The 72089-nt window shown below is 48.1% G+C and overlaps 1 protein-coding gene across 1 annotated transcript; it reads left to right on the top strand.

Moving 5' to 3' along the window:
- The first annotated feature begins 26317 nt into the window (after positions 1-26317).
- Positions 26318-45738, top strand: LOC149428688 (uncharacterized). The gene is made up of 4 exons (XM_089667113.1): positions 26318-26649; positions 26939-27000; positions 34596-34939; positions 42259-45738. Exons 2-4 carry the CDS (start codon positions 26956-26958, stop codon positions 42434-42436), a joined length of 567 nt encoding a protein of 188 aa, XP_089523239.1. The 5' UTR covers positions 26318-26649; positions 26939-26955; the 3' UTR covers positions 42437-45738.
- Positions 45739-72089: the final 26351 nt, after the last annotated feature.

The raw sequence follows: 72089 nt of genomic DNA, 5'->3' as shown, positions 1-72089 counted from the left end.
GTTTTCCCTGCTTTTTGGTGTTTCCCATTCTGTATATATTGTATATAGTTTGTTGTTAGGCTTTCTGATTGGTTGGTTGGGTATTCTGTCACTGGGCTTTTATGTTCACTTATATCTTTTTGTTTGCTGGTATTTTAGATGGGTTTTGGTTTCTCTGTACATAAATCTTACATTAAATATATATGGTCTGGTCCCAGTTTTCCCTCCAGTGGGAACACTGAGCCTCCATTGCCCGGTCTATTACACCATGCAGTGTGCGCTCCAGCGGGAACACAGAGCCTCCATTGTCCAGTCTATTACACCATGCACTGTGTGCTCCAGCGGGAACACTGAGCCTCCATTGCCCAGTCTATTACCATGCAGTGTGTGCTCCAGCGGGAACACTGAGCCTCCATTGCGCAACCTATTACACCATGCAGTGTGTTCTCCAGCGGGAACACTGAGCCTCCATTGCCCGGTCTATTACACCATGCAGTGTGTGCTCCAGTGGGAACACTGAGCCTCCATTGCCCGGTCTATTGCACCATGCAGTGTGTGCTCCAGGGGGAACACTGAGCCTCCATTGCCCAGTCTATTACACCATGCAGTGTGTGCTCCAGCGGGAACACTGAGCCTCCATTGCCCAGTCTATTACACCATGCAGTGTGTGCTCCAGCGGGAAAACTGAGCCTCCATTGCCCAGTCTATTACACCATGCAGTGTGTGCTTCAGTGGGAACACTGAGCCTCCATTGCCCGGTCTATTACACCATGCAGTGTGTGCTCCAGCGGGAACACAGAGCCTCCATTGCGCAACCTATTACACCATGCAGTGTGCGCTCCAGCGGGAACACAGAGCCTCCATTGCCCGGTCTATTACACCATGCAGTGTGTGCCCCAGTGGGAACACTGAACCTCCATTGCCCGGTCTATTGCACCATGCAGTGTGTGCTCCAGGGGGAACACTGAGCCTCCATTGCCCAGTCTATTACACCATGCAGTGTGTGCTCCAGCGGGAACACAGAGCCTCCATTGCGCAACCTATTACACCATGCAGTGTGTGCTCCAGGGGGAACACTGAGCCTCCATTGCCCAGTCTATTACACCATGCAGTGTGTGCTCCAGCGGGAACACTGAGCCTCCATTGCCCGGTCTATTACACCATGCAGTGTGTGCTCCAGTGGGAACACTGAGCCTCCATTGCCCGGTCTATTACACCATGCAGTGTGTGCTCCAGCGGGAACACAGAGCCTCCATTGCCCGGTCTATTACACCATGCAGTGTGTGCTCCAGCGGGAACACAGGGCCTCCATTGCGCAACCTATTACACCATGCAGTGTGTGCTCCAGCGGGAACACTGAGCCTCCATTGCCCGGTCTATTACACCATGCAGTGTGTGCTCCAGCGGGAACACTGAGCCTCCATTGCCCGGTCTATTACACCATGCAGTGTGTGCTTCAGTTGGAACACTGAGCCTCCATTGCCCGGTCTATTGCACCATGCAGTGTGTGCTCCAGGGGGAACACAGAGCCTCCATTGCCCAGTCTATTACACCATGCAGTGTGTTCTCCAGCAGGAACACTGAGCCTCCATTGTCCAGTCTATTACACCATGCAGTGTGTACTCCAGGGGGAACACTGAGCCTCCATTGTCCAGTCTATTACACCATGCAGTGTGTGCTCCAGGGGAAACACTGAGCCTCCATTGCCCAGTCTATTACACCATGCAGTGTGTGCTCCAGCGGGAACACTGAGCCTCCATTGCCCAGTCTATTACCATGCAGTGTGTGCTCCAGCGGGAACACTGAGCCTCCATTGCCCAGTCTATTACCATGCAGTGTGTGCTCCAGCGGGAACACTGAGCCTCCATTGCCCAGTCTATTACCATGCAGTGTGTGCTCCAGCGGGTACACTGAGCCTCCATTGCCCGGTCTATTACACCATGCAGTGTGTGCTCCAGTGGGAACACTGAGCATCCATTGCCCGGTCTATTGCACCATGCAGTGTGTGCTCCAGGGGGAACACTGAGCCTCCATTGCCCAGTCTATTACACCATGCAGTGTGTGCTCAAGCGGGAACACTGAGCCTCCATTGCCCAGTCTATTACCATGCAGTGTGTGCTCCAGCGGGAACACTGAGCCTCCATTGCCCGGTCTATTAAACCATGCAGTGTGTGCTTCAGTGGGAACACTGAGCCTCCATTGCCTGGTCTATTACACCATGCAGTGTGTGCTCCAGCGGGAACACAGAGCCTCCATTGCGCAACCTATTACACCATGCAGTGTGTGCTCCAGCGGGTACACTGAGCCTCCATTGCGCAACCTATTACACCATGCAGTGTGTTCTCCAGCGGGAACACAGAGCCTCCATTGCCCGGTCTATTACACCATGCAGTGTGTGCTCCAGTGGGAACACTGAGCCTCCATTGCCAGGTCTATTGCACCATGCAGTGTGTGCTCCAGGGGGAACACTGAGCCTCCATTGCCCGGTCTATTACACCATGCAATATGTGCTCCAGCGGGAACACTGAACCTCCATTGCTCGGTCTATTACACCATGCAGTGTGTGCTTCAGTTGGAACACTGAGCCTCCATTGCCCGGTCTATTGCACCATGCAGTGTGTGCTCCAGCGGGAACACTGAACCTCCATTGCCCAGTCTATTACCATGCAGTGTGTGCTCCAGCGGGAACACTGAGCCTCCATTGCCCAGTCTATTACCATGCAGTGTGTGCTCCAGCGGGTACACTGAGCCTCCATTGCGCAACCTATTACACCATGCAGTGTGTTCTCCAGCAGGAACACTGAGCCTCCATTGCCCAGTCTATTACACCATGCAGTGTGTTCTCCAGCAGGAACACTGAGCCTCCATTGCCCAGTCTATTACACCATGCAGTGTGTGCTCCAGTGGGAACACTGAGCATCCATTGCCCGGTCTATTGCACCATGCAGTGTGTGCTCCAGGGGGAACACTGAGCCTCCATTGCCCAGTCTATTACACCATGCAGTGTGTGCTCCAGCGGGAACACAGAGCCTCCATTGCACAACCTATTACACCATGCAGTGTGCGCTCCAGCGGGAACACAGAGCCTCCATTGCCCGGTCTATTACAAAATGCAGTGTGTGCTCCAGTGGGAACACTGAACCTCTATTGCCCGGTCTATTACACCATGCAGTGTGTGCTCCAGCGGGAACACTGAGTCTCCATTGCCCAGTCTATTACACCATGCAGTGTGTGCTCCAGCGGGAACACTGAGCCTCCATTGCCTGGTCTATTGCACCATGCAGTGTGTGCTCCAGCGGTAACACTGAGCCTCCATTGCCCGGTCTATTGCACCATGCAGTGTGTGCTCCAGCGGGAACACTGAATCTCCATTGCTCGGTCTATTGCACCATGAAGTGTGTGCTCCAGTGGGAACACTGAGCCTCCATTGCCCGGTCTATTGCACCATGCAGTGTGTGCTCCAGCGGGAACACTGAGCCTCCATTGCCCGGTCTATTACACCATGCAGTGTGTGCTCCAGCGGGAACACAGAGCCTCCATTGCCCGATCTATTACACCATGCAGTGTGTGCTCCAGCTGGAACACAGAGCCTCCATTGCCCGGTCTATTAAACCATGCAGTGTGTGCTCCAGCGGGAACACAGGGCCTCCATTGCGCAACCTATTACACCATGCAGTGTGTGCTCCAGCGGGAACACTGAGCCTCCATTGCCCGGTCTATTACACCATGCAGTGTGTGCTCCAGCGGGAACACTGAGCCTCCATTGCCCGGTCTATTACACCATGCAGTGTGTGCTTCAGTTGGAACACTGAGCCTCCATTGCCCGGTCTATTGCACCATGCAGTGTGTGCTCCAGCGGGAACAATGAGCCCCCATTGCCCGGTCTATTACACCATGCAGTGTGTGCTCCAGCGGGAACACAGAGCCTCCATTGTCCAGTCTATTACACCATGCAGTGTGTGCTCCAGCGGGAACACTGAGCCTCCATTGCCCAGTCTATTACCATGCAGTGTGTGCTCCAGCGGGAACACTGAGCCTCCATTGCCCAGTCTATTACCATGCAGTGTGTGCTCCAGCGGGTACACTGAGCCTCCATTGCGCAACCTATTACACCATGCAGTGTGTTCTCCAGCGGGAACACTGAGCCTCCATTGCCCGGTCTATTACACCATGCAGTGTGTGCTCCAGTGGGAACACTGAGCCTCCATTGCCCGGTCTATTGCACCATGCAGTGTGTGCTCCAGGGGGAACACTGAGCCTCCATTGCCCAGTCTATTACCATGCAGTGTGTGCTCCAGCGGGTACACTGAGCCTCCATTGCGCAACCTATTACACCATGCAGTGTGTTCTCCAGCGGGAACACTGAGCCTCCATTGCCCGGTCTATTACACCATGCAGTGTGTGCTCCAGCGGGAACACAGAGCCTCCATTGCCCGATCTATTACACCATGCAGTGTGTGCTCCAGCGGGAACACAGGGCCTCCATTGCGCAACCTATTACACCATGCAGTGTGTGCTCCAGCGGGAACACTGAGCCTCCATTGCCCGGTCTATTACACCATGCAGTGTGTGCTCCAGCGGGAACACTGAGCCTCCATTGCCCGGTCTATTACACCATGCAGTGTGTGCTTCAGTTGGAACACTGAGCCTCCATTGCCCGGTCTATTGCACCATGCAGTGTGTGCTCCAGCGGGAACAATGAGCCTCCATTGCCCAGTCTATTACCATGCAGTGTGTGCTCCAGCGGGAACACTGAGCCTCCATTGCGCAACCTATTACACCATGCAGTGTGTTCTCCAGCGGGAACACTGAGCCTCCATTGCCCGGTCTATTACACCATGCAGTGTGTGCTCCAGTGGGAACACTGAGCCTCCATTGCCCGGTCTATTGCACCATGCAGTGTGTGCTCCAGGGGGAACACTGAGCCTCCATTGCCCAGTCTATTACACCATGCAGTGTGTGCTCCAGCGGGAACACTGAGCCTCCATTGCCCAGTCTATTACACCATGCAGTGTGTGCTCCAGCGGGAAAACTGAGCCTCCATTGCCCAGTCTATTACACCATGCAGTGTGTGCTTCAGTGGGAACACTGAGCCTCCATTGCCCGGTCTATTACACCATGCAGTGTGTGCTCCAGCGGGAACACAGAGCCTCCATTGCGCAACCTATTACACCATGCAGTGTGCGCTCCAGCGGGAACACAGAGCCTCCATTGCCCGGTCTATTACACCATGCAGTGTGTGCCCCAGTGGGAACACTGAACCTCCATTGCCCGGTCCATTGCACCATGCAGTGTGTGCTCCAGGGGGAACACTGAGCCTCCATTGCCCAGTCTATTACACCATGCAGTGTGTGCTCCAGCGGGAACACAGAGCCTCCATTGCGCAACCTATTACACCATGCAGTGTGTGCTCCAGGGGGAACACTGAGCCTCCATTGCCCAGTCTATTACACCATGCAGTGTGTGCTCCAGCGGGAACACTGAGCCTCCATTGCCCGGTCTATTACACCATGCAGTGTGTGCTCCAGTGGGAACACTGAGCCTCCATTGCCCGGTCTATTACACCATGCAGTGTGTGCTCCAGCGGGAACACAGAGCCTCCATTGCCCGGTCTATTACACCATGCAGTGTGTGCTCCAGCGGGAACACAGGGCCTCCATTGCGCAACCTATTACACCATGCAGTGTGTGCTCCAGCGGGAACACTGAGCCTCCATTGCCCGGTCTATTACACCATGCAGTGTGTGCTCCAGCGGGAACACTGAGCCTCCATTGCCCGGTCTATTACACCATGCAGTGTGTGCTTCAGTTGGAACACTGAGCCTCCATTGCCCGGTCTATTGCACCATGCAGTGTGTGCTCCAGGGGGAACACAGAGCCTCCATTGCCCAGTCTATTACACCATGCAGTGTGTTCTCCAGCAGGAACACTGAGCCTCCATTGTCCAGTCTATTACACCATGCAGTGTGTACTCCAGGGGGAACACTGAGCCTCCATTGTCCAGTCTATTACACCATGCAGTGTGTGCTCCAGGGGAAACACTGAGCCTCCATTGCCCAGTCTATTACACCATGCAGTGTGTGCTCCAGCGGGAACACTGAGCCTCCATTGCCCAGTCTATTACCATGCAGTGTGTGCTCCAGCGGGAACACTGAGCCTCCATTGCCCAGTCTATTACCATGCAGTGTGTGCTCCAGCGGGAACACTGAGCCTCCATTGCCCAGTCTATTACCATGCAGTGTGTGCTCCAGCGGGTACACTGAGCCTCCATTGCCCGGTCTATTACACCATGCAGTGTGTGCTCCAGTGGGAACACTGAGCATCCATTGCCCGGTCTATTGCACCATGCAGTGTGTGCTCCAGGGGGAACACTGAGCCTCCATTGCCCAGTCTATTACACCATGCAGTGTGTGCTCAAGCGGGAACACTGAGCCTCCATTGCCCAGTCTATTACCATGCAGTGTGTGCTCCAGCGGGAACACTGAGCCTCCATTGCCCGGTCTATTAAACCATGCAGTGTGTGCTTCAGTGGGAACACTGAGCCTCCATTGCCTGGTCTATTACACCATGCAGTGTGTGCTCCAGCGGGAACACAGAGCCTCCATTGCGCAACCTATTACACCATGCAGTGTGTGCTCCAGCGGGTACACTGAGCCTCCATTGCGCAACCTATTACACCATGCAGTGTGTTCTCCAGCGGGAACACAGAGCCTCCATTGCCCGGTCTATTACACCATGCAGTGTGTGCTCCAGTGGGAACACTGAGCCTCCATTGCCAGGTCTATTGCACCATGCAGTGTGTGCTCCAGGGGGAACACTGAGCCTCCATTGCCCGGTCTATTACACCATGCAATATGTGCTCCAGCGGGAACACTGAACCTCCATTGCTCGGTCTATTACACCATGCAGTGTGTGCTTCAGTTGGAACACTGAGCCTCCATTGCCCGGTCTATTGCACCATGCAGTGTGTGCTCCAGCGGGAACACTGAACCTCCATTGCCCAGTCTATTACCATGCAGTGTGTGCTCCAGCGGGAACACTGAGCCTCCATTGCCCAGTCTATTACCATGCAGTGTGTGCTCCAGCGGGTACACTGAGCCTCCATTGCGCAACCTATTACACCATGCAGTGTGTTCTCCAGCAGGAACACTGAGCCTCCATTGCCCAGTCTATTACACCATGCAGTGTGTTCTCCAGCAGGAACACTGAGCCTCCATTGCCCAGTCTATTACACCATGCAGTGTGTGCTCCAGTGGGAACACTGAGCATCCATTGCCCGGTCTATTGCACCATGCAGTGTGTGCTCCAGGGGGAACACTGAGCCTCCATTGCCCAGTCTATTACACCATGCAGTGTGTGCTCCAGCGGGAACACAGAGCCTCCATTGCACAACCTATTACACCATGCAGTGTGCGCTCCAGCGGGAACACAGAGCCTCCATTGCCCGGTCTATTACAAAATGCAGTGTGTGCTCCAGTGGGAACACTGAACCTCTATTGCCCGGTCTATTACACCATGCAGTGTGTGCTCCAGCGGGAACACTGAGTCTCCATTGCCCAGTCTATTACACCATGCAGTGTGTGCTCCAGCGGGAACACTGAGCCTCCATTGCCTGGTCTATTGCACCATGCAGTGTGTGCTCCAGCGGTAACACTGAGCCTCCATTGCCCGGTCTATTGCACCATGCAGTGTGTGCTCCAGCGGGAACACTGAATCTCCATTGCTCGGTCTATTGCACCATGAAGTGTGTGCTCCAGTGGGAACACTGAGCCTCCATTGCCCGGTCTATTGCACCATGCAGTGTGTGCTCCAGCGGGAACACTGAGCCTCCATTGCCCGGTCTATTACACCATGCAGTGTGTGCTCCAGCGGGAACACAGAGCCTCCATTGCCCGATCTATTACACCATGCAGTGTGTGCTCCAGCTGGAACACAGAGCCTCCATTGCCCGGTCTATTAAACCATGCAGTGTGTGCTCCAGCGGGAACACAGGGCCTCCATTGCGCAACCTATTACACCATGCAGTGTGTGCTCCAGCGGGAACACTGAGCCTCCATTGCCCGGTCTATTACACCATGCAGTGTGTGCTCCAGCGGGAACACTGAGCCTCCATTGCCCGGTCTATTACACCATGCAGTGTGTGCTTCAGTTGGAACACTGAGCCTCCATTGCCCGGTCTATTGCACCATGCAGTGTGTGCTCCAGCGGGAACACAGAGCCTCCATTGTCCAGTCTATTACACCATGCAGTGTGTGCTCCAGCGGGAACACTGAGCCTCCATTGCCCAGTCTATTACCATGCAGTGTGTGCTCCAGCGGGAACACTGAGCCTCCATTGCCCAGTCTATTACCATGCAGTGTGTGCTCCAGCGGGTACACTGAGCCTCCATTGCGCAACCTATTACACCATGCAGTGTGTTCTCCAGCGGGAACACTGAGCCTCCATTGCCCGGTCTATTACACCATGCAGTGTGTGCTCCAGTGGGAACACTGAGCCTCCATTGCCCGGTCTATTGCACCATGCAGTGTGTGCTCCAGGGGGAACACTGAGCCTCCATTGCCCAGTCTATTACCATGCAGTGTGTGCTCCAGCGGGTACACTGAGCCTCCATTGCGCAACCTATTACACCATGCAGTGTGTTCTCCAGCGGGAACACTGAGCCTCCATTGCCCGGTCTATTACACCATGCAGTGTGTGCTCCAGCGGGAACACAGAGCCTCCATTGCCCGATCTATTACACCATGCAGTGTGTGCTCCAGCGGGAACACAGGGCCTCCATTGCGCAACCTATTACACCATGCAGTGTGTGCTCCAGCGGGAACACTGAGCCTCCATTGCCCGGTCTATTACACCATGCAGTGTGTGCTCCAGCGGGAACACTGAGCCTCCATTGCCCGGTCTATTACACCATGCAGTGTGTGCTTCAGTTGGAACACTGAGCCTCCATTGCCCGGTCTATTGCACCATGCAGTGTGTGCTCCAGCGGGAACAATGAGCCTCCATTGCCCAGTCTATTACCATGCAGTGTGTGCTCCAGCGGGAACACTGAGCCTCCATTGCGCAACCTATTACACCATGCAGTGTGTGCTCCAGCGGGAACACTGAGCCTCCATTGCCCGGTCTATTAAACCATGCAGTGTGTGCTTCAGTGGGAACACTGAGCCTCCATTGCCTGGTCTATTACACCATGCAGTGTGTGCTCCAGCGGGAACACAGAGCCTCCATTGCGCAACCTATTACACCATGCAGTGTGTGCTCCAGCGGGAACACTGAGCCTCCATTGCGCAACCTATTACACCATGCAGTGTGTTCTCCAGCGGGAACACAGAGCCTCCATTGCCTGGTCTATTACACCATGCAGTGTGTGCTCCAGTGGGAACACTGAGCCTCCATTGCCAGGTCTATTGCACCATGCAGTGTGTGCTCCAGGGGGAACACTGAGCCTCCATTGCCCGGTCTATTACACCATGCAATATGTGCTCCAGCGGGAACACTGAACCTCCATTGCTCGGTCTATTACACCATGCAGTGTGTGCTTCAGTTGGAACACTGAGCCTCCATTGCCCGGTCTATTGCACCATGCAGTGTGTGCTCCAGCGGGAACACTGAACCTCCATTGCCCAGTCTATTACCATGCAGTGTGTGCTCCAGCGGGAACACTGAGCCTCCATTGCCCAGTCTATTACCATGCAGTGTGTGCTCCAGCGGGTACACTGAGCCTCCATTGCGCAACCTATTACACCATGCAGTGTGTTCTCCAGCAGGAACACTGAGCCTCCATTGCCCAGTCTATTACACCATGCAGTGTGTTCTCCAGCAGGAACACTGAGCCTCCATTGCCCAGTCTATTACACCATGCAGTGTGTGCTCCAGTGGGAACACTGAGCATCCATTGCCCGGTCTATTGCACCATGCAGTGTGTGCTCCAGGGGGAACACTGAGCCTCCATTGCCCAGTCTATTACACCATGCAGTGTGTGCTCCAGCGGGAACACAGAGCCTCCATTGCACAACCTATTACACCATGCAGTGTGCGCTCCAGCGGGAACACAGAGCCTCCATTGCCCGGTCTATTACAAAATGCAGTGTGTGCTCCAGTGGGAACACTGAACCTCTATTGCCCGGTCTATTACACCATGCAGTGTGTGCTCCAGCGGGAACACTGAGTCTCCATTGCCCAGTCTATTACACCATGCAGTGTGTGCTCCAGCGGGAACACTGAGCCTCCATTGCCTGGTCTATTGCACCATGCAGTGTGTGCTCCAGCGGTAACACTGAGCCTCCATTGCCCGGTCTATTGCACCATGCAGTGTGTGCTCCAGCGGGAACACTGAATCTCCATTGCTCGGTCTATTGCACCATGAAGTGTGTGCTCCAGTGGGAACACTGAGCCTCCATTGCCCGGTCTATTGCACCATGCAGTGTGTGCTCCAGCGGGAACACTGAGCCTCCATTGCCCGGTCTATTACACCATGCAGTGTGTGCTCCAGCGGGAACACAGAGCCTCCATTGCCCGATCTATTACACCATGCAGTGTGTGCTCCAGCTGGAACACAGAGCCTCCATTGCCCGGTCTATTAAACCATGCAGTGTGTGCTCCAGCGGGAACACAGGGCCTCCATTGCGCAACCTATTACACCATGCAGTGTGTGCTCCAGCGGGAACACTGAGCCTCCATTGCCCGGTCTATTACACCATGCAGTGTGTGCTCCAGCGGGAACACTGAGCCTCCATTGCCCGGTCTATTACACCATGCAGTGTGTGCTTCAGTTGGAACACTGAGCCTCCATTGCCCGGTCTATTGCACCATGCAGTGTGTGCTCCAGTGGGAACAATGAGCCCCCATTGCCCGGTCTATTACACCATGCAGTGTGTGCTCCAGCGGGAACACAGAGCCTCCATTGTCCAGTCTATTACACCATGCAGTGTGTGCTCCAGCGGGAACACTGAGCCTCCATTGCCCAGTCTATTACCATGCAGTGTGTGCTCCAGCGGGAACACTGAGCCTCCATTGCCCAGTCTATTACCATGCAGTGTGTGCTCCAGCGGGTACACTGAGCCTCCATTGCGCAACCTATTACACCATGCAGTGTGTTCTCCAGCGGGAACACTGAGCCTCCATTGCCCGGTCTATTACACCATGCAGTGTGTGCTCCAGTGGGAACACTGAGCCTCCATTGCCCGGTCTATTGCACCATGCAGTGTGTGCTCCAGGGGGAACACTGAGCCTCCATTGCCCAGTCTATTACCATGCAGTGTGTGCTCCAGCGGGTACACTGAGCCTCCATTGCGCAACCTATTACACCATGCAGTGTGTTCTCCAGCGGGAACACTGAGCCTCCATTGCCCGGTCTATTACACCATGCAGTGTGTGCTCCAGCGGGAACACAGAGCCTCCATTGCCCGATCTATTACACCATGCAGTGTGTGCTCCAGCGGGAACACAGGGCCTCCATTGCGCAACCTATTACACCATGCAGTGTGTGCTCCAGCGGGAACACTGAGCCTCCATTGCCCGGTCTATTACACCATGCAGTGTGTGCTCCAGCGGGAACACTGAGCCTCCATTGCCCGGTCTATTACACCATGCAGTGTGTGCTTCAGTTGGAACACTGAGCCTCCATTGCCCGGTCTATTGCACCATGCAGTGTGTGCTCCAGCGGGAACAATGAGCCCCCATTGCCCGGTCTATTACACCATGCAGTGTGTGCTCCAGCGGGAACACAGAGCCTCCATTGTCCAGTCTATTACACCATGCAGTGTGTGCTCCAGCGGGAACACTGAGCCTCCATTGCCCAGTCTATTACCATGCAGTGTGTGCTCCAGCGGGAACACTGAGCCTCCATTGCCCGGTCTATTACACCATGCAGTGTGTGCTCCAGCGGGAACACAGGGCCTCCATTGCGCAACCTATTACACCATGCAGTGTGTGCTCCAGCGGGAACACTGAGCCTCCATTGCCCGGTCTATTACACCATGCAGTGTGTGCTCCAGCGGGAACACTGAGCCTCCATTGCCCGGTCTATTACACCATGCAGTGTGTGCTTCAGTTGGAACACTGAGCCTCCATTGCCCGGTCTATTGCACCATGCAGTGTGTGCTCCAGGGGGAACACAGAGCCTCCATTGCCCAGTCTATTACACCATGCAGTGTGTTCTCCAGCAGGAACACTGAGCCTCCATTGTCCAGTCTATTACACCATGCAGTGTGTACTCCAGGGGGAACACTGAGCCTCCATTGTCCAGTCTATTACACCATGCAGTGTGTGCTCCAGGGGAAACACTGAGCCTCCATTGCCCAGTCTATTACACCATGCAGTGTGTGCTCCAGCGGGAACACTGAGCCTCCATTGCCCAGTCTATTACCATGCAGTGTGTGCTCCAGCGGGAACACTGAGCCTCCATTGCCCAGTCTATTACCATGCAGTGTGTGCTCCAGCGGGAACACTGAGCCTCCATTGCCCAGTCTATTACCATGCAGTGTGTGCTCCAGCGGGTACACTGAGCCTCCATTGCCCGGTCTATTACACCATGCAGTGTGTGCTTCAGTTGGAACACTGAGCCTCCATTGCCCGGTCTATTGCACCATGCAGTGTGTGCTCCAGCGGGAACAATGAGCCCCCATTGCCCGGTCTATTACACCATGCAGTGTGTGCTCCAGCGGGAACACAGAGCCTCCATTGTCCAGTCTATTACACCATGCAGTGTGTGCTCCAGCGGGAACACTGAGCCTCCATTGCCCGGTCTATTACACCATGCAGTGTGTGCTCCAGCGGTAACACTGAGCCTCCATTGCCCGGTCTATTGCACCATGCAGTGTGTGCTCCAGCGGGAACACAGAGCCTCCATTGCCCAGTCTATTACCATGCAGTGTGTGCTCCAGCGGGTACACTGAGCCTCCATTGCACAACCTATTACACCATGCAGTGTGTTCTCCAGCGGGAACACTGAGCCTCCATTGCCCGGTCTATTACACCATGCAGTGTGTGCTCCAGTGGGAACACTGAGCCTCCATTGCCCGGTCTATTGCACCATGCAGTGTGTGCTCCAGGGGGAACACTGAGCCTCCATTGCCCAGTCTATTACACCATGCAGTGTGTGCTCCAGCGGTAACACTGAGCCTCCATTGCCCGGTCTATTGCACCATGCAGTGTGTGCTCTAGCGGGAACACTGAATCTCCATTGCTCGGTCCATTGCACCATGCAGTGTGTGCTCCAGCGGGAACACTGAGCCTCCATTGCCCGGTCTATTGCACCATGCAGTCTGTGCTCCAGCGGGTACACTGAGCCTCCATTGCCCAGTCTATTACACCATGCAGTGTGTTCTCCAGCAGGAACATTGAGCCTCCATTGTCCAGTCTATTACACCATGCAGTGTGTGCTCCAGGGGGAACACTGAGCCTCCATTGCCCAGTCTATTACCATGCAGTGTGTGCTCCAGCGGGTACACTGAGCCTCCATTGCACAACCTATTACACCATGCAGTGTGTTCTCCAGCGGGAACACTGAGCCTCCATTGCCCGGTCTATTACACCATGCAGTGTGTGCTCCAGTGGGAACACTGAGCCTCCATTGCCCGGTCTATTGCACCATGCAGTGTGTGCTCCAGGGGGAACACTGAGCCTCCATTGCCCAGTCTATTACACCATGCAGTGTGTTCTCCAGCGGGAACACTGAGCCTCCATTGCCCGGTCTATTACACCATGCAGTGTGTGCTCCAGTGGGAACACTGAGCCTCCATTGCCCGGTCTATTGCACCATGCAGTGTGTGCTCCAGGGGGAACACTGAGCCTCCATTGCCCAGTCTATTACACCATGCAGTGTGCGCTCCAGCGGGAACACTGAGCCTCCATTGCTCAGTCTATTACACCATGCAGTGTGTGCTTCAGTGGGAACACTGAGCCTCCATTGCCCGGTCTATTATACCATGCAGTGTGTGCTCCAGCGGGAACACAGAGCCTCCATTGCGCAACCTATTACACCATGCAGTGTGCGCTCCAGCGGGAACACAGAGCCTCCATTGCCCGGTCTATTACACCATGCAGTGTGTGCTCCAGTGGGAACACTGAGCCTCCATTGCCCGGTCTATTGCACCATGCAGTGTGTGCTCCAGGGGGAACACTGAGCCTCCATTGCCCAGTCTATTACACCATGCAGTGTGTGCTCCAGCGGTAACACTGAGCCTCCATTGCCCGGTCTATTGCACCATGCAGTGTGTGCTCTAGCGGGAACACTGAATCTCCATTGCTCGGTCCATTGCACCATGCAGTGTGTGCTCCAGCGGGAACACTGAGCCTCCATTGCCCGGTCTATTGCACCATGCAGTCTGTGCTCCAGCGGGTACACTGAGCCTCCATTGCCCAGTCTATTACACCATGCAGTGTGTTCTCCAGCAGGAACACTGAGCCTCCATTGTCCAGTCTATTACCATGCAGTGTGTGCTCCAGCGGGTACACTGAGCCTCCATTGCACAACCTATTACACCATGCAGTGTGTTCTCCAGCGGGAACACTGAGCCTCCATTGCCCGGTCTATTACACCATGCAGTGTGTGCTCCAGTGGGAACACTGAGCCTCCATTGCCCGGTCTATTGCACCATGCAGTGTGTGCTCCAGGGGGAACACTGAGCCTCCATTGCCCAGTCTATTACACCATGCAGTGTGTTCTCCAGCGGGAACACTGAGCCTCCATTGCCCAGTCTATTACACCATGCAGTGTGTGCTCCAGTGGGAACACTGAGCCTCCATTGCCCGGTCTATTGCACCATGCAGTGTGTGCTCCAGGGGGAACACTGAGCCTCCATTGCCCAGTCTATTACACCATGCAGTGTGCGCTCCAGCGGGAACACTGAGCCTCCATTGCTCAGTCTATTACACCATGCAGTGTGTGCTTCAGTGGGAACACTGAGCCTCCATTGCCCGGTCTATTATACCATGCAGTGTGTGCTGCAGCGGGAACACAGAGCCTCCATTGCGCAACCTATTACACCATGCAGTGTGCGCTCCAGCGGGAACACAGAGCCTCCATTGCCCGGTCTATTACACCATGCAGTGTGTGCTCCAGTGGGAACACTGAGCCTCCATTGCCCGGTCTATTGCACCATGCAGTGTGTGCTCCAGGGGGAACACTGAACCTCCATTGCCCGGTCTATTACACCATGCAGTGTGTGCTCCAGCGGGAACACAGAGCCTCCATTGCGCAACCTATTACACCATGCAGTGTGCGCTCCAGCGGGAACACAGAGCCTCCATTGCCCGGTCTATTACACTATGCAGTGTGTGCTCCAGTGGGAACACTGAGCCTCCATTGCCCGGTCTATTGCACCATGCAGTGTGTGCTCCAGCGGGAACACTGAACCTCCATTGCCCAGTCTATTACACCATGCAGTGTGTGCTCCAGCGGGAACACAGAGCCTCCATTGCGCAACCTATTACACCTTGCAGTGTGCACTCCAGCGGGAACACAGAGCCTCCATTGTCCAGTCTATTACACCATGCAGTGTGTGCTCCAGCGGTAACACTGAGCCTCCATTGCCCGGTCTATTGCACCATGCAGTGTGTGCTCCAGCGGGAACACTGAATCTCCATTGCTCGGTCTATTGCACCATGCAGTGTGTGCTCCAGCGGGAACACTGAGCCTCCATTGCCCAGTCTATTACACCATGCAGTGTGTGCTCCAGCGGGAACACAGAGCCTCCATTGCCCGGTCTATTACACCATGCAGTGTGTGCTCCAGCGGGAACACAGAGCCTCCATTGCCCGGTCTATTGCACCATGCAGTGTGTGCTCCAGGGGGAACACTGAGCCTCCATTGCCCAGTCTATTACACCATGCAGTGTGTCCTCCAGCGGGAACACAGAGCCTCCATTGCTTGGTCTATTACACCATGCAGTGTGTGCTCCAGCTGGAACACTGAGCCTCCATTGCCCAGTCTATTACCATGCAGTGTGTGCTCCAGTGGGAACACAGAGCCTCCATTGCCCGGTCTATTGCACCATGAAGTGTGTGCTCCAGCGGGAACACACTGCCTCCATTGCCCGGTCTATTACACCATGCAGTGTGTGCTCCAGGGGGAACACTGAACCTCCATTGCCCAGTCTATTACACCATGCAGTGTGTGCTCCAGCGGGAACACTGAACCTCCATTGCCCAGTCTATTACACCATGCAGTGTGTGCTCCAGCGGGAACACAGAGCCTCCATTGCGCAACCTATTACACCTTGCAGTGTGCACTCCAGTGGGAACACAGAGCCTCCATTGTCCAGTCATTTACACCATGCAGTGTGTGCTCCAGCGGTAACACTGAGCCTCCATTGCCCGGTCTATTGCACCATGCAGTGTGTGCTCCAGCGGTAACACTGAATCTCCATTGCTCGGTCTATTGCACCATGCAGTGTGTGCTCCAGCGTGAACACTGAGCTTCCATTGCCCAGTCTATTACACCATGCAGTGTGTGCTCCAGCGGGTACACAGAGCCTCCATTGCCCGGTCTATTGCACCATGCAGTGTGTGCTCCAGCGGGAACACAGAGCCTCCATTGCCCGGTCTATTGCACCATGCAGTGTGTGCTCCAGGGGGAACACTGAGCCTCCATTGCCCAGTCTATTACACCATGCAGTGTGTCCTCCAGCGGGAACACAGAGCCTCCATTGCTTGGTCTATTACACCATGCAGTGTGTGCTCCAGCTGGAACACTGAGCCTCCATTGCCCAGTCTATTACCATGCAGTGTGTGCTCCAGTGGGAACACAGAGCCTCCATTGCCCGGTCTATTGCACCATGAAGTGTGTGCTCCAGCGGGAACACACTGCCTCCATTGCCCGGTCTATTACACCATGCAGTGTGTGCTCCAGGGGGAACACTGAACCTCCATTGCCCAGTCTATTACACCATGCAGTGTGTGCTCCAGCGGGAACACTGAACCTCCATTGCCCAGTCTATTACACCATGCAGTGTGTGCTCCAGCGGGAACACAGAGCCTCCATTGCGCAACCTATTACACCTTGCAGTGTGCACTCCAGTGGGAACACAGAGCCTCCATTGTCCAGTCATTTACACCATGCAGTGTGTGCTCCAGCGGTAACACTGAGCCTCCATTGCCCGGTCTATTGCACCATGCAGTGTGTGCTCCAGCGGTAACACTGAATCTCCATTGCTCGGTCTATTGCACCATGCAGTGTGTGCTCCAGCGTGAACACTGAGCTTCCATTGCCCAGTCTATTACACCATGCAGTGTGTGCTCCAGCGGGAACACAGAGCCTCCATTGCCCGGTCTATTGCACCATGCAGTGTGTGCTCCAGGGGGAACACTGAGCCTCCATTGCCCAGTCTATTACACCATGCAGTGTGTGCTCCAGCGGGAACACTGAGCCTCCATTGCCCAGTCTATTGCACCATGCAGTGTGTGCTCCAGCGGGAACACAGAGCCTCCATTGCTCAGTGATTCTTAACACATTGGTGAGTGTTACTGTCCAATCAGACAAAATGGTAGCCAGGAACACCTGGCCAAGTGTGCCGTGTCACATGAACCGACCATGGGAGAGATATAAAGAGTGTGAGCAGATGGAAGGGGCGGGGTTATAGGACCATTGGGAGAGTTTGGGTTAATGAAAATATATGCATACATTTACTGTATCTGTGAGTGTCTCTTTCTCTTTTTCTGATATAATTCTTTTCTGATATTGCCAAAAGTATTAGCTCCGCCCTCCAAATCATTGGGTTCAGGTGTTCCAATCCCCTCCATATCATGTGATTCAGGTGTTCCAATCCCCTCCATATCATGTGATTCAGGCATTCCAATCGCCTCCCAATCATGTGATTCAGGTGTTCCAAACCCTCCATATCATGTGATTCAGGTGCTCCAATCCCCTCCATATCATGTGATTCAGGTGTTCCAATCCCCTCCATGGACACAGGTGTATACAATCAAGCCCCTAGGCATGCAGACGGCTTCTACAAACATTGGTGAAAGAATGGGTCGCTCTCAGGAGCTCAGTGGCTCCAAGCGTGGTCCCGTGATAGGTGGCCATCTGGGCAATAAGTCCATCCGTGACATTTCCTGGCTACTAAATATTCCACGCTCAACTGTTAGTGGGATTATAACAAAGTGGAAGCAACTGGGAACAACAGCCACTCAGCCACCAAGTGGTAGGCCACGTCACATGACAGGGCGGGGTCAGCGCATGCTGAAGCGCACAGTGCGCAGAAGTCGCCAACTGTCTGCAGAGACAATAGCTAAAGACCTCCAAACTTGGTGTGGCCTTCAGATGAGCCCAACAACAGTGCGTAGAGAGCTTCATGGAATGGGTTTCCATGGCCGAGCAGCTGCATCCAAGCCTTCCATCACCAAGTGCAATGCAAAGCGATGCCGTGGTGTAAAGCACGCCGCCACTGGACTCTAGAGCATGGAGACGTGTTCTCTGGAGTGACCAATCACACTTTTCTGTCTGGCAATCCGATGGACGTGTCTGGGTTTGATGGTTGTCAGGAGAACGGTACTTACCTGACTGCATTGTGCCAAGTGTAAAGTTTGGCGGAGGGGGGATTATGGGTTGGGGTTGTTCTTCAGGGGTTGGGCTTGGCCCCCTAGTTCCAGTGAAGGGAACTCTTAAGGCGACATTTTGGACAATTTCATGCTTCCAACTTTGTGGGAGGAGTTTGGGGATGGCCCCTTCCTGTTCCAACATGACTGCCCACCAGTGTACAAAGCAAGGTCCATAAAGACATGGAGGAGCCAGTTTGGGGTGGAGGAACTTGACTGTCCTGCACAGAGTCCTGACCTCAACCCCATAGAACACCTTTGGGATGAATTAGAGTGGAGACTGCGAGTCAGGCCTCCTCCCCCGACATCAGTGCCTGACCTGACAAATGTGCTTCTGGAAGAATGGTCCAACCTTCCCATAGACACCCTCCTAAACCTTGTGGACGGCCTTCCCAGAAGAGTTGAAGCTGTTATAGCTGCAAAGGGCGGAGCCAACTCAATATTGAACCCTACGGACTAAGACTGGGGGGCCATTAAAGGTCATGTGTGTGGAAAGGGCGGGGCCAAGTCAATATTGAACCCTACGGACTGAGACTGGGGGGCCATTAAAGGTCATGTGTGTGGAAAGGGCGGGGCCAACTCAATATTGAACCCTACGGACTAAGACTGGGGGGCCATTAAAGGTCATGTGCGTGGAAAGGGCGGGGCCAACTCAATATTGAACCCTACGGACTAAGACTGGGGGGCCATTAAAGGTCATGTGCGTGGAAAGGGCGGGGCCAACTCAATATTGAACCCTACGGACTAAGACTGGATGGCCATTAAAGGTCATGTGTGTGGAAAGGCCGGCGGACCAATACTTGGGGCAATATAGTGTGTATATTTTAATACTGGGAAAGTCAAAGTGTAAGTAAACTTTTTTTTCCATTTTGAATAGAGTAAGGAAGGGTTATAGCCCTTTGTCAGGTTTTTCTTTGCCATCCGTGTCCCATTGAGGAGATTTCTCTTCACTTCCTGTTCCATAGCTGAAACAGGAAGTGAGAGGAAACCCCTCCAAAGTAAGGGAGCCACAGGGTGTCACCAGAACTTGTGTCCCCATTGGAGGATTTCCCCTTTACTACTGGTCTGATAACAACCCAAAATGTGAGATTTTCATTTTACTTTCATTTTCAATCATGGTAAACAATACAAATAGAGAAGGTGGCCCACTTTTATTTAAAAATATAGGAAAGTTACTTACATCAGGATTTCCCACATAGAGGTTTCCACCATCATTTCACTTACACAAAAATAAATGATTCTCAGCCTCCTGCATCTCTTCTGCAGCACCACTGCTTAGGTCTTAGACTCAGGCCTCAGCTTGGGTCCCTCAGACCATCTTACACAGTTCATGTGCCTCATATCTCCCATCTCTCCCAGCATTCTCAGTCCTCTTAGTCTTCTAAGTTCTCTCAGTCCTCTGTGCTTGCTCAGTCATCTTGACTCTCAAACCTCTGGACTCATTCAATCATTTTGACTCTCTCAGACCTCTGGACTCGTTCAGTCGTCTGCACTCTCAGATCTCTGGACTCACTCAGTCATCTCAAATCTCACAGACCTCTCAATTCATTTAGTTGTCTTGATCACCCAGACCTCTGGATTAATTCAGTCGTTTCGACTCACTTAGACCTCTGGACTCCCTCAGATGTCTCGACTCACTCAGACCTCTGGACTCACTCAGTCGTCTCAACGCTCTCTGACCTCTGGACTCGCTCATTCGCCTCAACTCACTCAGACCTCTGGATTCGCTCAGCCGTCTCGTCTCTCTCAGACCTCTGGATTCGCTCAGCCGTCTCGTCTCTCTCAGACCTCTGGATTCGCTCAGCCGTCTCGTCTCTCTCAGACCTCTGGACTTCCTCAGATGTCTTGACTCTCTCAGACCTCTGGACTTGCTCAGTCATCTCAACCCTCCCAGACCTCTTGACTCGCTCAGTCATCTTGACTCTTTTAGACCTCTGAACTCATTCACTTGTCTCCACTCTCTCAGACCTCTGGACTTGCTCAGTTGTCTGGACTCTCACAGATCTCTGTACCTCCTTAGTTGTCTTGACTCTCTCAGACCTCTAGACTCGCTCAGTCGTCTTGACTCTCTCAGACCTCTGGACCTGCTCAGTTGTAGCGACTCTCTCAGACCTCAGGACCCGCTCAGGTGTAGCAACTCTCTCAGACCTCTGGACTCATTCAGTCCTTTCAACTCTCCCTCTCTCTCTCTCGACTCCCTCAGCCATCTCAACTTTCTCAGAACTCTGGACTCCCTCAGTCATCTTGACTCTCTCAGACCTCTGGACCCGCTCAGGTGTACCAACTCTCTCAGACCTCTGGACTCATTCAGTCCTTTCAACTCTCTCTCTCTCTCTCGACTCCCTCAGCCATCTCAACTTTCTCAGAACTCTGGACTCCCTCAGTCATCTTGACTTTCTCACACCTCTGGACCTGCTCAGTCATCTTGACTCTCTCAGACCTCTGGACTCCCTCAATCATTTCAACTCTCTCAGTCCTCTAGACACAGAAACTTCTGATTCCAGCTTGAAGCATTGTCTCCTGAGTTGAGCTCCCTTGTCTCCTTACGAGAGCCCTCAGCTGCTGTCAGGCAAAACTCTGATTATAAGCAAGATCTGGATGCTGGATTAAAGGCTTCATCCCACCCAAGACTCTTTGAAGTGTTTGGACTCCAGAACACAATCCGAGAAATATGAAACCTGTAGAAACTGAAAAAGCCAGTCTTCTCCACACAGAACTGATATTCCAGAGCCCCTCACTCTTCATTCATGAGAACCTTGTATCATTTTTGCCTACTTCTACACAGTGGGAGGGCCTCACATTGTCACAATATATTTAGAGTATACATATTTAGGGATCTGCTGCCCTCTACTGTCTGAATCTACAAATGTCCATAAATATGTTGTGTATGCACTTCCTGTCCCTGGGTTGTTAGCTTTGAAACCCCAGAAGGAGGAGGAAGTGAAGAGAGAAAGGAAGTCTTAGCTGAATGTGGTGTCTATACTGCTCAACCTATGCCAGAAGGCACTCTTATGCTATTATTATTCTATTCCTGCTGGTGAGAAGCTCCGTTCCAGGCTGGATGGACAACTGTCATGCACCCCCCAGCAGGATCTCTAGTGACCCACAGAACAAGATTCCCCAGGACGCGGAGTCTAAGTCCCAGTCTGCCTTTTCACCAGAGCCCCTGATGGTGGGGATGGACTTGGTGCAAGACTGAAACCAGGTTGCGGTCTCTAAGTACACCCAACTGTGGTAGAGGGGTCCCGCTGAGGGTATGTGCAAGGTGTGAGCCTGATGTGAAGAGGCTGACAGGTCCAGGACAAGTGCGGGATAGATGGATGACAGTCAGGAGTAAGCGTGGTCAGACTAGCTGGGTTGGTAATGGTGGAGGCAGATCGATACAGAGCAGGAGGCGAAGAGTAACTGGGTCACGAGCAAAGGTTCAGCAACAGGCGGTCCAATAACAAAGGGGCAGGCAGAGGAGAAGTCAGGGACGAGCCAGGGATCAGAGCAGGAGAAGGTCAACAAGAATCAGGACAGGCAGGGTCGGCAACTGGGAACGCACTTCAGGAAACAGGTAACAGGAACTAGACCTTGCAGCAATCTGATCACCGCCTGGCTAGTTTAAATAGTGTGCCCTGCACCGTCATTGGTGCCAGACGCGCATCCGCGTGCACGAGTGCGTATGCGCGGCTGCAATTCCCGCCGCGGGCGCCCAGGTCCTAATGCCTGCACATTGGTGCGCCTGGGCAATCTGCGCATGCACAGACCCATTACTAATCTTATCTTCAGGTCTCCAACACCAAGACAGACACTGCATCGTCCTTGGATACCACTGCAACTGGACTTTGCTGTAACAGTCATCACTCTGCATTCATGAGAACCTTGTATCATTGTTGCCTACTTCTACACAGTGACAGGGCCTCGCATTGTCACAATATATAGACAGTATACATATTTAGGGATCTGCTGCCCTCTACTGTCTGAATCCGCAAATGCCCATAAATATTTTGTGTATGCACTTCTTGTCTGTGGGTTGTTGGCTTTGAAACCCCAGAAGGAGGAGGAAGTGAAGAGAGAAAGGAAGTCTTAGCTGAATGTGGTGTTTATGCTGCTAAACCTAAGCCAGAAGGCACTCTTATGCTATTATTATGCTATTCCTGCTGGTGAGAAGCTCCGTTCCAGGCTGGATGGACAACAGTTGGAGGATCTCCCCATCCCCACTAATCTTATCTTCAGGTCTCCAACACTCTTATGCTATTATTATGCTATTCCTGCTGGTGAGAAGCTCCGTTCCAGGCTGGATGGACATCAGTTGGAGGATCTCCCCATCACCACTAATCTTATCTTCAGGTCTCCAACACCAAGACAGACACTGCATCATCCTTGGATACCGCTGCGAATGGACTTTGCTGTAACAGTCATCACTCTGCATTCATGAGAACCTTGTATAATTTTTGCCTACTTCTACACAGCGGCAGGGCCTCTCATTGTCACAATATATAGACAGTATACATATTTAGGGATCTGCTGCCCTCTACTTTCTGAATATGCAAATGCCCATAAACATGTTGTGTATGCACTTCCTGTCCCTGGGTTGTTGGCTTTGAAACCCCAGAAGGAGGAGGAAGTGAAGAAAGAAAGGAAGTCTTAGCTGAATGTGGTGTCCATGCTGCTCAGCCTAAGCCAGAAGGCACTCTTATACTATTATTATGCTATTCCTGCTGATGATAAGCTCCGTTCCAGGCTGGATGGACAACAGTTGGAGGATCTCCCCATCACCACTAATCTTATCTTCAGGTCTCCAACACTCTTATGTTATTATTTTGCTATTCCTGCTGGTGAGAAGCTCCGTTCTAGTCTGGATGGACAACAGTTGGAGGATCTCCCCATCCCCACTAATCTTATCTTCAGGTCTCCAACACTCTTATGCTATTGTTTTGCTATTCCTGCTGGTGAGAAGCTCCGTTTCAGGCTGGATGGACAACAGTTGGAGGATCTCCCTATCACCACTAATCTTATCTTCAGGTCTCCAACACTCTTATGCTATTATTTTGCTATTCCTGCTGGTGAGAAGCTCTGTTTCAGGCTGGATGGTCAACAGTTGGAGGATCTCCCTATCACCACTAATCTTATCTTCAGGTCTCCAACACTCTTATGCTATTATTATGCTATTCCTGCTGGTGAGAAGCTCCGTTCCAGGCTGGATGGACAACAGTTGGAGGATCTCCCCATCACAACTAATCTTATCTTCAGGTCTCCAACACCAAGACAGACACTGCATCATCCTTGGATACCGCTGCGACTGGACTTTGCTGTAACAGTTATCACTCTGCATTCATGAGAACCTTGTATCATTTTTGCCTCCTTCTACACAGCGGCAGGCCCCCTCATTGTCACAATATATAGACAGTATACATATTTAGGGATCTGCTGCCCTCTACTGTCTGAATCTGCAAATGCCCATAAATCTTTTGTGTATGCACTTCTTGTCTCTGGGTTGTTGGCTTTGAAACCCCAGAAGGAGGAGGAAGTGAAGAGAGAAAGGAAGTCTTAGCTGAATGTGGTGTCCATGCTGCTAAACCTAAGCTAGAAGGCACTCTTATGCTATTATTATGCTATTCCTGCTGGTGAGAAGCTCAGTTCCAGGCTGGATGGACAACAGTTGGAGGATCTCCCCATCACCACTAATCTTATCTTCAGATCTCCAACACTCTTATGCTATTATTTTGCTATTCCTGCTGGTGAAAAGCTCCGTTTCAGGCTGGATGGACAACAGTTGGAGGATCTCCCCATCACCACTAATCTTATCTTCAGATCTCCAACACCAAGACAGACACTGCATCATCCTTGGATACCGCTGCGACTGGACTTTGCTGTAACAGTCATCTGGAGGTATCTATTAATAACACACTCTCTCTCCCCCCCCCCTCTATTTCTCTCTCTATATATATATATCTGGGTATATGTGCACAACTCCAAGAGGACTCCTCTTGGACCCTTTGCTGATAATACCTGTTTGTTCATTGCAAGTACTGTTATTAATTACTTTTCTTATTGACATATTTGTATTGTTTCCATACTGGTGTACATCTATATACTTCCGGTTAATGTGACATGGGCGGCACAGTGGCTTAGTGCTTAGCATGTCTGCCGTGCAGTAAATGGGTCATGGGTTCAATTCCCAACCATGGAGCCTCCTGCATGGAGTTTGCATGTTCTCCCTGTGTTCGCGTGGGTTTCCTCCGATTTCCTCCCACACTCCAAAGACATGCTGGAAGGTTCATTGGCTCCTGTCTAAATTGTCCTAGTTTCATCCCTGGCCATGCGGGATTTCCTGCATGGTAGGGGTTGGGGAAAGACCTGGAAACCTACCCTGTAAAAATAATTGCTCAGAGAATTCATGGAAGAAAAAGTCGCTTGCGTGTGACGGTCCATGCAATCGCCAAGGGTCGGATACCACTGAATAGATAGATAATAGATAGATAGATGATAGATAGATAGATAGATAGATAATAGATAGATAGATAGATAGATAGATAGATAGATAGATAGATAGATAGATAATAGATAGATAGATAGATAGATAGATAATAGATAGATAGATAGATAATAGATAGATAGATAGATAATAGATAGATAGATAGATAGATAATAGAAGATAGATGATAGATAGATAATAGATAATAGATAGATAGATAGATGATAGATAGATAGATAGATAGATAGATAGATAGATAGATAGATAATAGATAGATAGATAGATAGATAGATAGATAGATAGATAGATAGAGATAGAATGATAGATAATAGATAGATAATAGATAGATAGATAGATAGATAATAGATAGATAGATAGATAATAGATAGATAGATAGATAATAGATAGATAGATGATAGATAGATAGATAATAGATAGATAATAGATAGATAATAGATAGATAATAGATAGATAGATAGATAGAGATAGAATGATAGATAATAGATAGATAGATAATAGATAGATAATAGATAGATAATAGATAGATAATAGATAGATAGATAGATAGATAATAGATAGATAGATAGATAGATAGATAGATAGATAATAGATAGATAATAGATAGATAATAGATAGATAGATAGATAGATAATAGATAGATAGATAGATAGATAATAGATAGATAATAGATAGATAATAGATAGATAATAGATAATAGATAGATAGATAGATGATAGATAATAGATAGATAGATAGAGAATGTGACATGCTGGCTGCAGTAGTTCTTCTGCTCTCAATTACTTTGATTAGATCTCTGATTCATTTCCCAGGAATTGCCGGTAGCCAGTAATATAGCAACTTTAGGCATCCCTGCCCATCATAGTTACCCACCTGCTATATATATATATACATATGGATGGGGAGGGGAGGGGAGGGTGAGCGTCTCCCTCCATATACTCCATTCTGTGATATATTTATCTGGATCACGTGGGACTATCCTAAGCATGTGTGTGTAGAAAGGTTTGTATGACAGCTCTCTGCCGAGATGTGCATCTGTCTCATCTACCTACGGACGGAGCCCGATGCGTGAATCTGTGGCATGAGTCACCGCATCAGAAAAGTGGCACAATAACCGCTTTTTTGATCAAATGCCCCCCCCCCCCCCCAAGCCTATGATTAATCCTACGGTGTAAAAAAAAAAAAAAAAGCTGTAGGCACTAGTGAAGTCTGTCATTTCTAACCCCATCTGTTTTAATAGAGAATATTGATGAGATGAATAAAGCGTTCAGCCGCCGCGCTTCCAAACATTTAGCTCTCCGTCGGAATAAATAGTAATAAGGTGCCAATCTGTTCCCGCTCAGCGCAGAGCCCCCCTTGTTTTTTTTTTATTTTATCCAAGTTTGTACAAAATGTGTAAGGACCGCATATGCTGCGAGGAGCGGGGTTTTTCGGTAACACTCTCTCCTTGGTAACGTGCAGCTGCGTTCATTCCGTCCAATCGCAGCGATGAGGCAGCTGGATCGCCAGATTTTTATTGCAAACTTGATCTGACACATTTTTTTTTTTTTTTTTTTCTTTTTGCGTGCCGCTTATCCGCCGCTCTAATTTTACCTTGTTGCAGAACGCCTCGTTATCTTCCCCCCGTTAGAGCTTCGGAGGAGCCTCGGTGCGGTAAGCTTCATTCAATGAGTCTTCGTTCCTTGTGTCCGTCAGCTCTTGGGTGTCGTAGGAAGTCCTTGTCATTGCCGTATCTTTAGTGGCACTGTAAGTTTTTTTTTTTTTTTGCTTCCAGGTGATTTTTGTCTGTAGGTGGTTTTGTGTGAAAGCTATTACGCAGTCACAGCAATCGCAGTCATACAGCACAGATTTGAAGAACGGTTTATGTAAAGCCGGAGAGATAAATCTGTAATGAGTACTTAGAGCCGGTGGCACGGTATTAAGTCTTCTCTCACCTTTCTAGATCTGGTAGTTGGAAGGATGGAGGGGAGTTCAAGCATCCAGGCCACGAACCGCGCCGAAAAGGTAAGTACGATGATCTGCCTCGTTCATAGTCAACCTGTCATTATGGAAATGAGCAAATGTGTGCCTGTTCATGGATGGGGTCTATTTAGGTGGCATGGCCTTTGACCTATGGGCGATTAATGACTTACCTGCATGACTTACTGCCCAATTGGACAGGGTGGTAGCCGCAGACTGTGTCCTGTTAGTTATATTAGATAGTATTTTGTTAAATGTGTGATTTCTCTGGAACTGATGATTTGGAGAATTGGGGTGAGACCGGATTGTGGCGTGGATGGGAAGGAGGAAGGAGAGCAGTAGATGGTCGTGGCCTAGTGTAGGGGACAGCGGCGGCTGATCATGAACCATTGGCCGAATAGGCAGAGTGGGAAAGGACCATGGACAGGCGTGGCAAGGAAGCTGATTGAGGATTGGGGCAGAATGGGAAGGCAGGTGGGCAGCTAGTTGAGGACCGGGGGAAGAAAGAGGACGCAGGATGAAAGCTGATTGAGGACTTTGGGGAGAATAGGAAGGCAGGTGGGCAGCTAGTTGAGGACCAGGGGGAAGAAAGAGGAGGCAGGATGAAAGCTGATTGAGGACTTTGGGGAGAATAGGAAGGCAGGTGGGCAGCTAGTTGAGGACCAGGGAGAAGAAAGAGGAGGAAGCTGATTGAGGACTGGGGGGAGAAAGGGAAGGCAGGTGGGCAGCTAGTTGAGGACCAGGGAGAAGAAAGAGGAGGCAGGATGAAAGCTGATTGAGGACTTTGGGCAGAAAGGGAAGGCAGGTGGGCAGCTAGTTGAGGACCAGGGAGAAGAAAGAGGAGGCAGGATGAAAGCTGATTGAGGACTTTGGGGAGAAAGAGAAGGCAGGTGGGCAGCTATTTGAGGACCAGGGAGAAGAAAGAGGAGGCAGGATGAAAGCTGATTGAGGACTTTGGGAAGAATGGGACGGCAGGTGGGCAGCTAGCTGAGGACCAGGGGGAAGAAAGAAGAGGCAGGATTGAAGCTGATTGAGGACTGGGGGGAGAAAGGGAAGGCAGGTGGGCAGCTAGTTGAGGACCAGGGAGAAGAAAGAGGAGGCAGGATGAAAGCTGATTGAGGACTTTGGGGAGAATGGGAAGGCAGGTGGGCAGCTAGTTGAGAACCAGGGAGAAGAAAGAGGAGGCAGGATGAAATCTGATTGAGGACTTTGGGAAGAATGGGAAGGCAGGTGGGCAGCTAGCTGAGGACCAGGGGGAAGAAAGAAGAGGCAGGATTGAAGCTGATTGAGGACTGGGGGGAGAAAGGGAAGGCAGGTGGGCAGCTAGTTGAGGACCTGGGAGAAGAAAGAGGAGGCAGGATGGAAGATGATTGAGCAGCAGGGGGAAGAATGAAGAAGCAGGTGGGTAGCTGATTGAGGATTGGGGGTGGAGGGAGAAAGAGGAGGCAGGATGGCAGCTGATTGAGGGCCAGAAGGAAGAAAGAGAAGGCAGAATGGCAGCTAACTGAGGGCCACAGTGAAGCAAAAGGAGGCACGAAGGCAGCTGATTGAGGAATGGGGGGAAGAAAGAGGAGACAAGTGGGCAGCTAATAAAGGGCCTGGGGCAATAAAGTGAAGGCAGGATGGCCATTGATTGAGGACTGGGGGGAGAAAGAGTAGGCATGAAGACAGCTGATTGAGGAGCATGGGTAAGAATGAAGAGGTAGGTGGGCAGCAGAGCAAGGGCAGTAAACAGTGGGATAAACAGGAGGCAGGATGTTAGATGACTAAGAGCCAGTGGTAGGAAACAGAAGGCATCATGATGACTGGCTGAGGACTAGGGTGACGGAATTGGAGGCAGGATGTCAGTTGGTTGAGGGAAAGAGAAGGCAGGATGGTAATTAATTAAGGATTAGGGTGAAGAGGGGGGAGGCAAGATTACAGATGAATGAGGACCAGTGGGGAAGAATGAGAAAGCAGGACGGTGCTAACCCAGAGATAAGCAGGAATTGGCAGGTAGGCAGCTAATAGAGGACTGTGGGAATAAAGAAGAGGCACGATGGCAGCTGACTGAGAGTTGTGGGTAAGAGAGAGTTGGCATGATGGAAGCTAATTGAGGACCAGGGCGAAGAAAGAGAAGACAGGATGGTAGATGACTGAGGACCAGAGAGGAAAAAGACCAGAGGGGAGAAAGAGAAGGCAAGATGGTAGCTGACTGAAGACCAGAGGGTGGAAAGAGAAGGCGGGATGGTAGCTGACTGAAGACCAGAGGGTGGAAAGAGAAGGCGGGATGGTAGCTGACTGAGGACCAGAGGGTAGAAAGAGAAGGCAGGATGGTAGCTGACTGAGGACCAGAGGGTAGAAAGAGAAGGCAAGATGGTAGCTGACTGAGGACCAGAGGGTAGAAAGAGAAGGCAAAATGGCAGTTGACTGAGGACCAGAGGGTAGAAAGAGAAGGCAAAATGGCAGTTGACTGAGGACCAGAGGGTAGAAAGAGAAGGCAGAATGGCAGTTGACTGAGGACAAGAAGGTAGAAAGAGAAGGCAAAATGGTAGCTGACTGAGGACCAGAGGGTAGAAAGAGAAGGCAGGATGGTAGCTGACTGAGGACCAGAGGGTGAAAAGAGAAGGCAAGATAGTAGCTGACCGAGGAACAGAGGGTAGAAAGAGAAGACAAGATGGTAGCTGACTGAGGACCAGAGGGTAGAAAGAGAAGGCAGGATGGTAGCTGACTGAGGACCTGAGGGTAGAAAGAGAAGGCAGGGTGGTAGCTGACTGAGGACCACAGAGTGAAAAGAGAAGGCAAGATGGTAGCTGACTGAGGACCAGAGGGTAGAAAGAGAAGGCAGGATTGTAGCTGACTGAGGACCACAGAGTGAAAAGAGAAGGCAGGATGGTAGCTGACTGAGGACCAGAGGGTAGAAAGAGAAGGCAGGATTGTAGCTGACTGAGGACCAGAGGGTAGAAAGAGAAGGCATGATGGTAGCTGACTGAAGACCAGAGCAGGGGCGTACTGACCATTTGGAAACTCGGGTCAGTGGGGGGCCCCATGAGATGCCCTTGGTAACTTTTTCATAGGCTTTTTTGAGTTTGGGCAAGGACACAGGGGCCCCATGATCCCCTATTGCCCGGGGGCCCCATGAGTTGTCAGTCCGCCCCTGGACCAGAGGGTAGAAAGAGAAAGCAGGATGGTAGCTGACTGAGGACCAGAGGGTAGAAAGAGAAGGCAGGATGGTAGCTGACTGAGGACCAGAAGGTAGAAAGAGAAGGCAAGATGGTAGCTGACTGAGGACCAGAGGGTAGAAAGAGAAGGCAGGATGCCAGCCAGAATGTAGAAAGGACCAGAAGGTAGAAAGAAGGGCAGGATGGCATCTTGAGCAATGTATTTATTTCCTGTGAATTTTACATTTAAAATCATTGGCAGCTTTACCTATGGGCAGTCCATGCAGGGCAGCCAGGGAATGCCTCTGACCACTGTATGCAGATGCTCCTGTAAGTTACAATAGTGTAGTCATGGACACGCCCCCATTTCTCACTCACAGCAACATTGCAGACCATGTAGTGGGTGTTAGAGTGGGTAGAGAGTGTTCTCTTCAACACCTTCCCCCGGCTAGTGCCTCTATCAGTTATCTGAATCCAGACAGCTTGGCAGGAATTGAAGTCAGTAAATGATGAAGAATGAACATGGGGGGGGGGGGGGATTGTTAGATCAAATTCCAGCTGCTTTCCATGACATTTTCTAGATGACTACAGATCATCTTTCAGACAAACTGCAGTGAACGTTCTCTCCAGGGTATTTGCTGTATCTAAAGCTGAACTCCAGCCAGAGACTAATTTTCAGTACAATGTTCCCTCTCCCATTAACAGTTGAAATGCCGCCATTTTTAAAAAAAACAAATTTAATGCAGAGCCAAAAAATTGTCATGATGATCAACAGTCTTCTAATTTTCTCCAGCCACAGGGAGGAGGGATCAGACCCTCAGGTGCTCCTCACAATCCTCTGGGACTGTAGTTATAGCGACTTGAGAATGATGTCAGACTAGCATGTTAGCCGGGCCCTGATTCGTCGCCAGTAACGGTCATGCTGGATCACGGCCCCTCCCACTGTCCTCCTGCTCAGGAACCAATCAGGTTACACACACCCCTGCAACATAGAGAGACTCCACAATTCACACGTTCTCCATGCCTAAGGTCTCTCTCCAGAGGATGGTCCACAAGTGACCAACATGATGCCAAACTAGCTATGGGTTGTTACGACCAAGGAAACTCCGCAGAAAGGATCCGCCCTCTCCATGTGACGTCATCAAGTCAGAGCTGAATGTGTCACCATCATGACGCCAGACTAGTGGTGGCCAGGGATGACCATGGAGGAGCCATAGATAGGATCCATTCATGCCATGTGACACCATTGCCACAGACTTAGTACCACAATGGGCTAGCACCCAACTGGTTATCCTTCGTATGGGAGAGCGGTGGTGGGTGGTTGGGGACGCAGAAGGACGGCAGTGAGCACTGTTTTCAACAAATTTGATGCTGGATTACTAGCAGGGCCTAAAATATTTTTTTTTACCTAGGGAAGTGTGGGTGTGGTGAATTGTGGGTGTGGTGAATTGTGGGTGTGGCAAAACTGTGCAAAACAGTGGTCAGGAGTGTGTGATACACAGAGCGCCAGGGTCAGGAGTATGTGATACACAGAGCGCCAGGGTCAGGAGTGTGTGATACACAGAGCGCCAGGGTCAGGAGTATGTGATACACAGAGCGCCAGGGTCAGGAGCGTGTGATACACAGAGCGCTAGGGTCAGGAGTGTGTGATACACAGAGCGCCAGGGTCAGGAGTGTGTGATACACAGAGCGCCAGGGTCAGGAGTGTGTGATACACAGAGCACCAGGGTCAGGAGTATGTGATACACAGAGCGCCAGGGTCAGGAGTGTGTGATACACAGAGCGCCAGGGTCAGGAGTGTGTGATACACAGAGCGCCAGGGTCAGGAGCGTGTGATACACAGAGCGTCAGGGTCAGGAGTGTGTGATACACAGAGCGCCAGGGTCAGGAGTGTGTGATACACAGAGCGCCAGGGTCAGGAGCGTGTGATACACAGAGCGTCAGGGTCAGGAGTGTGTGATACACAGAGCGCCAGGGTCAGGAATGTGTGATACACAGAGCGCCAGGGTCAGGAGTGTGTGATACACAGAGCGCCAGGGTCAGGAGTGTGTGATACACAGAGCGCCAGGGTCAGGAGTGTGTGATACACAGAGCGCCAGGGTCAGGAGTGTGTGATACACAGAGCGCCAGGGTCAGGAGCGTGTGATACACAGAGCGCCAGGGTCAGGGGTGTGTGATACACAGAGCGCCAAGGTCAGGAGTGTGCGATACACAGAGCTCCAGGGTCAGGAGTGTGTGATGCACAGAGCTCCAGGGTCAGGGGTGTGTGATACACAGAGCGCCAGGGTCAGGAGTGTGTGATACACAGAGCGCCAGGGTCAGGAGTGTGTGATACACAGAGCGCCAGGGTCAGGAGTATGTGATACACAGAGCGCCAAGGTCAGGAGTGTGTGATACACAGAGCGGCAAGGTCAGGAGTGTGTGATACACAGAGCGCCAGGGTCAGGAGTGTGTGATACACAGAGCGCCAAGGTCAGGAGTGTGTGATACACAGAGCGGCAAGGTCAGGAGTGTGTGATACACAGAGCGCCAGGGTCAGGAGTGTGCGATACACAGAGCTCCAGGGTCAGGAGTGTGTGATGCACAGAGCACCAAGGTCAGGAGTGTGTGATACACAGAGCGCCAGGGTCAGGAGTGTGTGATACACAGAGCGCTAGGGTCAGGAGTGTGTGATACACAGAGCGCTAGGGTCAGGAGTGTGTGATACACAGAGCGCCAGGGTCAGGAATGTGTGATACACGGAGCGCCAGGGTCAGGAGTGTGTGATACACAGAGCGCCAGGGTCAGGGGTGTGTGATACACAGAGCGCCAGGGTCAGGGGTGTGTGATACACAGAGCGCCAGGGTCAGGAGTGTGTGATACACAGAGCGCCAGGGTCAGGGGTGTGTGATACACAGAGCGCCAGGGTCAGGGGTGTGTGATACACAGAGCGCCAGGGTCAGGAGTGCAGAACCAGTACAGGTCTTCTCCACCAGTACAGCTCCCCCCAGAACAGATCTCTCCTTGGTCCCCCCCCCAGTTCAGGTTCTCCCTTAGTACAGTTCTCATTTAGCACATACCCCCCTTAGTTCAGCTCCGTAGAGTACAGATCCTCCACCCAGTACCCCCATAGTACAACTCCATTTCCCCCACAGTACTGCTCCCCCAGTACAGATCTTACCCCCCCCCAGTACAGATCCCCCCTCAGTTTATTCCACCACCCAGTACAGGTTCTCCCTTAGTACAGTTCCCATGCAACACAGCCCCCCCCCCCATTATTTGAGCTCCCTAGAGTACAGATCCTCCACCCAGTACAACTCTCCCCTATAGTACAACTCCAGTTCCCCTCCCACAATACAGATCTCACCACCCCCCCAGTACAGATCCCTCCTCAGTTTATTCAACCACCCAGTACAGGTTCTCTCTTAGTACAGTTCCCATGTAGCATGGACCCCCCCCCATTATTTAAGCTCCCTAGAGTACAGATCCTCCACCCAGTACAACTCTCCCCATAGTACAACTAGAGTTCCCCTCCCACTGCACTGCTCCCATAGTACAGAGCCCCCCCCCAGAACAGATCCCCCTTAGTAAAGGTTCCCCAGTACAAATCTTACCCCCCAAGTACAAAAACTATCCCATAGTAAAGCCACCACAGTGCAGGTCATACCCGCAGTACAGATTTCTCCTTAGTGAAGCTTCCTCCAGTACAGATATCCTCCAAGTACAGCTCCCCCAGCACAGCTCCCCCAGCACAGATCACTCTTTAGCGCAGCTCTCCCCAGTAGAGCTCCCCAGTGTACAGATCCCCCTAGTACAGATTCCCCCCCCCCTTAGTACAGTTTCCCCTAGTACAGATATCCCCCAAGTACAACTTCCCCAGCACAGATCACCCTTTAGTACAGCTCTCCCCAGTAGAACTCCCCAGCGTACAGATCCCCCTAGTACAGATTCCCCCTCCCCCTTAGTACAGATCCCCCTAGTACAGATTCCCCCTCCCCCTTAGTACAGATCCCCCTAGTACAGATTCCCCCTCCCCCTTAGTACAGATCCCCCTAGTACAGATTCCCCCTTAGTTCAGCTCCCCCTAGTACAGATCAGTCCCCCAGTACAGCTCCCTTCCAGTACAGGTCCTACCCCAAGGACAGATCCCCTCCCCCCTTAGGATGTTCCCCTATGTCATGTGACCAGAGTCGGGGGGGCGATAAGGATGGCCTCCCTTACTCTGAACTGCAGCTGCCTGTGTCTAAGACCGCAGCAGATGTCAGCATTAGTTGCTGCTTTATGAATGAACTGTAGGGATTTGGACCCCCTTATCCCCCCCCTTATCTACTCTCCTGATTGGAGGCATGGTGGGAGAAAGCAGAACATTTTTCAGCAGCGATATGGCTTTTGCTAACATACTGTTACTGCTCAGATTTAAAACACCTTTTATGCTGAAATATTATATATATATATATATATATACAGGTATAAAGTCTATATGTAATATTTACATTTGTAACTTTTTATTGGGCCTCACAGCTACAGCAAATGAGAGAAAAATATGGCCAAGTGGAGGAGGAAGACTGTTTCCCATCCCACCCTAAACGGGGATCATACTATGCCAACCACTCCATGGAGGATGTAGACACGCACAAGATTGGACACACGGACTGGTGTAGCTGCGGACACTGCATCACCATGCCCACCGGGATAGAGTCGGTGTGTTGTTCTGAAATCGGCAATGTACAGCCCCACCTAGAAGGAATACAATGCATCACGCAACACCGATACTTCCCATACATGTGTGAGAACAGCGATATTGTGCAAATCCATATGAACATGCTGGCGGCTCCGGGATCAGCCCTGCCAGAGGACAAGAACAGGTATGGTCATGGCAGGATCATAGAAAACATATTTCATTCCCTTCACAGCTGCAGATTCTTTGTAACTTCTGTCCAGTTTTTATTGTTGGTGAACCACAAGATCCCCTATTGTTCATATCCAATGCAGGGGCGGACTGACCATTTGCACACTCGGGGACTGCCCGAGGGCCCGGGATCAGTAGGGGGCCCCACAGGGGCGGACTGACAACTCATGGGGCCCCCGGGCAATAGGGGATCATGGGGCCCCTGTGTCCTTTCCCAAACTCAAAAAAGCCTATGAAAAAGGTACCAGGGGCATCTCATGGGGCCCCCTACTGACCCCAGGCCCTCGGGCAGTGCCCGAGTTTCCAAATGGTCAGTCCACCCCTGGGGCCCCATGAGATGCCCCTGGTACCTTTCATGGGCTGTTTCTTAGGCTTTTTTGGGTGTGGGCAAGGACACAGGGGCCCCATGATCCCCTATTGCCCGGACGCCCCATGAGTTGTCAGTCCATCCCTGATCCAATGTTACAAAGATCTCATTGCTTTCTTTACCCTCCCTAGCGGTCTGAGTATTTCTGTGCTCAAAGCGGTACATTTTTTTGCATGGAAATATGTATTTTTTTTATTGTCGGCCTGTAATTTTTAGGAATAACTCCCTGAAATCTGTCCGAACAAGAGTCTAGTAAACATCCCGGGGAGGATGAAATTTGAAACACGAAATCATAAATTATAATATAATAAATAATCATAAAAAATAATAATATAATAATAATAAATGTAATCCAATAATATAATCAAACCAAAAACACTGAAATGTGAAACAGAGCGCCAAGTTGGCACATCGCTGAGCTCAGTCGCAGAATCGTTTTCAGTGTCTGATGAGGAATTTCCCCCACCAATCATTATCACTCAATTCTGCAAGTGGTTCTGATTTACTATCGCTGTTCTCTAGCCGGTCTAAAACCGCGTCTGACCTAAAGGGACGCTTTTTGGACGCCATGGACGTTTCTCAGTTTCCAGGCAGAAAGGGCGGTAAAAATGCAGGCAGGGCGCCGGACAAAGCACTCGGGACAAAATGTATGTGAAATGGTTTGATACAGGAATGTTATACTATGTGATTTTAGTGTATTAAAAAATGTCAGTTTTTAAAATTTTCAAATTTGCCGCCGGTTCCGTCCCCCGTACGTCCCGATACTTTCAGGGACCGGAACCCAGAAGACAGATGCCGGCATTGGCCGGAGCAGACGGCCGGGGAAGCTGCAGGGGGGACATCGCGGGAGCGCAGGACAAGGTAAGTGCTGCAGAGAATCCCCGAGGAACGCTGCATGGTAAGCCCCAGTGTAGCTCGGGGGGGTTACCGCTTGTGGTGCTGAAACTTTACCCCGAGCTACACTCAGGAATACCGCCAGGGGGGTTAATAATAAAAATAATACAGCGCAAATAATACAAATAATCAAAACTGTGACAAATTATATGTGAAAGTCCAAAAAAAAGTCCCAAATTAAAGTCCAATGTCTCCAAAAAAATGTGAAAAAAATTATTATTGACTCAAACTTTATAAATTTTCCAGCTTGCTCACATCTTCTGTGAAAAGCATTTTATAGATCCACACTCGCCAAATGCTGTGAATTCCCAAACTGGTATATAAAATGCTTTTCACAGAAGATGTGAGCAAGCTGGAAAATGTATAAAGTTTGAGTCAATAATAATTTTTTTCAAATTTTTTTTGGACTTTAATTTGAGACTTTTTTTTTGGACTTCCACATATAATTTGTCACAGTTTTGATTATTTGTATTATTTGCGCTGTATTATTTTTATTATTTTTTTTTATGTTTAGGCAATCCTTGAATAGCAGAATTTAATTTTTCACTCATTTCCTTTATCGCAAGTTTGATACATATTCATTGCTCTCTTTACTACTGCTGTACCTCCCACGTGGAAGAAAAATATATTTTAAATATATTTTAAAAATATTCTTCCCAAATACACTGACATATATTTGGAATATTACAATTTTGGCCGTATTCAATATATTTCAATACACACACACATATATATATATATATATATATATACACACACACACACATACTGTATATATATACACACACACACATATATATATACACACACACACATATATATATATACACACACACACACACACATATATATACATACACACACACACATATATAAATACATACAGTATGTTGAAATGCATTTTTTATATATATTAAAAAAAAAAATGAAATATTTTTAAGAATACATTTTCGAATATATGTCTTTGAAAATACATTTAACCCCTCCCCCTCCAGAGGATTTCCCCCCCTTCCTGACCAGGCCATTTTTTGCATTATCGCGCTGCGTTACTTTAACTGACAATTGCGTGGTCATGCAACGCCGTATCCAGATGAGATTTACCTCCATTTTTTCCCACAAATAGAGGAGCTTTCTTTTGGTGGTACTTGATCGCCTGTGTGGTTTTTATTTTTTTGCACTATAAGCAAAAAAAAGACTGACAATTTTGAGAAAAAAAAAAATATTTTGGACTTTTTGCTATAAAACATTTCCAGTAAAAAAAGGTTAAAAATCAAATTTCGTCATAAATTTAGGCCAAACTGTATTCTGCTCCGTGTCTTTTCTAAAAAAAAAAAAATCCCAATACGTGTAAATTAATTGGTTTACGTGAAAGTTATAACATTTACAAATGATGGTATAGATACTGGGATTTATTTTTTCTACTAGTAATGGCGGCGATCAGCGACTTTTAGCGGGACTGCGGTGGACATTCTGACACTGGGGGGGGAATAACTTGGTGTAATCAGTGCTAAAAAAAAGTACTGACACTGTACTAATGGCACTGGGCAGGAAGGGGTTAACATGAGGGGCGATCAAAGGGTTAACTGTGTGCTGTGTGTGTTTTACTAGAGGGTGGGGTCTGTGTGCTTCACTGTAATCACACTGATCAGGATGGCTATGCTGTGCGGTGTGCCTGAGCTGACAGGGAGGAGGACTGTTTGTAAACAAAACAATCTTCCTCCCCGTCAGAGATGCTCGGTAATCACCAGGTGCCAGCGGGTAATTACCGGCCGGGTCCCAGTGACTGACATCCACGGCTGCGAATGGCTGCATGGCTCACTCGCGCCCCCTACCCGGAAATGCAAAATCACGTATATATACGTGATTCTGCGCACAGGTGCCGCCCTGTAGCAGTATATCTGCTATAGGGAGGTCCTTAACTGGTTAATCTACATTTTTGGAATGCATTTACAAATATATGTAGAAATATATGCTAAAATGACTTTTTTGTATGTTAAAAAAGATCTAAAGAATATATTTTAACAAAAATATATTTTTAATTATAGGCCTTTAGAAAATATATTTAAATTTACATTTTTTTAGAATACATGTTAAAATATATTAGGTTTTCCAATATATTGTAAATATAGGTCACATATATAATTTATTTTTTCTAAATATATTGGAAATATATTTCTCTTCCGTGTGGGCTTCAAGAATAGTGAATTGGTGGAGTTTATTTTTGTGATGCCTTTTATAAATGGAGTTGCAGATAATACCAGTGTGCCCATGAAGGACTGTGGTCTGAGCTGCCATTAGATGGCTCAGAACACAGAAACAATGTACAGAGCCAGTCGGAGCAGCCCTGTACCTTGCAATCCCTGTGCTGACCAATCACAGTGATCACAAGGGAGGAAGCCAGGATTTTATGATTTAAGGGATCATGATGAGAGGTTGTAATTGATTTTAGGATTGTTTTACCTACCTAGGACATAGATATGGGGGATGAGGGGAAGGTGAAACCCTCCAGCGTATTCATGGTACCTAGGCCAGGTGTCAGCAAACATCAGCATGTGTACCTGCAGTCGTGTATTTAGGTTTTGTGCTGCCCTAGGCAACACAAAAATCGTCTGCCCCCACGGACACCAACCAACACCCCCCCCTTCCCCCTTCCGCGGAGAAAGCCTGACATTGACCAACATCACCCCTGCCCCCCATCTGGGAGAGACTTCCACTACCCCCCCTCCTGGTGATAGAGAGAAAGACATCCATCTTCACAGCTCCGGACATCCCCGGGAACGAGAATCAGGCTCTACATAGACCATCAAGCAGTCCGCAGCCTCTCTTGGATCCCACCTGGTCCCCATGAAGTTCGTATCCCTTCTTCCATCCCTTCTTCTGGGGAGAGGTGCTGCCCTCCTGAAACATGCCGCCCTAGGCAAGTGCCTTGTTTGCCTAGTGGTAAATACACCCCTGTGTACCTGGGCAGACACCGGCACCTGCTCACTAGGTTGTCAATTACAAATCCTGGTCCAACCGCTTCCTTGACCTCACCCATAGAACCTGCCCCTTCCTGCTGGTCAGTCACATGGGTCGGCATCCTCAACTTTTGTAAGACATCTGCTGGCTCCGGAAGAGAAGGATAATGGGTGTGCGGGAAGGTAGGCAATGGAAGGGTTCAAGTGGACTCACAGTAACCTCATGCCATATGACCACATGCTGCAGCACTTGACATCCCCATCCTTGGTATTCCGTATGAGGAGTTCTCTCTACTCATCACATGCTGCAGGAAAGCTTAACCCCCCCCTCCCCCAGACACCTACACAATACTTAGCATGCACGCATTTTAAAATCTCTCTGTTGCTAGGTCTTCTATAAGCAGGCCTATCAAAAGAATGGATGATCCAATAAAATGCAAATCTTGCTGTTTTGTTCCAATTAAAGACCCATCTCTAGGCATCACAATTTCTCAGATCCCTTCCCCCCACCTGAAAAAAGGAAAACCTTCCGATGCTTTTTTTTTTTTTTTTTAATCAAATAAGTCCACCCTTTGGGTCTCTTACCGTTGCCCCTTTTGGGTGTGGCAGTCGGTTAGCCAGCACTGCCATTTGTCCCAGCACTGACCAGATCCCTCTTTGTGACATCATCACGCTGTGCCACCTTCTGGAGCCTAAGAGGACCCTGCCACTAGACAGTCAATAGGAGTTCTTTACGATGCTGGAGATGACTCCATCACATTTAGTGACTATGGATTAGACAAGTAAAAGGGTCTTTTAGGTTTGGATTTTTAGTTGGGGGGGGGACCATGGTGTGGATTTAATGGTTTGGTTAATAGTTACTTCTCATGTTGGGGAGGGGGAACTATGGTGTGTGTGTGGGGCGAAGGATTTAATGGTTTGGTCAATGGTTACTTCTCATGATGGGGAGGGGGAACCATGGTGTGTGTGTGGGGTGAAGGATTGAATGGTTTGGTCAATGGTTACTTCTCATGTTGGGGAGGGGGAACTATGGTGTGTGTGTGGGGTGAAGGATTTAATGGTTTGGTCAATGATTACTTCTCATGATGGGGAGAAGGACCATGGTGTGTGTGTGGGGTGAAGGATTTAATGGTTTGGTCAATGATTACTTCTCATGATGGGGAGAGGGACCATGGTGTGTGTGTGGGGTGAAGGATTTAATGGTTTGGTCAATGGTTACTTCTCATGTTGGGGAGGGGGAACCATGGTGTGTGTGTGGGTCAGGGGTGGACTGACAACTCATGGAGCTCCCGGGCAATAGGGGATCATGGGGCCCCTGTGTCCTTGCCCAAACTCAAAAAAGCCTATGAAAAAGGTACCAGGGCATCTCATGGGGCCCCCTACTGACCCAAGGCCCTTGGGCAGTGCCCAAGTTTCCAAATGGTCAGTCCGCCCCTGGTGTGGGTTGAAGGATTTATTAGTTTGGTCAATGGTTACTTCTCATGTTGGGGAGGGGGAACCATGGTGTGTGTGTGGGGTGAAGGATTTAATGGTTTGGTCAATGGTTACTTCTCATGTTGGGGAGGGGGACCATGGTGTGTGTGTGGGGTGAAGGATTTAATGGTTTGGTCAATGGTTACTTCTCATGTTGGGGAGGGGGACCATGGTGTGTGTGTGTGTGTGAGTTGAAGGATTTAATGGTTTGGTCAATGGTTACTTCTCATGTTGGGGAGGGGGACCATGGTGTGTGTGGGGTGAAGTATTTAATGGTTTGGTCAATGGTTACTTCTCATGCTGGGGAGGGGGACCATGGTGTGTGTGTGGGGTGAAGGATTTAATGGTTTGGTCAATGGTTACTTCTCATGTTGGGGAGGGGGACCATGGTGTGTGTGTGTGGGGTGAAGGATTTAATGGTTTGGTCAATGGTTACTTCTCATGCTGGGGAGGAGGAACCATGGTGTGTGTGTGGGGTGAAGGATTTAATGATTTGGTCAATGGTTACTTCTCATGTTGGGGAGGGGAAAATATGGTGTGTGTGGGGTGAAGGATTTAATGATTTGGTCAATGGTTACTTCTCATGTTGGGGAGGGGAAACTATGGTGTGTGTGGGTGAAGGATTTAATGGTTTGGTCAATGGTTACTTCTCATATTGGGGAGTGGGGACCATGATGTGTGTGTGTGGGGTGAAGGATTTAATGGTTTGGTCAATGGTTACTTCTCATGTTGGGGAGGGAGGACCATGGTGTGTGTGGGTTGAAGGATTTATTGGTTTGGTCAATGGTTACTTCTCATGTTGGGGAGGGGGACCATGGTGTGTGTGTGGGGTGAAGGATTTATTGGTTTGGTCATTGGTTACTTCTCATGTTGGGGAGGGGGACCATGGTGTGTGTGTGGGGTGAAGGATTTAATGGTCTGGTCAATGGTTACTTCTCATCTTGGGGAGGGGGACCATGATGTGTGTGTGGGGTGAAGGATTTAATGGTCTGGTCAATGGTTACTTCTCATGTTGGGGAGGGGAAACTATGGTGTGTGTGGGGTGAAGGATTTAATGGTTTGGTCAATGGTTACTTCTCATATTGGGGAGTGGGGACCATGGTGTGTGTGTGGGGTGATGGATTTAATGGTTTGGTCAATGGTTACTTCTCATGTTGGGGAGGGGGAACCATGGTGTGTGTGTGGGGTGAAGGATTTAATGGTTTGGTCAATGTCCCTTACATTGGTGGTCATTTGGATTTTTGGGAAGGACATTCCTTGCATTGATGGTCAGTGGGAAGAATGTTCTCATTACAGATGGAGGCGGACCTGGGCAAGGTTGGGTGGGGCAACTGGTGGAGAGTAAGGTTTGTGCCTGGCTTGTAGGTCTAGACTCAAAATTTTAAGCCCTGTACTAGTATGTTGCTGAGGAAGTGTCTTGGAGAAGCTATGGAACCTCGTTAACACTACAGAACAAGCTCACTACTACTAGCTATAACAAGACAAACAATATTTTTAAGTACCAGTAATATGCCGTCTAAAAAATTGTTGTTCGCAATAACTTCTTTGTAATATTCATTTTTTTTTCAATCTGTTCCTCCTCAGGTCACTTAGGAAGACTGCCTATAGAGGCTTTAGCGCATGGATCCATGGCCAGCTGGGTAGCGGAGCACGAAAACCAGTTCCTGCGTGCACCGTGAACAAAGTCAGAGCCGCCTTTCCAGATCAGGACTCGGGCAAAGTGTGCAGCGACTATGCAGCGGAGTTTATGGCTTTTGACTAGAATGTATTGACTTTGACAATTTCTAACCATTTGCTGACCTGACCTGAAAAGCAGGCACTTGGGAGTAATAATGTTTTTGGAAAGCCTGCACATAACCCTTATGAGCCCTGAATTCCAGGGTGATGATTTATGCAGACGCTGGTTTGTCCACCATTGAGCATGCATTTGGGTTGTGGATTCCGGGAACCTATATTGAGTCCATTTGTTTGGGTTGTGGCCTTTGCTAATTTTCCTGTGGTCCATTTGTTTGGGTCGTGAGCTTCGGGTACCTCAACAGTAGTCTATTTGTTTGGATTGAGGCCTCCAGGACCTCACCTGTCATCCGTTTGTTTGGGTTGTGATCTTTGGTACCTCTCCTGTAGTCCATTTGTTTGGGTTGTGACCTCTGGTACCTCACCTGTGGTCCATTTGTTTGGGTTTTGGCCTCTGGTACCTCACCTGAGGTGGGTTTGTTTGGGTTGTTGACTCTGGTACCTCACATGTGGTCCATTTGTTTGGGTTGTGGCCTCTGGTACCTCACCTGTGGTCCATTTACTTGGATTGTGGCCTTTGGTACATCACCTGAGCACCATTTACTTGGATTGTGGCCTTTGGTACTTTACCTGAGCTCCGTTTGCTTGGATTGTGTCCTTCGCTACATCACCTGAGGTCCATTTGCTTGGGTTGTGGCCTTTGGAAAAGCACCTGAGGTCCATTGGCTTGGGTTGTGGCCATTGGTACATCACCTGTGGTCCGTTTGCTTTGATTGTGGCCTCTGGTACCTCTCCTGTGGTCCATTTGCTTGGATTGTGGCCTTCAGTACATCACCTGAGGTCCATTTTCTTGGGTTGTGGCCTTCGGTACATCACCCGTGGTCCATTTTCTTGGGTCGTGACCTTTGGTACCTCACCTGATGTCCATTTGTTATGGGTGTGGTCTGCAGTACCCCATCATTTGTAAGATCCCTGATGATCACGGGTCATTTGAGAGGTAGAGAAAATGGAAGGGCCCTGTTACTGATGGAGCTGAGTTGGCGTTTTCAATAACTGTCAATGACAAAATTTCACCAGCACATCACAAGCTTTATCAAGAGCAGCTTATTAGTCACAGATACAGAAAAAGAACGTTGTTTTGGAGCCTAAACTAGCTCCTTTATCAGGCAGATGTTGACAACAAAATGAGAGCATGAAACATATATAAAAAGAATCAAAAACAATAGGAAGGCAAGCTCTCCCATACCCAGCACTGACCACCCCCAGCGTTCAGTAAACAATTAAATATTGGTTGACCTCTGTGGGCTTGACTAACTTGCCAAACAGACAATCACCATTGTTCCCAACTATCACAATATTCCAGCGTGTACCAATGGGGCACCATGAATCCTGCTAGCCATATAACACATGTAAAATGCCCAGCATTCGCCACTTATTACGCATATACTGTATGTATTGGCACCATTTGTGCCACCAGGATGACAGCAGGAAGCTTTAGGCCCAACCATGGCAACCACCTATAGTCCAAGATCATGGGGTGCTGTCTATGTTATGGAGGAGCTAGTTTAACCTCAAATATGTCACTGTATTGACTAAAAAACTGCTCTAATAGGATCTTAAGATGTGCTGGTGAACATTTTGCCTTTGAGAATTCTAGATGGTGGCCCTCCTGTGTTGGCAATACCACTTGGAATGCACCACGCCTTCTTCACTTCTTGGAGACCTTTTCCATAGTTGCGATTTTGGGTTCTCCCAGGGCTTACAAGCCAATGAAGGTGCCTAAACTAGCTCCTTTATCAGGCAGATGTTGACAACAAAATGAGAGCATGCAACATATATAAAAAGAATCAAAAACAATAGGAAGGCAAGCTCTCCCATACCCAACATTGACCACCCCCAGCATTCAGTAAACAATTAAATATTGGTTGACCTAGGTGGGCTAGACTAACTTGCCAAACAGACAATCACCATTGTTCCCAACTATCACAATATTCCAGCGTATACCAATGGGGCACCATGAATCCTGCTAGCCATATAACGCATGTAAAATGCCCAGCATTCGCCACTTATTACGCATATACTGTATGTATTGGCACCATTTGTGCCACCAGGATGACAGCAGGAAGCTTTAGGCCCAACCATGGCAACCACCTACAGTCCAAGATCATGGGGTGCTGTCTGCCTGATGGAGGAGCTAGTTTAACCTCAAATATGTCACTGTATTGACTAAAAAACTGCTCTAATAGGATCTTAAGATGTGCTGGTGAACATTTTGCCCTTGAAAATTCTAGGTGGTGGCCCTCCTGTGTTGGCAATACCACTTGGAATGCACCACGCCTTCTGCACTTCTTGGAGACCTTTTCCATAGTTGCGATTTTGGGTTCTCCCAGGGCTTACAAGCCAATGAAGGTGCCTAAACTAGCTCCTTTATCAGGCAGATGTTGACAACAAAATGAGAGCATGCAACATATATAAAAAGAATCAAAAACAATAGGAAGGCAAGCTCTCCCATACCCAACATTGACCACCCCCAGCATTCAGTAAACAATTAAATATTGGTTGAACTAGGCGGGCTTGACTAACTTGCCAAACAATCACCATTGTTCCCAACTATCACAACATTCCAGCGTATACCAATGGGGCACTATGAATCCTGCTAGCCATATAACACATGTAAAATGCCCAGCATTCGCCACTTATTACGCATATACTGTATGTATTGGCACCATTTGTGCCACCAGGATGACAGCAGGAAGCTTTAGGCCCAACCATGGCAACCACCTACAGTCCAAGATCATGGGGTGCTGTCTGCTTGATGGAGGAGCTAGTTTAACCTTAAATATGTCACTGTATTGGTGACTAAAAAACTGCTATAATAGGATCTTAAGATGTGCTGGTGAACATTTTGTTTTTGAGAATTCTAGATGGTGGCCCTCCTGTGTTGGCAATACCACTTGGAATGCACCACGCCTTCTGCACTTCTTGGAGACCTTTTCCATAGTTGCGATTTTGGGTTCTCCCAGGGCTTACAAGCCAGTGAAGGTTTCAAAGCCAACGAGATGCCTGCTTCTCAGGTTGTGGATGGTGCATCATGTTGTAAGTGAAAAAAAAAAAAAGGTGAAAGAACCCGACGGCAGCATGCGACAGTACTGTAATAAATAAGGTGTCACTGGCTTCCGCAAAACCTAATAGGCGTGCCGGTACTTACCAAATACGAATCCTTCCAACCGTCGGGAATGTGTGCTGGTTTTTGTAAATATATTCCTTCCTTCCTTTCTTCAATATGGTCGGGACTGAAAAATAAAATGTTATTATGAGGTTAATATGAAATACTGCATAGGAATATTTTTATTGTATTTTCATATGTAGGTGGAGCTCTTGACTTCTGTTTTTCATACCCGTATTGTACAAAGCCTTCAGCGGGAGCTGGAAATTACAGAGAACCGAATGGGTCAGGACAGTGACTTCTCCCCCTCCATTCCCTCCTTGGCGCTTATTCACACCGCAATGCACAGAAAAATGCATGCGCCTTGACGTGACTTAAAATGCGGTGATATGCTTGTTAATAGGCCCCTGGTTTGCCACCATCAATGGTCACGCCGGCCCAGGGCACCTTCCATTTTTCTCCTGTAGAACAACTCACATTTATTTGTCATAAAAAGGCTCATAAGGTGCAGTCTCATAGAGGTGGAAGAATGGCTGCGTCCCGGTGGTTGCAGGAGAAAAAGCCGGCCGGCATGTGGAGTCTCCTAAGGATGGCGTCTGGAACTAACCTCTGAGGGTGGAAGCGCGCTCCTTTGTCAAGCTACAAAGGACCAAGGAGCGCGCTTTCGCTCTCAGAGGTTAGCGCATGCTCTGAAATGCGTCGTTATGCATGCTGGTCCTTGACATCATCACTCTGACGTCGAGAGTCTCCTAAAGATGGTGTCTGGAACGCACGTTGAGGCGCGACGTCGGCATGATGAAGCGTTTCAGAGCATACGCTAACTTCTAAGGGCGGAAGCGCGCTCCTTGGTCCTTTGTAGCTTGACAAAGGAGCGCGTTTCCGCCCTCAGAGGTTAGCACATGCTCTGAAATGCGTCGCTATGCATGCTGGTCCTTGATGTCATCACGCCGACGTCGAGAGTCTCCTAAAGATGGTGTCTGGAACGCACGTTGAGGCGCGACGTCGGCATGATGAAGCGTTTCAGAGCATACGCTAACTTCTAAGGGCGGAAGCGCGCTCCTTGGTCCTTTGTAGCTTGACAAAGGAGCGCGTTTCCGCCCTCAGAGGTTAGCGCATGCTCTGAAATGCGTCGCTATGCATGCTGGTCTTTGACGTCATCACGCCGACGTCGAGAGTCTCATAAAGATGGTGTCTGGAACGCACGTTGAGGCGCGACGTCGGCATGATGATGCGTTTCAGAGCATACGCTAACTTCTAAGGGCTGCGTCCCGGTGGTTGCAGGAGAAAATGCCGGCCGGCATGTGGAGTCTCCTAAAGTTGGAGTCTGGAACGCACGTTGAGGCGCGACGTCGGCATGATGATGCGTTTCAGAGCATGCGCTAACCTCTGAGGGCGGAGGCTCGCTCCTTGGTCCTTTGTAGCTTGACAAAGAAGCGTGTTTCCGCCCTCAGAGGTTAGCGCATGCTCTGAAATGCGTCGCTATGCATGCTGGTCTTTGACGTCATCACGTCGACGTCGAGAGTCTCGTAAAGATGGTGTCTGGAACGCACGTTGAGGCTTGACATCGGTGTGATGATGTCAAGGACCAGCATGCATAGCGACGAATTTCAGAGCATGCTCTAACCTCTGAGGGCGGAAACGCGCTCCTTTGTCAAGCTACAAAGGACCAAGGAGCGCGCTTCCGCCCTCAGAGGTTAGCGCATGCTCTGAAACGCATCATCATGCCGACGTCGCGCCTCAACGTGCGTTCCAGACTCCATCTTTAGGAGACTCCACATGCCGGCCGGCTTTTTCTCCTGCAACCACCGGGACGCAGCCATTCTTCCACCGCTATGAGACTGCACCTTATGAGCCTTTTTTATGATGTATAAATGTGAGTTGTTCTACATTTGAGTGGTTTATGCTGCGCTTAGAGGCGCTTCTTTTCTTCTTCATTTTATACAGAGTTCTGCTACTACTGCTATAGGAAGCTTGCACTAGGGCCACGTGGACTTTTTTGCAGCCCTATTTACTGGACTTTATGGACAATTCTTTAATTCATTTGCATGGTGGCAGTTTTTGCACTGATTGTTCTTCCTTTTTCTTGGATTCCACCATCTGGGTCGCCCATGTTCCCGGCCAAAGGCCAATAGAATGTCCACACAGTCAGTCCATTTAATGCTGGGCTGTAACATGAACAAAGCGCACAGTTCTTCCCAAGGACACCTCTTCCTCCTTCCACCCAACGTTAGCATTACTGTACCGACCAAACTCATTTTGAACATGGAGATGCCAACCAGCAACCAGCAACCATGCAACCAGCACTTCCTCTTTCCTCAGGCATAGGTTAGGTGGGTTCTCCGATGGGGCCTATCCCGAAGGGTGTCCTCCACTTGGACTATAACCTGTATTGAGATGTTCTGTAGGCTACTAAGTGTAGGTTATAGTCCAAGTTTCCCATCAACCAGGGGTGGACTGACAACTCATGGGGCCCCCGGGCAGTAGGGGATCATGGGGCCCCTGTGTCCTCACCTACACTCAAACCACACCCAAAAAAGCCTAGATGGGCTCTGCCAGGCCTCCCCAGCCATCAGAGCCCATGGCCGCATCTACGTATGCACATTAATTGTGGCACCAGGCAGGGACGGACTGACAACTCATGGGGCCCCTGGGCAATAGGGGATCATGGGGCCCCTGTGTCCTTGCCCACACCCAAAAAATCCTATGAAAGTGCTCGAATGGTCAGTCCGCCCCTGCCATCAACCCCTATGTAACGGAACCGGACCCCGACTGCACTAGGGTATTTCCGCTTCCCGCTTCCCTGTCCGAACACAGATCCCCGGACACCACCGCTGACCATACAAGACGAGACAGCACCAGACTTGAAGGAAACCAGGAGATACAGTATATTGCTTTATTTTAACATAGATACAAGATATATACACATTCAAGGGAACAATCCACCTCACTGCATATGGACACAGGGCGGGGCAAACCAAATCAGACAACCCCATCAGGGGGAAGGGCTGCCGGAAACTCCCCCCACCAAACCAATACACATAGACACATACATCCCATAATAGTTTGCCCCCAAGCAAGACACACAATAGAACAATGGGATGCACCACATGGCAGTAAACGATTACCAACCCCCGCCTATACATGTCTACACAATATCAGGACATTCCACCCTGTACCCCTAACAGGCACAGAGTGACTTACACATAATAGGGATATGGGGAGCTGAGACAGGGGTCTCCCCACCCCCCAAAGTCACTCCTGTCACACCCTACCTCATAGGTCTTCTGGCCCTGGATTATAAAGGAATTGGTTAGTCCCACCCACAGTATCCACCCATGGGTGGAGTTTCCCTAAAAGAGGTACATGCTTTTTTTTAAATGTTTTTTTCCTCTGTAGAGGCCACATTAAGGGTCAAATTACTTACTTTTTTGTAAAATTTTCATAGGCACATTGCGTTTTTGAGCGTTTTGCTGCATAAAAATGCAGCATGCCGATATTTCTTCCTCAATGCGCACCAAGGCACTGGCATTGTGTTATCAGGGCACACGGACATCGTTTCCAGTCCTCACATTGAGCCTGCGTTCAGTAATGACCGTCAATGCAGCTCAACACACTTCCTGTCAATGGTACTGTCCAAATCAGGGCTCTCAGAGAATAGGTGGAGAAACTCCCCCTTCTGAGTCACCCCTTGTCTCTGCCCCCCCGCCCACCTCTGAGCACCGCCCCTTGTCTCCGCCCCCCACACACCTCTGAGCACCGCCCCTTGTCTCTGCCCCCCCGCCCACCTCTGAGCACCGCCCCTTGTCTCCGCCCCCCACACACCTCTGAGCACCGCCCCTTGTCTCTGCCCCCCCGCCCACCTCTGAGCACCGCCCCTTGTCTCCACCCCCCGCCCACCTCTGAGCACCGCCCCTTGTCTCTGCCCCCCCGCCCACCTCTGAGCACCGCCCCTTGTCTCCGCCCCCCACACACCTCTGAGCACCGCCCCTTGTCTCCGCCCCCCCCACACCTCTGAGCACCGCCCATTGTCTCCGCCCCCACACACCTCTGAGCACCGCCCCTTGTCTCTGCCCCCCCGCCCACCTCTGAGCACCGCCCCTTGTCTCCACCCCCCGCCCACCTCTGAGCACCGCCCCTTGTCTCTGCCCCCCGCCCACCTCTGAGCACCGCCCCTTGTCTCCGCCCCCCACACACCTCTGAGCACCGCCCCTTGTCTCTGCCCCCCCGCCCACCTCTGAGCACCGCCCCTTGTCTCCGCCCCCCGCCCACCTCTGAGCACCGCCCCTTGTCTCTGCCCCCCCCGCCCACCTCTGAGCACCGCCCCTTGTCTCCGCCCCCCACACACCTCTGAGCACCGTCCCTTGTCTCCGCCCCCCCCACACCTCTGAGCACCGCCCCTTGTCTCCGCTCCCCACACACCTCTGAGCACTGCCCCTTGGTTCCACCCCCCACCCACCTCTGAGCACTACCCCTTGTCTCCGCCCCCACACACCTCTGAGCACTGCCCCTTGGTTCCACCCCCTGCCCACCTCCCACTACTGCCCCTTTTAGTATAGACAGAGTATTATTTTGCGTTGCTAGGTAAAGCAGAAAAGCAGTAAAATAGATACCCCCGCAGCCAGCAACAATAGTCCCCCCCAGCAACAATAGACCCCCGTAACAAAATACCACCCTAGCAGTAGACCCCCCCAGCAGCAACAACAGATCACTCAGCAGTTAGCATCAATAGACTGTGCAGCAACCAGCAACAATAGACCCTCCTTTAACAGTAGATCATTTTCAATAATACCCCCACCCGCAACAATAGATCCACCATCAGCAACAGCAACCTCCCCAGAAACAATAGACTTCCATGCAAAAATAGATTGCCTCCAGTAACAATAGATCCCCCAGCAGCCAGCATCAATAGACTCTCCAGCAGCCAGAAACAATAGACCCTTCCCTTAACAGTAGATCCTTTTCAGCAAGAACCTATTCATCATGCGTATGCTCACTTGGATCTCGGTATCCTTTGTGAAATTCCTTCAGATCTGTGTGGTGATCCAGCATGAAAAAAAAGACATTTTCCCTCTGCAAACTGCAGCATCTTCCCGCAACAAAGACCTGTCACTGCCGCTCGCTTTCCATGTGCACAGTGACTGGACTCATCTCCGCCCCCTCCTGTGGTGGGTGGAGTCCAGTGGGCCCCTCCCGCAGCTCTAGTCACTCTCCTTGTGCGTGGGTGACTTCCCTTGTCTCCGCCCCTGTTTTCTGTAGTGGGTTGGGCCTGCTGGCCTGCTCCCCCCCCAGCTCTTCTCTCTGCACAGGCTATGTACAGCACAATGATGATGTCAATGCTATTTTTACAAAGTAATATTTGGGTTTGCAAAGGCATTTGATGCAAGAAATGTGGATTTCTATCCTTTGTAGCTACTGAAGAATATATTTAAATTAAATTTTTTTTTTTCTGTAAAAACAAATATTGTATATACTGTATAAATGTTAAACAAAACTGACAAAAAATATAGGTTTAAAAATGTTTTAAAAAAATGATATTTCCTCCAAACCTTTATGGTTTCCCTATTAACCCTTCCATAAAGGCGTGAGTTATTAACATGACACGGATGTATTGTTTCCTGCATTCCTTGTTACTGATGGAACGATTGTGAATGATGGGAGTTATAGGACATCGAGAAATAAATGTAATAATATCCATAGCGTGATATTAGGCTGGGAAGGCCATTGGGGCCCAGGTCACAGCAGAGAGATTTCTTTTATATTGTCACTATGACAGATCTTGGAAGGTTTGCATGGCGCTCCTCGTTCACAGCAGCATTTCCCATTCTCTTTAATACGGAGGAACCCCTGAAATAACTCTAGGTCTCAGGGAACTGCGGCTAATAAGTATGATATATACAGCGAGCGAGACATACGTGTGGACAGTGAGTTGTGGATCTAAGAATCAAAAGATAAAGGATGTGGGGTACTAGCATGCTTGATGCTCAGGAATGTTACATAGTTCCATATTTTCACAGTTCCATAGTTCCATAGTTCCACAGTTCCACAGTTCCATTGTTCCATTGTTCCATAGTTCCACAGTTCCACAGTTCCACAGTTACATAGTTTCACAGTTCCATAGTTCCATAGTTCCATAGTTCCACAGTTACATTGTTCCATAGTTCCACAGTTCCACAGTTACATAGTTTCACAGTTCCATAGTTCCATAGTTCCACAGTTCCACAGTTACATTGTTCCATAGTTCCATAGTTCCACAGTTACATTGTTCCATAGTTCCATAGTTCCACAGTTCCACAGTTCCATAGTTCCATAGTTCCACAGTTCCACAGTTCCACAGTTCCACAGTTACATTGTTCCATAGTTCCATAGTTCCACAGTTACATTGTTCCACAGTTCCATAGTTCCACAGTTCCACAGTTCCATAGTTCCACAGTTCCACAGTTCCATAGTTCCACAGTTCCACAGTTCCATAGTTCCACAGTTCCACAGTTCCATAGTTCCACAGTTCCACAGTTCCACAGTTCCATAGTTACATAGTTTCACAGTTCCACAGTTCCAGAGTTCCATAGTTCCACAGTTCCACAGTTCCATAGTTCCATAGTTCTATAGTTCCACAGTTCCATAGTTACATAGTTTCACAGTTCCACAGTTCCACAGTTCCATAGTTCCATAGTTTCACAGTTACATAGTTACATAGTTTCACAGTTCCACAGTTCCATTGTTCCATTGTTCCATAGTTCCACAGTTCCACAGTTCCACAGTTACATAGTTTCACAGTTCCATAGTTCCATAGTTCCATAGTTCCACAGTTACATTGTTCCATAGTTCCACAGTTCCACAGTTACATAGTTTCACAGTTCCATAGTTCCATAGTTCCACAGTTCCACAGTTACATTGTTCCATAGTTCCATAGTTCCACAGTTACATTGTTCCATAGTTCCATAGTTCCACAGTTCCACAGTTCCATAGTTCCATAGTTCCACAGTTCCACAGTTCCACAGTTCCACAGTTACATTGTTCCATAGTTCCATAGTTCCACAGTTACATTGTTCCACAGTTCCATAGTTCCACAGTTCCACAGTTCCACAGTTCCATAGTTCCACAGTTCCACAGTTCCATAGTTCCACAGTTCCACAGTTCCATAGTTCCACAGTTCCACAGTTCCATAGTTCCACAGTTCCACAGTTCCACAGTTCCATAGTTACATAGTTTCACAGTTCCACAGTTCCAGAGTTCCATAGTTCCACAGTTCCATAGTTCCACAGTTCTATAGTTCCACAGTTCCATAGTTACATAGTTTCACAGTTCCACAGTTCCACAGTTCCACAGTTCCACAGTTCCACAGTTCCATAGTTCCATAGTTCCACAGTTCCATAGTTACATAGTTCCACAGTTCCACAGTTCCATAGTTCCACAGTTACATTGTTCCATAGTTCCATAGTTCCACAGTTCCACAGTTACATTGTTCCATAGTTCCATAGTTCCACAGTTCCACAGTTACATAGTTCCATAGTTCCACAGTTCCATAGTTCCATAGTTCCATGGTTCCATAGTTCCACATTTCCACAGTTCCATAGTTCCATAGTTCCACAGTTCCACAGTTACATTGTTCCATAGTTCCATAGTTTCACAGTTCCACAGTTCCATAGTTCCATAGTTCCACAGTTCCATAGTTACATAGTTTCACAGTTCCACAGTTCCACAGTTACATTGTTCCATAGTTCCACAGTTCCACAGTTCCATAGTTCCACAGTTACATAGTTCCATAGTTCCATAGTTCCATAGTTACATAGTTAGTCTGGCTGAAAAAAAGACAAAAGTCCATCCAGTTCAACCATAGAAAAAAATAGTTACAATCCTACACCCACAGTTGATCCAGAGGAAGGCAAAAAACCCAGCAAAGCACGATCCAATCTGCTCCTGCAGGGGAAAAAAATTCCTTCCTGATCCCCCGAGAGGCAATCGGATATTCCCTGGATCACCTTTCCCTATACAGTTGTGTCCAAAATTATTCAACCCCCACTGAAATTGAGTGTTTTGGCCAGTTTGACATTGCTTTTGATCATTCAGTCATCTTGCTTACATTTACATTAAAGAGGCACTTGTAGGTCAGACAAATATAACATAACAGTTATAATGAAATAACCACAAATGTCTTTTCTGTGCTCACAGCATTATCAGTTTTATTCAACCCCCAAGTGACATTCAATCTTAGTACTTAGTACAGCATCCTTTTACAGTTATAACAGCTTTTAAACGTGAAGCATAGCTTGACACAAGTGTCTTGCAGCGATCTACGGGTATCTTCGCCCATTCTTCATGGGCAAAGGCCTCCAGTTCAGTCACATTCTTAGGCTTGCGCACTGCAACTGCTTTCTTTAAGTCCCACCAGAGGTTCTCAATCGGATTTAAGTCTGGTGACTGCGATGGCCACTCCAAAATGTTCCAGCCTTTCCTCTGCAACCATGCTCTAGTGGACTTGGAGGTATGCTTGGGATCATTGTCCTGTTGAAAGGTCCAACGTCTCCCAAGCCTCAGGTGTGTGACGGACTGCATCACGTTTCCATCCAATATCTCCTGGTACTGAAGAGAATTCATGGTACCTTGCACACGCTGAAGCTTCCCTGTACCTGCAGAAGCAAAACAGCCCCAAAGCATGATTGACCCTCCACCATGCTTCACAGTAGGCAAGGTGTTCTTTTCATCATAGGCCTTGTTCTTCCTCCTCCAAACATAGCGTTGATCCATGGGCCCAAACAGTTCTAATTTTGTTTCATCAGTCCACAGAACACTATCCCACAACTTTTGTGGTTTGTCCACATGGCTTTTGGCATACTGCAGTCGACTCTTCTTATTCTTTGGAGACAGCAAGGGGGTACGCCTGGGAGTTCTGGCACGGAGGCCTTCATTACGCAGTGTGCGTCTTATTGTCTGGGCTGAAACTTCTGTACCCACATCTGACAAATCTTTTCTCAGTTCCTCAGCAGTCACACGGGGACTTCTCTCCACTCTACGCTTCAGGTAGCGCACAGCAGTCGAAGTCAGCATCTTCTTTCTGCCACGACCAGGTAGCGTTTCAACAGTGCCCTTTGCCTTGAATTTGCGAATGATGCTTCCTAAGGTGTCTCTTGGTATGTTTAACATCTTTGCAATCTTCTTATAGCCATTGCCCTTCCTGTGAAGAGAAATCACCTCTTCTCTTGTCTTCCTGGACCATTCTCTTGCCTTCACCATGTTTGTAACCACACCAGTAAATGTCTAGAAGGAGCTGAGTATCACAGTCATTTTAAAGCTGCCTAATTGGTGCTTATTATGCTTGATTGCTGCTCGGTGACATCCACAGGTGTTTTCAATACCTGATGGAAAGCACCTGTATGAACCTCTGTTCTTCAGAGTGGTAGTCTTTAAGGGGTTGAATAATTGTGGCAATGAAGAAACCACATAAGAACCATTTACTACTGTATTACATAAACAATTGATGTCATTTTAGTTGCATTTGGGTAGTTACAACGTCCTTGTAGGATTTGATTCTGAATACAATTCCAAATGTACACTATAGTCCCTAAACCCCTTTACAGCATTGGGGGTTGAATAATTTTGGACACAACTGTAAATGTTATATCCAGTTATATTCTGTGTATCCAAGAAAGAATCCAGGACTTTCCTACAGCAATCCACTGAGCTGCCACAACCAACTCTGGAGGGAGTCTATTCCACATTCTCACAGCTCTTACTGTGAAGAAACCTTTCCATGTTTGGAGATTGAATCTCTTTTCCTCCAGAAAGAGCGCCCCCTTGTCCTCTGTGATGACCTCAGGGGGAATAACTACACTGAGCTACTGAGCTCACTATATGAACCACTGATGTATTTATACATGTAGAGAATGCCCTCTAAAAATACAATTTTTAGTAATATTTGAAAAAAAAAACCTACAGTGCTCTCTCATATTGGTGATTAGGTGATCCAGGGAATATCCGATTGCCTCTCCGGGGGTCAGGAAGGATTTTTTCCCTGCAGGAGCATATTGGATCGTGCTTTGCTGGTTTTTTTTGCCTTCCTCTGGATCACCTGTGGGTGTAGGATTATAACTTTTTATTTTTTTGGTTGAACTGGATGGACTTTTGTCTTTTTTCAGCCAGACTAACTATGTAATGGAGACACTTTCTCTTACACTGTGGTCAGTAAAGGGAGCCTAGTAGACTGGTGGTCAGTGGGAAGAATGCTCCTTACAGTGGAAAAGTGACCCCGTACTTTGATGGTGAATTAAGAAGTTCTCTCTTACACTACTGGTCAGTGAAAGGCCCTAACAAACTGGTGATCAGTGAAGAAGAATGTTCCTTACATTGGGGATCAGTGGGAAGAATGTCCCTTACATTGGGGATCAGTGGGAAGAATGTCCCTTACATTGGGGATCAGTGGGAAGAATGTCCCTTACATTGGGGGTCAGTGGGAAGAATGTCCCTTACATTGGGGGTCAGTGGGAAGAATGTCCCTTACATTGGTGATCAGTGGGAAGAATGTCCCTTACATTGGGGGTCAGTGGGAAGAATGTCCCTTACATTGGGGGTCAGTGGGAAGAATGTCCCTTACATTGGTGATCAGTGGGGAAGAATGTCCCTTACATTGGTGATCAGTGGGGAAGAATGTCCCTTACATTGGGGATCAGTGGGAAGAATGTCCCTTACATTGGTGGTCAGTGGGAAGAATGTCCCTTACATTGGGGGTCAGTGGGAAGAATGTCCCTTACATTGGGGGGTCAGTGGGAAGAATGTCCCTTACATTGGGGGTCGGTGGGAAGAATGTCCCTTACATTGGGGGTCAGTGGGAAGAATGTCCCTTACATTGGGGGTCAGTGGGAAGAATGTCCCTTACATTGGGGGTCGGTGGGAAGAATGTCCCTTACATTGGGGGTCAGTGGGAAGAATGTCCCTTACATTGGGGGTCAGTGGGAAGAATGTCCCTTACATTGGTGATCAGTGGGAAGAATGTCCCTTACATTGGTGATCAGTGGGAAGAATGTCCCTTACATTGGGGGTCAGTGGGAAGAATGTCCCTTACATTGGGGGTCAGTGGGAAGAATGTCCCTTACATTGGTGATCAGTGGGAAGAATGTCCCTTACATTGGTGATCAGTGGGAAGAATGTCCCTTACATTGGGGGTCAGTGGGAAGAATGTCCCTTACATTGGTGGTCAGTGGGAAGAATGTCCCTTACATTGGTGATCAGTGGGGAAGAATGTCCCTTACATTGGGGATCAGTGGGAAGAATGTCCCTTACATTGGTGATCAGTGGGAAGAATGTCCCTTACATTGGGGGTCAGTGGGAAGAATGTCCCTTACATTGGTGATCAGTGGGAAGAATGTCCCTTACATTGGTGATCAGTGGGGAAGAATGTCCCTTACATTGGGGATCAGTGGGAAGAATGTCCCTTACATTGGGGGTCAGTGGGAAGAATGTCCCTTACATTGGGGGGTCAGTGGGAAGAATGTCCCTTACATTGGGGGTCAGTGGGAAGAATGTCCCTTACATTGGGGGTCGGTGGGAAGAATGTCCCTTACATTGGGGGTCGGTGGGAAGAATGTCCCTTACATTGGGGGTCAGTGGGAAGAATGTCCCTTACATTGGTGATCAGTGGGGAAGAATGTCCCTTACATTGGAGGTCAGTGGGAAGAATGTCCCTTACATTGGGGGTCAGTGGGAAGAATGTCCCTTACATTGATGGTCAGTGGGAAGAATGTCCCTTACATTGGTGGTCAGTGGGAAGAATGTCCCTTACATTGGTGATCAGTAGGAAGAATGTCCCTTACATTGGTGGTCAGTGGGAAGAATGTCCCTTACATTGGTGATCAGTGGGAAGAATGTCCCTTACATTGGAGGTCAGTGGGAAGAATGTCCCTTACATTGGGGGTCAGTGGGAAGAATGTCCCTTACATTGGGGGTCAGTGGGAAGAATGTCCCTTACATTGGGGGTCAGTGGGAAGAATGTCCCTTACATTGGGGGTCAGTGGGAAGAATGTCCCTTACATTGGGGTCAGTGGGAAGAATGTCCCTTACATTGGGGGTCAGTGGGAAGAATGTTCCTTACATTGGGGGTTAGTGGGAAGAATGTCCCTTACATTGGGGGTCAGTGGGAAGAATGCCCCTTACATTGGGGGTCAGTGGGAAGAATGTCCCTTACATTGGGGGTCAGTGGGAAGAATGTTCCTTACATTGGTGATCAGTGGGAAGAATGTCCCTTACATTGGGGGTCAGTGGGAAGAATGTCCCTTACATTGGGGGTCAGTGGGAAGAATGTTTCTTACATTGGGGGTCAGTGGGAAGAATGTCCCTTACATTGGGGGTCAGTGGGAAGAATGTCCCTTACATTGATGGTCAGTGGGAAGAATGTCCCTTACATTGGTGATCAGTGGGAAGAATGTCCCTTACATTGGTGATCAGTGGGAAGAATGTCCCTTACATTGGTGGTCAGTGGGAAGAATGTCCCTTACATTGGTGATCAGTGGGAAGAATGTCCCTTACATTGGGGGTCAGTGGGAAGAATGTCCCTTACATTGGGGGTCAGTGGGAAGAATGTCCCTTACATTGGTGATCAGTGGGAAGAATGTCCCTTACATTGGTGATCAGTGGGAAGAATGTCCCTTACATTGGGGGTCAGTGGGAAGAATGTCCCTTACATTGGTGGTCAGTGGGAAGAATGTCCCTTACATTGGTGATCAGTGGGGAAGAATGTCCCTTACATTGGGGATCAGTGGGAAGAATGTCCCTTACATTGGTGATCAGTGGGAAGAATGTCCCTTACATTGGGGGTCAGTGGGAAGAATGTCCCTTACATTGGTGATCAGTGGGAAGAATGTCCCTTACATTGGTGATCAGTGGGGAAGAATGTCCCTTACATTGGTGATCAGTGGGGAAGAATGTCCCTTACATTGGGGATCAGTGGGAAGAATGTCCCTTACATTGGGGGTCAGTGGGAAGAATGTCCCTTACATTGGGGGGTCAGTGGGAAGAATGTCCCTTACATTGGGGGTCAGTGGGAAGAATGTCCCTTACATTGGGGGTCAGTGGGAAGAATGTCCCTTACATTGGGGGTCGGTGGGAAGAATGTCCCTTACATTGGGGGTCGGTGGGAAGAATGTCCCTTACATTGGGGGTCAGTGGGAAGAATGTCCCTTACATTGGGGGTCAGTGGGAAGAATGTCCCTTACATTGGTGATCAGTGGGGAAGAATGTCCCTTACATTGGAGGTCAGTGGGAAGAATGTCCCTTACATTGGTGATCAGTGGGAAGAATGTCCCTTACATTGGTGGTCAGTGGGAAGAATGTCCCTTACATTGGTGATCAGTAGGAAGAATGTCCCTTACATTGGTGGTCAGTGGGAAGAATGTCCCTTACATTGGTGATCAGTGGGAAGAATGTCCCTTACATTGGAGGTCAGTGGGAAGAATGTCCCTTACATTGGGGGTCAGTGGGAAGAATGTCCCTTACATTGGGGGTCAGTGGGAAGAATGTCCCTTACATTGGGGGTCAGTGGGAAGAATGTCCCTTACATTGGGGGTCAGTGGGAAGAATGTCCCTTACATTGGGGTCAGTGGGAAGAATGTCCCTTACATTGGGGGTCAGTGGGAAGAATGTTCCTTACATTGGGGGTTAGTGGGAAGAATGTCCCTTACATTGGGGGTCAGTGGGAAGAATGCCCCTTACATTGGGGGTCAGTGGGAAGAATGTCCCTTACATTGGGGGTCAGTGGGAAGAATGTTCCTTACATTGGTGATCAGTGGGAAGAATGTCCCTTACATTGGGGGTCAGTGGGAAGAATGTCCCTTACATTGGGGGTCAGTGGGAAGAATGTTTCTTACATTGGGGGTCAGTGGGAAGAATGTCCCTTACATTGGGGGTCAGTGGGAAGAATGTCCCTTACATTGATGGTCAGTGGGAAGAATGTCCCTTACATTGGTGATCAGTGGGAAGAATGTCCCTTACATTGGTGATCAGTGGGAAGAATGTCCCTTACATTGGTGGTCAGTGGGAAGAATGTCCCTTACATTGGGGGTCAGTGGGAAGAATGTCCCTTACATTGGGGGTCAGTGGGAAGAATGTCCCTTACATTGGGGGTCAGTGGGAAGAATGTCCCTTACATTGGTGGTCAGTGGGAAGAATGTCCCTTACATTGGTGATCAGTGGGAAGAATGTCCCTTACATTGGGGGTCAGTGGGAAGAATGTCCCTTACATTGGGGGTCAGTGGGAAGAATGTCCCTTACATTGGTGATCAGTGGGAAGAATGTCCCTTACATTGGGGGTCAGTGGGAAGAATGTCCCTTACATTGGTGATCAGTGGGAAGAATGTCCCTTACATTGGAGGTCAGTGGGAAGAATGTCCCTTACATTGGTGATCAGTGGGAAGAATGTCCCTTACATTGGTGATCAGTGGGAAGAATGTCCCTTACATTGGAGGTCAGTGGGAAGAATGTCCCTTACATTGGTGATCAGTGGGAAGAATGTCCCTTACATTGGGGGTCAGTGGGAAGAATGTCCCTTACATTGGGGGTCAGTGGGAAGAATGTCCCTTACATTGGTGGTCAGTGGGTGGAATGCCCCTTACATTGGTGGTCATTTGTCTCCTTCAGATGGCTGAAAAGTTGATTGGTGCCACTAGTTACTTATCAGTGAGGCAATAACTACTCATTGGTGAAGAAACTCCCAAGCAACATTTGGTTTACAGTATCAGACGGTATAAATATAGACAGAAGCTTTTATTTCCAAAGCAATTATTGAGTTTGCAAAATTTGCAACAACTGGTGTAGGACGACGTCAATTGTTGGTGGACAATAGTTTGTAAAGGACATTCAGCCCCCTTCACTGTCTCAGAATACGCGGTATTAGAACTTACTTCTGGTACTTGTGCCAGACATTGTTAGGTTTTTGACACGGGCCATGGCAGCCCTCCAAGTCCTGGCATGTTCTAACACACGGGTGTCAAACTGGCGGCCCTCCAGCTGTTGTCAAACTACAAGTCCCATGAGGCATTGCAAGACTGACAGTTACAAGCCTGACTCCCAAAGATAGACGCATGATGGGACTTGTAGTTTGGCAACAGCTGGAGGGCCACCAGTTTGACACCCTTGTGTTAGAACGGGAATGAGTTTGAAGGCCGCCACACGTAATGACGTTTAGTTTACGGCGGTACACCTTTGGACATACCTTTTGACTATTGGTACTTAATTCATCCTTTTGTCTTGATTGCTATTGGCTCCAGTTCTGAAGAATGGCGTGGACACGGCCTATGCTGTAGACCCCCTCCCCCCCCCATGTAAAAACACAGAGGAAAATTAAAGAGCACCAAACAGGAGAACAAAGAAGTATTCCCACCTTGCACCCTCACTTTCGACCACCACACTTAACTTCTCTGCCTCATCGTAGGATCCCAAAACTCTCAAGGAGACATTAACTCCCATGTTTCAGCGTGGTGCCACAATGCACAGGCGTGATTGGGCCGTAAGGTATCCCCACAACATATGCAAATAAAAAAATCCCAAAACCTTTGATACAAAGATCCTCAAGAAGATCGCCTGAACCTTTAGCTCTGGAACACAGCTGCCATCTTTGATCATTCCTCCTTATGGAGTATTATATGTTGGTTTGGGGACAAGTCTAAGCTGAAATATAATATTTTGACATTTAGCTACCATATAAGTATAGTGTTTTATTTTTAGTGGGTTTTAACCATTAATCTAATCTACTGAAAATTAAAAAAAAAATAAAAAAAATGGGAATTTACCTATACAAAAGAAAAACAAATATATATATATATACAGTGGGGATGGAAAGTTTGGGCACCCCAGCTAAAAATTTGTATTAATGTGCATAAAGAAGCCAAGGAAAGATGGAAAAATCTCCAAAAGGCATCAAATTACAGATTAGACATTCTTATAATATGTCAACAAAAGTTAGATTTTATTTCCATCATTTACACTTTCAAAATAACAGAAAACAAAAAAATGGCGTCTGCAAAAGTTTGGGCCCCCTGCAGAGTTAATATCTTGTACTGCCCCCTTTGGCAAGTATCACAGCTTGTAAACGCTTTTTGTAGCCAGCCAAGAGTCTTTCAGTTCTTGTTTGAGGGATCTTTGCCCATTCTTCCTTACAAAAGTCTTCCAGTTCTTTGAGATTTCTGGGCTGTCTGTCACGCACGGCTCTTTTAAGGTCTATCCATAGATTTTCAATGATGTTGAGGTCAGGAGATTGCGAAGGCCATGGCAAAACCTTCAGTTTACGCCTCTTGATGTAATCCCCCGTGGATTTCCAGGTGTGTTTAGGATCATTATCCATTTGTTGAAGCCATCCTCTCTTTAACTTCAGCTTTTTCACAGATGGCATCAAGTTACCATCCAAAATTTGCTGAAATTTTATTGAATCCATTTTTCCTTCTACTTGTGAGATGTTCCCTGTGCCACTGGCTGCAACACAACCCCAAAGCATGATTGATCCAACCCCATGCTTCACAGTTGGACAGAGGTTCTTTTCATTCAATTCTGTGCCCCTTCTTCTCCAAACGTACCTTTGCTCATTCCGGCCAAAAAGTTCCATTTTAACCTCATCGGTCCACAGAACTTGTTTCCAAAATGCATCAGGCTTGTCTATATGTTCATTTGCAAAGTTCAAACAATGATTTTTGTGGTGAGGACGTAGAAGAGGTTTTCTTCTGATGACTCTTCCATGAAGACCATATTTGTACAAGTATCTCTTTATAGTGGAATAGTGACCACAACTCCAGTGTCTGCCAGATCTTTCTGGAGGGATCCTGCAGTCAAACGTGGGTTTTGAATTGTTTTTCTCACAATCCTGCGAGCTGTTCTGTCTGATATTTTTCTTGGTCTTCCAGATCTTGCTTTAACTTCCACTGTTCCTGATGACTGCCATTTCTTAATGACATTCCGAACAGAGGATATTGACATCTGAAAACGCTTTGCTATCTTCTTATAGCCTTCTCCAGCTTTGTGAGCGTCAACTATTTTCAGTTTCAGTTTTCTAGACAACTGCTTAGAAGAACCCATGGTGCTGATTGTTGGGGCAAGGTCAGATGAGTCTGGGCATTTAAAACCTTTGAGATTGACATCACCTGGTCTTCCCAGACGATGATGGAGAACAATCCATGACACTGGCAGGTCTCAGCTTTCCAAAGGGGGCAGTACAAGATATTAACTCTGCAGGGGGCCCAAACTTTTGCAGACGCCATTTTTTTGTTTTCTGTTATTTTGAAAGTGTAAATGATGGAAATAAAATCTAACTTTTGTTGACATATTATAAGAATGTCTAATCTGTAATTTGATGCCTTTTGGAGATTTTTCCATCTTTCCTTGGCTTCTTTATGCACATTAATACAAATCTTTAGCTGGGGTGCCCAAACTTTCCATCCCCACTGTATATATATATATATATATATATATATATATATATATACTTAAAAACAAAATATTTGGATTTTAAATATATTTTAACTCATTGGTTAATGCAGGCCAAAAATGAGATCTCTTTATCATCCGGTCTTATTTTATCTAATAAAAATCCCCCCGGTTATAAAATCTGTCCAGCTTTTTTTGTATAGGTAAAAAATGTTTTACAAAATGGGAATTTACCTATGCAAAAAAACAAGAAAAAATAAATATATATATATGTATACTGAAAAACAAAATGTTTAAGTTTAAAATATATGTTAATTCATCGGTTATGTTGATGCTGCAACATAGCAATAAAAAAGGTTATTTTATTTGGTTTGTCTCACATATATATATATATATATATATATATATATATATATATATATATATATATTTTTTTTTTTTTTTCCCTCTGAATACTTTGGCCTCTTGTCTTTGTCAGTTGAACTCTTTTTAGTACAATATTGAATATAGTTAAAAAAAAATGCTGCCAGGTATCTATTCAATGTTTCCATTCAGTTTGTCACCTATGGCTTGTGGGAAAAGGAGAATGCAAGCCAAAAATGAGATCCCTTTATTATCCAGTTTTATATTATGTAATAAAAATCCCCCGGTTATAAAATCCGTCCAACTTTGTTTGTATAGGTAAATTCCCATTTTTTTTTTTAAATGGGAATTTACCTATGCAAAAAAATAAATATATATATATATATACATACACACTTAAAAACAAAATGTTTGGGTTTGAAATATATTTGAATTCATCAGTTATGTTGATGCTGCAACGTAGCAATAAAAAAGGTTATTTTATTTGGTTTGTCTCACAGAAAAAATAAATAATTTTTTTTTCCCTCTGAATACTTTGGACTCTCGTCTTTGTCAGTTGAACTCTTTTTAGTATAATATTGACTATAATAAAAAAAAAATGCTGCTAGGTATCCATTCAATGTTTCCATTCAGTTTGTCACCTATGGCTTGTGGGAAAAGGAGGATGCAAGCCAAAAATGAGATCCCTTTATTATCCGGTTTTATATTGTGTAATAAAAATCCCCCGGTTATAAAATCCGTCCAGCTTTTTTTGTAGAGGTAATTTCCCATTTTAAAAAAAAAAAAAAAAAATGGGAATTTACCTATACAAAAAAAAATAATTAAATATATATATATATGCTTAAAAACAAAATTTTTGGGTTTTAAATATATTTGAATTCATTGGTTATGTTGATGCTGCAACGTAGCAATAAAAAAGGTTATTTTATTTGGTTTGTCTCACAGAAAAAATAAATAATTTTTTTTTCCCTCTGAATACTTTGGCCTCTTGTCTTTGTCAGTTGAACTCTTTTTAGTATAATATTGATTATAAATAAAAAAAGTGCTGCCAGGTATCCATTCAATGTTTCCATTCAGTCTGTCACCTATGGCTTGTGGGAAAAGGAGGATGCAAGCCAAAAATGAGATCCCTTTATTATCCGGTGTTATATTATGTAATAAAAATCCCCCAGTTATAAAATCTGTCCAGCTTTTTTTTTTTTTTTTTAATGAGGTAATATTAGTACTCTGATGCTTTGGGGGGGAAAAAAATGAAATATTTAAATCTAGCTCAAAGCTAACACGGGAAACGTTTAATATGTATCTTTTTGAAGAATTATTCATGTCATTGCTTTATCTTCGGGGCTTATTTCTAAACCTGGAACACCTATGTGCGGCAGTCGGTGCTTCGGGAAATGTTATTAACCCCTTCATGACGGTAGAACAAATCTCAATGCCTGAACAGTTTTGTCACAACTATGTTTTGGTAAATCTGTACATATTGTACATCCAGGAGTCCGGACAAATTGGGCTTTCATCTGGAGGTAATTGGTAATGGATATCTCCTGATTTTTTTTTAATCATCAAAGGAAAATTGGTATAAATAGTACCAAAATGTATATCTTTCAAATGTAGCTGTATATTTCTTGGTGTTACCATGACCTACCACCAAAGAACAACCCAAAATGAATTCTCCATCTCCTGACCATCGCAGCGATACCATCTATGTGTGTGTTATTTGTTGTTTGTACCCGCAGTAAGGCGCAAACACAATAGTGCGCATTTTGCTTTTTTTTTATCCTGCACACTAATACTAAATTTTAAAAAATGCATTTTTTCAATCTTACCTAAAATACATTAACCCCCTTGATGGGGACAGCACACAAATATATATTTGCGTACCTGTCTTTGTGCTCCGATCACGCCGCACAGCGCGCTCCCAGCACAAAGACCGCAGTGTCACTGAGAGCCCCGGGTCCCGTTCTAACGATTGGGACCCAGGACTCCCGATTCCGGGTCACATGATCGCTGTAAAAGCCTCTGATTGGCTATCACAGGGATCAGTCACTGTACAGCCCGGCCCCCTTGTTTTTTTTTCTCTCTCTATGAATGGAGGAGGGAGATACATTGTATCATTATAAACATTCCATTATACATTGTATCATTATATACATCCTATTATACATTGTATCATTATATACATCCCATTATACATTGTATCATTATATACATCCCATTATACATTGTATCATTATATACATTCCATTATACATTGTATCGTTATATAGATTCCATTATACATTGTATCATTATATACATCCCATTATACATTGTATCATTATATACATTCCATTATACATTGTATCGTTATATAGATTCCATTATACATTGTATCCTTATATACATCACATTATACATTGTATACATCCTATTATACATTGTATCATTATATACATCCTATTATATATTGTATCATTATATACATCCCATTATACATTGTATCATTATATAGATTCCATTATACATTGTATCATTATATACATCCTATTATACATTGTATCATTATATACATTCTATTATACATTGTATATTATATACATTCTATTATATATTGTATCTCTCTAACTTTTGGCATAGAGAGAAAAAAAAATGTTTGTATAAAAAAAAAAAAAAAAAAAAGAAAAACATAAATAAATATAAAAAAATAAAAAAAATAAAGAAAAAATACCTAGATTGAGGTTTGATGTAGTTCAGTGCCCGGGTTAGTGTTTGGAACAAGGTCAGGGTCAAAGGTCAATGTCAAAAGGTCAGGGTGAAAGGTCAGAATTTAAAAAATCAGTGTCAGTCAGTGTCAGTGTGTTTTAGGTAAAAAAAGACAAAAACAAAATGCGCACTATTGTTTCTGGGCGGTACTCCGGGTGCAAACAACAAATAACATCCATATATATATTTGGTATCGCTGCGATCGTCAAGAGCTGGAGATTTTATTTTGGATTGTTCTTTGGTGGTCGGTTATTGTAGTAACAAGAAACACAGCTATATAAAAAAAAAATATTTATTTTTTTTTTACTGTTTTGGGCCAGTTTTCCTTTGATAATTGAAAAAATCAGGAGATCTCCATTACCATTTACCACCAAATGAAAGCCCAATTTGTCCTGAAAAAAATCTCGGTATAATCCACCCGGATGTACAAAGTAGTTGTGATGATACGGACGGTTTTACTAACACAGGTCAACATTGCAGAATTGTGCTTAGGCATTAACATTTGTTATACCCTCAGGGCGGGAAGGGGTTAAACCTGACCTTTGACCCTAACCTCAAAACCTGACACTGACCTAAATGAAACCCTTCACTAGCTATTTTTTTCTGTTTTTTTTTTTTTGCATACACTTTATTTTACTCACAATTTTTCTCCTCTGGTATACAATGTATCTTTGTCTCTATTCAAGAGCAGAAAACAACACAAGGGCCAGGAGGGATCGGCGATCATATGTGATTGGCTGTTACTGTGGTCACCTGATCGGCTACCGACCATTAGTCCAAACTAGACATGTAAAATTTCCAGAAATTTTGAAGCCATGAGAAAAATGTGGAGTAGTTTTATAAATTGAAAGTCATTTTGTTACGCTGGGAACATGAAATGCTGAGTATATAGAATGATTATTCTTGGAATAAAAATACAGCTTATTCAGTAAATAATCTAAACTTGCTTTTTACAATTTGCGATGATCCAGAAGCAGCAGAAAGAGTGTTTCTGGACTGAGATCTCTGGAGGGAAAAGCTGCTCTCCCTTTCATTCTAGTCCTCATCATTTCATTCCATAAAGTATTTTTAATGTCTTTAGGGCACCTCTGGCATGCCGGGATGTGTTTCGTCATCCTTGTAGCATTTGGAAAAGAATATTTTTTCTCACAATATTTGCAAATTGCAGGAATTGTACTGTAGAAATGATGAGATGAGGAAGGTGTGAGCCTAGTGATAGAAAACAAGTGGTAACTGCGCAATATCCCAAATTGCATATACAAAGACCTAAAAGGTACATATGAATCCCCTTGGGATGTTAACCACTTCCCGTCTGGCTCATGTATATAAATGGCCGGATGGGAGCAGTGTAGGGGTGGGTGGCCGTTTATAAATGTCCTCCCCGTTACCCTGCCTATGCGTGCTCCCTAGGAGCGCACAACACCGCGATCCGGTGCCTGCTGTGTCCAGAGGACACAGCAGAACATCGATAGCTGTACAGGACCTCTGTGCGAGGTCCCGATCATGTGATCACTGATTGGCCAATCAGTGATCACATGAATAGCAGTAAGCAAGATGTCACTTCTGACATCATTGCTTACTACGTGTGAAATCTGTGAATGATCACAGAGGTCACATGGTACAGGGCCATTCACAACAGCCTTGTACCGTGTGACAAGCTGGGACCAATCACAGCTCTCACAGTATTTCTCAATGGCTGCAAGAATGCAGCCAGAGAGAAGGAGAAATTATTGATATTACAGCCTTTATGGGTGTAAAAGCAATCAGTGTAAAAAAGAAAAAAATCTTCATCACCCCCCACCATGGTGACACTACTGCTAGGGTGACAGTATGTAAAAAAAACCCCAAAACATAAATAATAATAAAAAAAATTTAATAAAAAAGTCAAAATATGTTTTGAAAATTATAATTTTTGGTTATAAACTAATTTGGTTTTTTTTTCACTAAAAAGATAGATGAATATATTTTGGCCAAAATGTATGAAGAAAGATTATTTATTTGCAAAATTTTATAAGAAAAACACTTTCTTTTCAAAATGTTTGGACTTTTTCATATATATAGAAAAAAATAAAAATCCCAGAGGTGAATAAATACCACCAAAATAAAGTTTTATCTGTCTCAAAAAAATGCTAAAAAATTAATATGGGTACAGTGTTGCATGACCGCGCAATTGTCATTCAAAGTGTGACAGCGCTGAATGCTGAAAATTGGCCTGGACTGGAAGGGGGGGGGGGAAATTGTCCGGACTGGAAGGGGGTGAAAGTGTCCGGACTGGAAGGGGGGGAAAGTGTCCGGACTGGAAGGGGGTGAAAGTGTCCGGACTGGAAGGGGGTGAAAGTGTCCGGACTGGAAGGGGGTGAAAGTGTCCGGACTGGAAGGGGGGGAAAGTGTCCGGACTGGAAGGGGGTGAAAGTGTCCGGACTGGAAGGGGGTGAAAGTGTCCGGACTGGAAGGAGGTGAAAGTGTCCGGACTGGAAGGGGGGGAAAGTGTCCGGACTGGAAGGGGGTGAAAGTGTCCGGACTGGAAGGGAGGGAAAGTGTCTGGACTGAAAGTGGGGGAAAGTGTCCAGACTGGAAGGAGGTGAAAGTGTCCGGACTGGAAGGAGGTGAAAGTGTCCGGACTGGAAGGGGGTGAAAGTGTCCGGACTGGAAGGGGGTGAAAGTGTCCAGACTGGAAGGGGGTGAAAGTGTCCAGACTGGAAGGGGAGGAAAGCGTCCGGACTGGAAGGGGGGGAAAATGTCCAGACTGGAAGCGGGGAAAATGTCCGGACTGGAAGGGGGGGAAAGTGTCCGGACTGGAAGGGGGTGAAAGTGTCCAGACTGGAAGGGGGTGAAAGTGTCCAGACTGTAAGGAGGGAAAGTGTCCGGACTGGAAGGGAGTGAAAGTGTCCGGACTGGAAGTGGTTAAGAAATAAAATAGAGGAAAGATCTAAAAAGACCAATTGTCAATTTTTATTCGCATAAAGATTACGGCCAAAAGGTCTAAAAAAACCTGATGGTGATTAAACAGAATACAAACTCACCGATACACAAGAATAAATCTTGATTGATAGTGGGGTAGTCTTCCAATAACTCCCAACATGTTTCGGAACAAAGTTTCTCCTTCAGGGAAACAGATGGGTATAGTTGTGAGTCAATGTGTATGTCAGTATGACCATGTCCAGTACTGGTAAAAACAACCCATAAAGGCTGGTGTCCACCTAGATTCACCAGGAGTTCGCCATCAGAGCTGTCCACCTAGAGTCACCAGGAGTTCTCCATCGGAGCTGTCCACCTAGAGTCACAAGGAGATCGCCATCGGAGCTGTCCACCTAAATTCACCAGGAGTTCGCAATCAGAGCTGTCCACCCAGAGTCACCAGGAGTTCGCCATCGGAGCTGTCCACCCAGAGTCACCAGGAGTTCGCCATCAGAGCTGTCCACCTAGAGTCACCAGGAGTTCGTCATCAAAACTGTCCACCCAGAGTCACCAGGAGTTCTCCATCGGAGCTGTCCACCTAGAGTCACCAGAAGTTCGCCATCAGAGCTGTCCAACCAGAGTCACCAGGAGTTCGCCATCAGGGCTGTCCACCTAGAGTCACCAGGAGTTCATCATCAGAGCTGTCCACCTAGAGTCACCAGGAGTTCTCCATCGGAGCTGTCCACCAAGAGTCACCAGGAGTTCGCCATCAGAGCTGTCCACCAAGAGTCACCAGGAGTTCGCCATCAGAGCTGTCCACCTAGAGTCACCAGAAGTTCGCCATCAGAGCTGTCCAACCAGAGTCACCAGGAGTTCGCCATCAGGGCTGTCCACCTAGAGTCACCAGGAGTTCATCATCAGAGCTGTCCACCTAGAGTCACCAGGAGTTCGCCATCAGAGCTGTCCACCCAGAGTCACCAGGAGTTCGCCATCAGAGCTGTCCACCTAGAGTCACAAGGAGTTCGCCATCAGAGCCCCCACAGTTCACCACACAACTACAAGGGACCCAAAAGACCACCACAGGGATATCTGTCTGATCAACTAGATGTAAAAAGATTTGTCATTAATGATGGCAGGTGTCACACCATGTAGACCGTGCTTTTTTTATTGCATGTGCAACGGTAGTTGAACCCCTATCAGGTTTTTTAGGCCTTTTGGCCATAATCTTTATGTGAATGTGAATCAAAAATTGGTGTTTTAGATATTTCCTCTATTTTTTTTCTGCCGTTAAAGTCCCAAGGGGATTCATATGTACCTTTCCAGTTTTTCTATAAACTCTAGATCAGGATTTCTCAACCAGGGTTCCATGCAATGTGGTACAACAGGAAACAGAGGGCCCTGATCCTGGGAGCTTACAATCTAGGAGGAAGGGTTGAGTGATACAAAAGGTAATAGCTGTGGTGGGGATTAGCTGATGGAGGAAATAAATGGCGGTTTACTAGGTAGAAGCAGGATAGGCTTCTTTAAAGAGAAAGGTTTTCAGGGATCGTCTAAGGATGGATAGATTAGGAGACAGACAGACAGATTGGGTTAGGGAGTTCCATGGGATGGGAGAAGCTCGGGAGAAGTCCTGAAGGGGAGCATGGGAGGACTTAACACAGGAACTAGAGAGCAGAAGGTCTTGGAAGGATCGAAGAGAGCGGTTTGGTTGATATTTTGAGACCAGGTTGGTGATGTAGCTGGGGGCATATTTGTGGATGGCTTTGTAAGTTGTTAGTATTTTGAATTTTATTCATTGGGCAAGTGGAAGCCAGTGGAGGGATTGGCAGAGAGGGGTAGAGGACACTAAATGGAGGCCAGTGGAGGGATTGGCAGAGAGGGGTAGAGGACACTGAATGGTGGCCATTGGAGGGATTGGCAGAGAGGGGTAGAGGACACTGAATGGAGGCCAGTGGGGGGATTGACAGAGAGATTGGAGGACACTGAATGGAGGCCAGTAGAGGGATTGGCAGAGAGGGATGGAGGACACTGAATGGAGGCCAGTGGAGGGATTGCCAGAGAGGGGTGGAGGACATTGAATGGAGGCCAGTTGAGGGATTGGCAGAGAGGGGTTAAGGACACTGAGTGGAGGCCAGTGGAAGGATTGGCAGAGAGGGGTGGAGGACACTGATTAGAGGCCAGTGGAGGGATTGGCAGAGAGGGGTGGAGGACATTGAATGGAGGCCAGTTGAGGGATTGGCAGAGAGGGGTAGCAGACACTGAACGGTTGGTAAGGTTTGGTAATAGGTTGGTCATAGACCCCCAATGTCTCCCCTGACCTTCCTGCCATCTAACCAATCACAGGACGGCTTGGTTAGATGTGTCCCGTGGCTGTACTGGTCAGGAAAAGGTGCATCTGATACGGAAAGTGACATCAGTTCCGGTTTCACTGTTTGCAAGTGAGATCATGGCATGGAATCACCTCATTGTCACAGCGCTCTCCCTCCCGTAGGTGGCGGTTGTGTTCCGGGGCTCCGTTAAGAGTGGAGATCCCGGGAACCACAGGAGGAGGAGGTCCCGCCGGAAGGAGGTGGGGGGGGCACTGTGCTGCCGGCTCTGTGAACGTTATCAGTAGCTATGTTGCTGCCGAATCATTTTCATTTTCGAGCCAAAGGCCAGTTGAACAAAAAACACACAAGCTGATGGATGTTACTGATGAAAGGTTCGCTGACCTGAGCTGAACTGGTTGAGGCCTGAGAGGACAGAAACCGTCATGTATTGTATTCCGATAGTCACCCAGGGGCATATCTACTGCCAGGCTAGCAAGGCGTTTTCCTTGGGCGGCATTTTCAGGGGGGCAGCGCTGACCCCCAGGCAGGTGGGACACTAGGAGCACTGGCGTAGAGCCAGAGGTCGCAATGGCGACCCCGTCCATGCTCCAGGGAGGCCCATCTTTCAGATAGTTGTCCCACGGTGGCCATGCTGTGTCCCAATATCACAGGGTATGGCTACGCTAGGGACTCTGCTGTCAGTGCTGCTGCTCACTCCACTCTCTGGATGTCCACCCACCACTTTTTCCATCATCAAATCATCTGTCCGGCAGCTGCAGCATTACTCCTTTCCCACTGAGCCCGGA

Source organism: Staurois parvus, unplaced genomic scaffold (genome assembly GCF_062004578.1).
Source record: "Staurois parvus isolate SC_StPar_1 unplaced genomic scaffold, SC_StPar_1.0 ptg003035l, whole genome shotgun sequence".
NCBI classification, from domain to species: domain Eukaryota; kingdom Metazoa; phylum Chordata; class Amphibia; order Anura; family Ranidae; genus Staurois; species Staurois parvus.
Note: the sequence above shows the minus strand (reverse complement) of the source record. Positions and strands in the feature narration are given on the sequence as shown.

Coding starts and splice junctions, on each gene's coding strand:
- LOC149428688 (XM_089667113.1), top strand. CDS start 26,956: ATGGAGGGGAGTTCAAGCATCCAGGCCACGAACCGCGCCGAAAAG. Junction 27,001..34,595: donor CCACGAACCGCGCCGAAAAG/GTAAGTACGATG, acceptor TGGGCCTCACAG/CTACAGCAAATGAGAGAAAA. Junction 34,940..42,258: donor CTGCCAGAGGACAAGAACAG/GTATGGTCATGG, acceptor GTTCCTCCTCAG/GTCACTTAGGAAGACTGCCT.